The sequence below is a fragment of the Ursus arctos genome, unplaced genomic scaffold (assembly GCF_023065955.2).
Source record: "Ursus arctos isolate Adak ecotype North America unplaced genomic scaffold, UrsArc2.0 scaffold_13, whole genome shotgun sequence".
In the NCBI taxonomy this organism is placed as follows: Eukaryota; Metazoa; Chordata; class Mammalia; order Carnivora; family Ursidae; genus Ursus; species Ursus arctos.
Genome location: NW_026622797.1, coordinates 68,924,756 through 68,996,844, shown reverse-complemented (window position 1 = coordinate 68,996,844; position 72,089 = coordinate 68,924,756). Strand labels below are relative to the sequence as shown.

At 39.7% G+C, this 72,089-nt stretch overlaps 2 protein-coding genes across 3 annotated transcripts; both read left to right on the top strand.

Moving 5' to 3' along the window:
• The first annotated feature begins 20,165 nt into the window (after positions 1-20,165).
• SMIM8 (small integral membrane protein 8) lies at positions 20,166-33,324 on the top strand. The gene is made up of 3 exons (XM_026511844.4): positions 20,166-20,239; positions 27,823-27,983; positions 29,892-33,324. The coding sequence occupies exons 2-3, from the start codon at positions 27,849-27,851 to the stop codon at positions 30,048-30,050; spliced, it is 294 nt and encodes a 97-aa protein (XP_026367629.1). The 5' UTR covers positions 20,166-20,239; positions 27,823-27,848; the 3' UTR covers positions 30,051-33,324.
• CUNH6orf163 (chromosome unknown C6orf163 homolog) lies at positions 30,072-52,076 on the top strand. Of its 2 annotated transcripts, none has more exons than XM_044388893.3 (5): positions 30,072-30,164; positions 37,710-37,804; positions 39,397-39,504; positions 44,123-44,325; positions 51,294-52,076. In XM_044388893.3, the coding sequence occupies exons 1-5, from the start codon at positions 30,152-30,154 to the stop codon at positions 51,727-51,729; spliced, it is 855 nt and encodes a 284-aa protein (XP_044244828.1). In that variant the 5' UTR covers positions 30,072-30,151; the 3' UTR covers positions 51,730-52,076. The 2 variants fall into 2 exon arrangements, with proteins under 2 accessions (XP_044244828.1, XP_026367628.1); XM_026511843.4 differs by lacking the exon at positions 30,072-30,164 and adding an exon at positions 33,426-33,903.
• The last annotated feature ends 20,013 nt before the right edge of the window (positions 52,077-72,089 follow it).

The window sequence follows — 72,089 nt, the reverse complement described above, 5'->3', positions numbered from 1 at the left end:
CATACAGTGGAAAAAAGACAGTCTCTTCAATAAATGGTGCTGGTAAAATTGGACAGCTACATGCAAAAGAACGAAACTTGACCACTATCTCACACCATACACAAAAATAAACTCCAAATGGATGAAAGACCTCAATGTGAGACAGGAATCCATCAAAATCCTAGAGGAGAACATAGGCAGCAATCTCTACGACATCTGCCAAAGCAACCTTTTTCATGACACATCTCCAAAGGCAAGAGAAACAAAAGATAAAATGAACTTGTGGGACTTCATCAAGATAAAAATCTTCTGCACAGCCAAGGAAACAGTCAAAAAAACTAAGAGGCAGCGAACGGAATGGGAGAAGATATTTGCAAATGATGCTACAGATAAAAGACTGGTATCCAAGATCTACAGAGAACTTCTCAAACTCAATATGCGAGAAACAAATAAACAAATCAAAAAATGGGCAGAAGAAATGAACAGACACTTTTCCAATGAAGACATACAAATGGCTAACAGACACATGAAAAAATGTTCAAAATCATTAGCCATCAAGGAAATTCAAATCAAAACCACACTGAGATACCACCTTACGCCAGTTAGAATGGCAAAGATAGACAAGGCAAGAAACAACAATTGTTGGAGAGGATGTGGAGAAAGGGGATCCCTCCTACATTGTTGGTGGGAATGCAAGTTGGTACAGCCACTCTGGAAAACAGTGTGGAGGTCCCTTAAAAAGTTAAAAATTGAGCTACCCTATGACCCAGCCATTGCACTACTGGGTATTTACCCCAAAGATACAGACGTTGTGAAGAGAAGGGCCATACGCACCCCAATGTTCATAGCAGCATTGTCCACAATAGCTAAATTGTGGAAGGAACCGAGATGCCCTTCAACAGATGACTGGATTAAGAAGTTGTGGTCCATATATACAATGAAATATTACTCAGCTATCAGAAAGAACGAATTCTCAACATTTGCTGCAACATGGACAGCACTGGAGGAGATAATGCTAAGTGAAATAAGTCAAGCAGAGAAAGACAACTATCATATGATTTCTCTCATCTATGGAACATAAGAACTAGGATGATCAGTAGGGGAAGAAAGGGATAAAGAAAGGGGGGGTAATCAGAAGGGGGAATGAAACATGAGAGACTATGGACTATGAGAAACAAACTGAGGGCCTCAGAGGGGAGGGGCGTGGGGGAATGCGATAGACCGGTGATGGGTAGTAAGGAGGGCACGTATTGCATGGTGCACTGGGTGTTATACGCAACTAATGAATCATCGAACTTTACATCAGAAACAAGGGATGTACTGTATGGTGACTAACATAATATAATAAAAAAACATTAAAATAAAAAAATAAGAGCTATGAAAAAAAAGAAAGAAAGAAAAAGAAAACAAGTGCACAGTATTGGAAAACACTTAGATCCAACTGATATGTTCACAGTATATACAATAAAACCGTTACTACACCTGTGTGACAGATAAGCCTAAATTTTTATCTCTCATCCCTTATTATTTAAATCTGCTTTAAAAGAAACAATATGAATGGTTTTGTGTGCATACAGATGTTATTACAAATATTGGAGATTAAACAACAAATTTTATCTCTTCTCCAACTTTTGCCAAATAAACAGTTCTTAATTTAATCACTGGCATGCCTTCCCCAAGAATATTATTTTAAAAGGTAAATTAAATTTTATTTATTTATGTATTTGACAGAGAGAGAGGTGGAGCAGCAGGCAGAAGGAGAGGGAGAAGCAAGCTCCCCGCTGAGCAGAGAGCCCAACATGGGGCTCCATCCCAGGACCTGAGCCAAAGGCAGCTGCTTCACTGACTGAGCCACCCAGGTGCCCCTTTAATAGTTAAATTTTAGATGAAGACATAAATATAGGCAATAAAATCCCATTTCGTATAGAAAATACATATAAATCTGTAAATGTAGCCCGGAGATTAATAATGTGAAACATACATACGTACTTGAGTAAGGATCTCCTATTCCAGGATGGTTGGAATAGATTGGACTCATTGCAACTAAAACTTCATTATATGCTTGGGAATTGACAGCTCTGATTATCTGGGAATAATGTGAAATTATTGGGTAACAGTCCCTAATATATAATAGGCATTCAATAAATGTTACTGCAATTTAAGATTCAAAGGACAAAGTACTGAATGATAGTTGATAAAGTAATTTGAGATTCATGTTTGAAAAAGGATCACACTATGTTAAAAGTAGTAGCATTATTTCTTCAGGCCATTGGTTAGTCCAATGGGGTAGAAGGGCAAAAGTATTAATACTTACACCCATAATTATAGAAGATGAAATAATTAGGTCAAATTCTTCCTCCAGTGCTTGACCAAACTAAAAAAAAAAAAAAGTAAAAAGAAAAAACATAAAAAAGTACCTTAGACATCTCTTTTTGTAATTCAGATGAAAAGCACCCACTTCTAATCCCATTCAGGGCTTAAGGTCTATGGATTGCGCCACTCTGCATGTTGCCATAACAGCTCAGCAGATGGTGTTCTGTAAACACGGACATAACATAGCCATCCGTTCTTCTAGTTTTAATGCCCAAGTATGCTTCTATTTTGCTTCTCGTGTGTAATAAACACAGCTAACTTTGCACACAGCCTTCATATGGTCGTATATAGAATTAAGACAATGGCACCCAGAGCCAACACTTTGTAGCCACACCCTGAATCCCAGAGATTTCAACGTCTTTAGCTTATGGAAAAAAGTGGAGAAGTAAATCCAGTGTATATAATAGTCTTCCATCAGACATTTGGGAGAAAGATTAAGGACTATTCCAGTGGGTTTGGGGAGAAACGGGGAATAGAGGGAGACAAGGCTTTATTAACTCCAGTCTTCTGTAAGGACAATGTATTTCAGAATACTCTCACCACTCTTTGTCCTCTGAGAACTTTGAGAGTGAGAAAGAAGAGAGGTGGGGGCAGTATATTTGACTAGACATGTAGAGAGAGAGAAGGTATGGAGAACAATCAATGTTCTCTTACTCCTTCCCTCAGAAAGCCATACTGAAATGAGACAAGGGACATGGATTGATGTGGTACTGAATCTCCCTAAGACCATGTGTATGAATTTATATAAAGGGCGAGGACTGAGCTTTCTTTTCTTTGTCTATGATTATTCCAGAGTCCACATTCTTTTCTTTTAAATTTCAGCTGTTTTATTTTTGTCTTTTCTTAAAATTGAAGTATAAATAGCATACATTGTTATATTAGTTTCAGGTGCACAATGTAATGATTCAACAACTCTATACATTACTCAGTGCTCATCATGATAAGTGTCCTCTTAATTCCCTTTATCTATTTCACCCATCCTCCTACCCATCTCCCCTCTGGCAACCACCTGTTTGTTCTCTATATTTGAGAGTCTGGGTTTTTGTTTGTCTCTTTTCTCTTTGTTCATTTGTTTTGTTCTTAAGTTCCACATATGAGTGAAATCATATAGTATTTGTCTTTCTCTAATTAACTTATTTCGTTTAGAATTATACCCTGTAGGTCCACCCATGTTGCAAATGGCAAGATTTCATTCTTTTCATGGCTGAGTAATATCCCATTGTGTATATATACCATCTCTTCTTTATCCATATATTTATTGATGGACACGGGTTCCTTCCATGTCTTGGCTATTGTACATAATAGTGCAATAAATAAAGGGGTTCATGTATCTTGTCAAATTAGTGTTTTCATTTTCTTTGGGTAAATACCCAGTAGTGGAATTACTGGATCATATGGTAATTCTTTTTAATTTTTTGAGGAACCACCATACTGTTTTCCAAGTGGCTGTATCAGTTTGCATTCCCAACAACAGTGCACTAAGTTTCCTTTTTCCCAGAGTCCACATTGTACGTTAGCTACCCTGTGGGGGGTAATCAAATAAATAGTACTTAAATACAAGGTAGATTTACTCTGAAGCTGACAAAGGCCCTTCTCACCAGCATAGCCCCTTCCAAGGCCCTGGAAATGGCCCCAGTAGTGTGCTTTCATAGGCACATGTTTCTATAAAATTTGCAAATTTAAGATATATTAACTGATAAGATAATCAATTGAGACTGCTGTCTCCTTCTACTACAATATCTCCTTTGTTGCACTTCCTCTCCTATCAGAGTTTGGAGTGGCTGTGGATGTTTTGAGGATCTAGCTAAGGAAAGTTGTTTTAGGCTTAGTTTTGGTTTAGTGAAATATATTTGTGTGGTTCACATTCACTTTTGTTTAGAGTTAAGTTATTACAAAGTGTTCTGGTGTAGGGATGGTTTTCAAGAATCATCCTATTGCCCATTGTGCCCACTCACCCATTGCTAGAACAAAGGTGCAGAGATTGTGGTCTCATTACCATTTGAATGCATCTAGTGAAGCCCAGTACCAGAAGGTTTTGGGTTATGGAGGAGAAATGAAGTTTGAAATATATCAAGGCAGATTTTGGTCTGGAAAATTCTTCTAAATATGAAGAAACCTCATGGAGTCTTTCCCCCAAACTGGCAATAATCTCCAATTTATATGCTATTAGTAGAAAGTAATCAGAAAAATATTTTTCTAAATTATCAATAATAAAAAGCAAAATTTGAACAACTATGCTAGAGAAATGATTGGATTGTCTCTGTGTATTCTCTGGAGAAAATTGAACAGTTATTGTCATAGGGAGAGGCAACAGAAGGGTGTGCGGGCAATAAAGCTTCCTTAAGGAACTCAGTCTAGAGGAAGACAAAGATGTTCCCAGGCTTACACACATGATTACCGTGTAATGAGACAGGATAAGCACTGAGTCAGTGATGTTCCGTACTCCTACAGGACAGGCAGAGGTAAGGACCTAAGAATTTTGTTCAATTCAACTGACCCTTGAATGCAGGGCAATTTTTTCTGTTTATTTATTTTTCTTTTCTTTCTTTTTTTTTTTAAGGTTTTATTTATTTGACAAAGAGAGAGACAGCCAGCGAGAGAGGGAACACAAGCAGGGGGAGTGGGAGAGGAAGAAGCAGGCTCCCAGCAGAGGAGCCTGATGCCGTGCTCCATCCCAGAACGCCAGGATCACGCCCTGAGCCAAAGGCAGACGCTTAACAACTGAGCCACCCAGATGCCCCTGTTTATTTATTTTTCTTATAAAGATTCTCCAGAGAAGAGGTGGCCATGGACAAGGGGAGGAGATAAAAGGTGTCTGTACAACTTTGTCACCAGAATTAAAGGTTCTGATCAATTCAAAGCAAGGGAATGCAGGTACTGAGAGTCAAAGACAGAATCAAAAGGAATAGAAGGGGACTCCTCCTTTCAACTATGGCAGACTAATTTGTAGCAAATCACCCATCTAGTTGAGAACAGCTAGAGAGCTGAATTCAGTACAAAAACAAAACAGATGAAATTGTTTGAAGGCGTCAGAGAGCCACCAATGTAACCACGACTTAAAGAGCCAAGATCCCTGAAAGAAAGGAAACTCACTGGGGTAAGTCAATATTCAACTTCTCTGTTTCCCTTGAACATGTAGTGATATGGAAGCAGCACAGACCAGGAGAAAGAGAACTGTGAGGAAAGTATTATGAGACCGAGAACCTAACCAGAGCTATTGGCATCTCATAGTTATAGGGAGATAAAATTGGTCTTCAGGGTTTACCAAGATATAGAGGTCCCGGTATGGACTCCCAGACTTTCAGCAAGGAAACAAGAAATAGACAAGGCTTTTAAAAGGCTGAGACTCAACTCTGAATCAGATCAATTCCTTATTAGATGAAGATAATATGATCCTATTTTAACTGAATCACAGAAGCCTAAAAAAACAAAAACAAAAACAAAAAACCACCTCTTTGGAGGAAAATAGCATTATCTAGAACTTCTACAGTTTAAATACACAATTTCAGGCATTTAATAAAAAATTACCAGAAATACTAAAAGATTCATGTGAGAAAAACAAGAACACAAAGCAGACCCACAGGTATTAGGATATTGGTGTTAATAAATATAGACTTTAAAATAGCTATAATTAATATGTTCAAGAAAGTAGATGACAAGATGAATTTCATCAGAGAAATAAAATGTATCAAAAAATCAATTAGAATTTCTACTTAATATTCAATATCTAAAATTAAGAATGGACTAGATGGCTTTAACAACAAATAAGCTGTTTTGGGAAAAACCTGTCTTTCCTCCTGTGTGTCTCCTTTACTGTCTAACAACATTTCTGACACCAGAGGTGGGTTTTTTTCCCACCAGGCAGTTCTTTGTGACACCAGCTGAATGTCCTACAATTCAACTAAATGCTGACACTTCATACCTGGAGAGTGTGTCAGATCCCACAGGTTAAGGACTCAGTCCCACAAGACTGCTCTCACCTGACCTCAGATGCCGCTCTCAAGTCCAGGTTGTCAACTATGCTTCTGACTGACTAGCTATAAATCTGAGGTTCCCGCAAACTCCTCCTTGGATTTGATTAATTTGCTAGAGTGGCTTCCAGAACTCAGGGAATCACTTACTAATGTTTACCAGTTTATTAAAGGATGTGATAAAGGATACAGATGAACAGCCAGATGAAGAGATACATAGGGCGAGATCTGAGAGGGTCCCAAGTGCAGGAGCTTCTGTTCCTGTGGGGGTAGAGTACCTCAGCCTGCTGGTATGTGGATGTGTTCACCAACCTGGAGACTCTCAAACCCTGCACTACAGATTTTTATAGAGGCTTCCTCATATGGGCATGATTGATTATTAACTTCATGTCTAAGCCTTTTTCCCTCTCTGGAGAATGGGGAGGTAGAGCTGAAATTTTGAAGCTTCTAATCGTGGCTTGATCTCTGTGGTGACCAGCCCCCATTCAGAAGCTCGCCCAGCATCACCTCAGAAAAAAAGCTGTTCCTAGTGCTCTTATAACTTAGGAATTTACAAGGGTCTCAGGTGCTCTGTGCCAGGAACTGGGGGCAGAGACCAATATATGTATATATTTTATTATCTCATGTTAGCTGTAGAGAGACTTAGCAATCTGAAAACCAAGTCAGGAAAAATACTCAGATTGAAGATTGAAGCACAGAGACAAAAGAGGATGAAAAATACAAAAAAAAAAAAAAAAAGAATGAGACATTTAGAACACAAAGAAAAGTTTTAAACATATGAGTTTTGGAGTCCCAAAAGGAGAAGAGAGAGAAAATGGGAAGAAATAATATTTAAATATTGATCAAGAATCTCCTAAACCATATGAAAATTATCAAGACACTAATTCAAGAACTTTTATGAATCCCAAGCAGGATTAAATACAAAGAAAACGTACTTAGTCATATCATAGTAAGAGTACTGAAACCCAAAAGCAAAGAGAATATCTTAAGAACAACCAGATAAAATGATGCATTCCTTTCAAAGAACAAGTAAGACTGATTGCTGATCAATTAACATTAATAATGGACTCCAGAAAACAATGACATACAGAAGTGCTGAAATAAGTGACAATGTAATACTCTAAACCCAGTGGGAATAATCTTATAAGAAACACATCTCCATCTCCTTTTCTCAAAGAAAACACAAAGATACTGGAATAACTCTGTGATGGCTTTGGAACGTGTCTGTTTGCCTAGGCTGAACTACATTTCCCAGAATTCTCTATCTTGTATGTTCCTGATTAAAGCATGCTAGTAGGGAGATATTTGGGAGATTTGGAAGGTGAAAGGGAAGCAGCAGCTACTGTAGCTGCAGCACACGGTCGCTGATATGCTGACTCCCCTTGCTGTTGTGGGGCAGCAGCTGGACTCACAATCAGTTCACCTTCTCCAGGATCTTCCTTCAACTTCTCTGACTCCTGGGCCAGGTATGTGTTTAGCTCTGTGACTGAGGGCTGAAGCTTCTGCAGGATGCCCCTGTCACCAAGGTCAGAGGCAACAACAGCAAAGGTTTCAGTGCTCCTTATGGGTTTCCAATTCATGCTTGTTGAGTTCCAGCCTGCTTCATGATCTTCCCTTCCTGAATGCCTGCTCTGTGGACTTCAAACTCCAACATCGGACAAGGAGATAACAGCCTTACAGAGCCTGCTTAACCAGCTCCCCCAATTCCCTGAAAGTCCAGACAGACTCACACATATACAGTCCTTAATTTTTTACAGTGATAGTACTGCAGCACAATGGGGAAAGAATAGCCTTTTCAATAAACAAGGCTGGTCAATTGGAAATCCATATGAGAAAAATGCATCTTATTTTATACCTCACACAATATACAAAATATAACTGTAGAATTATAGATCTAAAAAAAGAAAGAGAAAACAATAAGGATTCTAGGATTCTAGAGGTAATAAAGAAGACTATTTTCACGGCCAAGGAAAAATTTCTTAAACATGATATAAAAAGCACTAATCAGAAGGGTTAGTAAAGTGAATTTCAACTTTTCAAGAAATTGATAAATTTAATTTCATTAAAATTAGAACTTCAGAAGATATCACTAAGAGAGTGAAAAGGCAATCACAGGTTGGGAGAAGATATTTGTAATACATCTGAAAAGAGACATATCCAGTATCTTTATAGAACTCATGCAAATTAATAAATAAAAATTAAAAAGCCCAATAGAAAAATAGGAAAAAGAACAGGTATTTTTGCAAGAGGATGCCCAAATGAAAAACAAGCATGGGGCGCCTCGGTGGCTCAGTCAGTTAAGCATCTGCCTTCAGCTGAGGTCATGATCCCAAAGTCCTGGGATTGAGTCCCACATCAGGCTCCTTGCTCAGTGGAGAGCCTGCTTCTCCCTCTGCCTGCTCTGCCTGCTGCTTCCCAAGCTTGTACTCTCTCTCTCTCTCTGACAAATAAATAGATAAAATCTTAAAAAAAAAAAAAAAAAGAAAAACAAGCATATAAATGGGCAGCAATAGGCAACAAGCAAACAAACAAAAACAACCCAAACCTTGTAGTTTATCCAAAAATTGACTTTAAATGGATTATAGAGATAAATGTGAAACGTATTATTATAAAACCTTTAGAAGGGAAAACAGGAGAAGCTCTTCACAAAGTAGGGATAGGCAGAGAGCTCTTAGAAATGATACCAAAAGCTCAGGTGAAAAAAAAGAAAAGAAAAAGAAAAGTAAAGAAAGAAGAGAAAGAACGAACGAATGAAAGAAAGAATGGAAAGTAGATAAATTGTACTTCATCAAAGTTCAAAACTTTTGCTTTGCAAAAGACCCTGTTAAAAAAATAGACAAGCCACTGACTGGGAAAAAATATTTACATATATGACAAAGGACTTGTATCCAGAACAAATAAAGAATTCTTTAAATTCAACAACAAAAAAAGCAATCCAATTAGAAAATGGGAAAAGACATGAACAGACACTTCACCAAAGAAAATATATGAATGACAAATAAACACATGAAAAAATGTTCAACATTGCTGACCATTAGGTCAATGCGAATTAAAAGCACAATGAAATACCACTACAGATCTATGAATGGCTAACATACAAAATATAAGTAATATCAAATACTGATGAAGTTGTGAAGATACTGGATCTCTCCTATATTGATGGTGAGAATATAAAAAAATTCAGCCACTCTGGAAATCAGTCTGATAGTTTCTTTAAAAATTAAACATACACTTACTGTATGACCCAGAAATTACACTCCTGGAAATTTATCCTGGAAAAAAAATGAGCTTTTATGTTCACACAAAAACCTGCACATGAATGTTTATAGCAGCTTTATTTGTAATAGCCAAAAACTTTAAGCAACAGACTAGGTGGATCTTAAGGACATGATGCTTAGTGGGGAAAAAAGCCCATCTCAAAAGATTACATACTGTATGACATCATTTACATGATAGTCTTGAAATAACAAAATTATAGAGATGTAGAACAGATAAATGGTTGTCATTACTGTCAGTAATGTCAATTCCCTGGGGACTAAAGGGAAGCAGAGGGAGGATGAGACTAGGAAAGCAAAGCACGATCATGTTCCTTTGTGGTGATGCAACACTGTTGAATCTTGATTTTGGTGGTGGTTATAGGAACCTATACATAAAACAAAATGTCAGAGAATTATACACAATGACATAGAAAAAGAATGATTGCATCCAAAAACTGGTGAAATATGATCAATGTCTGTTGTCTAGTTAACTGTATTGTGTTGATCTTTTCCTGGATTTGATACAACACTATGGTTACATAAGATGTCATCATTGTTGGGGGAAGCTGGGTGACGGATATGTGGGGTCTCTGTACTATTCTTGCAACTCCTTGTGAGTCTATCATTTTTTTTTAAGTTTAAAATTGGCGTATGAAAAGAGAATCGTCATCAAGGAAATACAAATTAAATCATAATGAGCTACTCCTACATACTCATCAGAATAGCTAATACTAAAAAGGCCGACCATATCAACTATTGGTTGTAGTGGGTAGCAAATGAAACTCTCATTCATTGCTGGTAAGAGTAGAAATTGGTACAATCGCTTTGGGAAACTATTAAATCTGTTAAAGTGAACATACACCCACTGATGACTCAGAAATCCCAACTCCCAAGTGCATCCGTACGTGCAATACAGGGTTCATAACAGCCTTGAACTGGAAGTGCCCAAATGCCCATCAGCATAAAAATAGGTAAATAAATTGTGATATAATCATATTGGCAACTTCCTCACAAAGACCACCAGGAAAACATGTTGATTAAGCAAATCTTACAGAGTCTTAGTGGAAACGAACAGATGTGAGTTCACTCTTGGGTGAGTCAGAAACTGCACCAGGTTGAGTTGTCACACAAAGGAGATTTTACTTGCAGCAAATAAGGAGATCACAGGGAATAACTTCCAAAGTGGTGACTCCTTGAGCAAGAGCGAATGGGTTCCTTTTATTTAGGGTTAGGAGGAATGTTTAGATAGGGAAGCCTTGTCATTGTATGCAGAGGGGAGAATAAGGTCACGCGTGTGCCTTAAGGAAACACGCCTATACACACATTGTATGTTATATAAATGGATCTGAGGCTCCTCCTTGGGTGAAGATTTTAGTATTATAATGAGATAAAGGTCATCATCAGCCATTCTAGAGGTCACTCCCTGGTCCATCTGCACAGGTGCCAGTCAGAGGTTCAGCTCAAACAGGTCTGGCTGGTCTGGGCTGGCTGGGAGGTCTTGTTAGGGCAGTTGCTATTGCTCATGGGTGTCTTTGCTTTCCATTTGCCTAAATTAAGAGATAAGTTGAAAAGAAGAGCTTAAGGAAAAATGTGGGACAAAGATCGTTGAGTACAAGCAGGTGGGCATTAAAGGCAAGTCTTAGGGTCTAGCTGGTGACATTAGTAGTGTCTCTAAAAGGGGACATCAGGGAAGAGTATTTGTAGGTTTGAGGATTCTGAACTCAGGTTTATGGCAGGTCTTTCATGGTAGGGAACTGGTTGGGACTGGGTGAAGTTCATGACACAGTATTTTAGGATTGTTGGTCATAGCTAGGTGACAGTCTGGAGATGAGTTTTATGAAGAGCAAACTATTGTCCTGATAAGTGAGTTGTTTACCCAGGTAAGAAAACTATTTGCTTAAAAGAATTGGTTTGCATAGTCATCCTGATGTGAACACTGAAGTACTTTATTGATCTGCTATTGAATTTCCTTTGGTAAGAATTCCCTGGGGATTAAAGGCAGTAATTTGACAGAGGTGGTCTCAGCTATCAGTCCCATCAGTTAAGTTTATGTTGGTGCAAGGAATCGCAGTTCTTAAGACAGTGGAATACTCTATAGCAATGGAAATGAATAACTGATAAATGCATCAAGATGGATAAATTTTAAAACATGAAGTTTAAAATATTAATATGGTGATAGAAATCAAAATGGCAGTTGACAGAGGGGAGAGATAGTAACTGAAAGGAGGTAGTCTGGGATGCTGGTGATAGTCGAGTTCCTACTTTGGGTGGTGGTTACTTGGGGGTGTTCACTCTGAAAATCCATCGAGTTGTGCACTTAGGACTTGTATGCTTTTCTGTTTATGTTAGGCTTCAATTAAACAAAATGATTACTTAAAAAATAGAGGTGGGCAAAGAAAAGGCCTAAATTCTGGCATCAGCTTATATCTTAAATGATTGTAATTAAAAATAAATGCAACAACACTATTAAAGAAAATTTGAACAAAAGGAAGTAATTCCTCAAAATTACAAAATCCTGTTATTCTGCTTGCCTTGATTCACCCATTTTCCATTTTTCTGTGCCTGAGTCCTTTTGCCTCACTCCATCAGGCATTAATGGGCTAATGCAGCGCATTGTTTCCTTGCCTGCTTTTTCAAATTGTATTGATCAAAGCTCTACCTCTTGCAAAAACAAAAACAAGCATAAAATATATTTGAGACATGGCTGGAAGACATTCTTGGTTGCTGGAGTGAGTGGTAGAAGTTTATTGATCTAAAACAAAAAGAGTGAGCACCTTGCTCAGAATAGAAAACCCCGACTCCTGTTAGCATATGAGACGCTCCTTTTCTGGAGATTTTATCTTTTTACTGTGACTTTTTAATGACTGCTATCATTAATGAAGAAAAGCACTTAGCTTGTCAGCAGGTTACCATAATTCAGCACATTTGCAGCTTTACTGTGACTACAAACACTTAACCGTAATCCACAAATAACCCTGCCTTCTGCTTCACCTGTTGTAGAACAGCTTCCAAATGACTTGAGGAAAACTCCCCCAAGTGTTTAAGAAGGAAAGAAGGAACAGGGAAAAAAAGAGAGAGAGAAAATCAAGCAAAATAGAAGACAAGGGAATCTTTATTACTTGTTTGAATTTAAAGAGACCTTCCATTGTTGTTTATGGCATTGCAGGACGTCCTATAGAACTATTACAGTAAAGGACTTTATTATATTTCATGCATCTGAAAGAGGACTTCCACTACAACCTCCATTTGGACCTCAGTCTGTACTTTCTAAGTGATTACGTTCTTTCCAGCTCATCTCTGAGTTCAGGCAGAAGACCCAGTGGGCAAAGCGTGGCCCGATGGAAACTAAAATTACCCCCTCAAGCAGTAAGGACTGTTCAGAGCCAGCAAGACCCTGCCCATGACAATGATCCATCTGACATTTGCTGCTCACGGACCTTTGTCCCACGTTTTCCTCAGACAAACCTGGAAGTGTTCTCAGCACTTTGGACACAGTCTTAGAAACACTAGTCTGCTGTCTTCCTGGTGTCGGCCTCACTGAAATTAATTCCTTTCTTGTTTCACTACCACTCATTTCTCTGTTTTTGGATTTTGTCAGTGGTGAGTGGCCGAACCTGGTCTGTGTGGGACCCCCGGAACCAGGTGCTCTTGCAACCCAGCGCCCTGGCGACGCATCCAACTAACTCAATTATTTGCTTTAAGTTCTAAAAGAATGGGGGTAAAAATAATTAGAAGAGAGTCTTTAAATTTCCTAAAATCTCTATTTTTCAAGTCTTAAGAAGCACCTTCTCATGGTGTCATTGCACCCAAATAAAATTGTCCCACTCAATAATAGTTTCACTGATCATAATCCATAGAGACCTATGATAAACACCAACTATGCTTAAATATCCATCATCTGAAATAGTTGTTTTGTGTGCTTTGCTGAAGTCTGATCTATTGGGTCAGATATTTAAATCTTAAGAGGAATTTCTTAAATTAGAATATCATACATCCCTGTTCCCAAAGTAGAAACTGATGTAGGCAGGTTGGGTCAGAGGACTCGGGGGTGGGGGCGGGGGGGTGGGTGCAGGACCAGCCAAGACAGTCCTCAGCTTCACTCAGGATAGAAATCAAATGTGAGCTGGGGAAAGTGGAAGAAGAGTTTGCTGCATAGCACGAGAGAATAGCGACTAGAGTGTTGGGGAGACTAGGAAAGGAAAGGAGAATGAGGCTCATCATTGCTTAGGGTTGAGGGTTGATATTAGAAAGGAGTCTAGGGCATGTGTTCCTTCAGTAATCCAACGTAGGGTCTGATCAAAGGTGAGTGTCAAGTGAACAATAGGTGTTATTCTATAAATTACCAAAGGTAGGGGGGATTGATGCTGGCATCAGCTGAGGTTTGTTCAAAGGTAATGTCCTGGAACACACTTGGAATCCAGCTCTTCTTAGATGTTACTAGGTGTCTGGGGCCTAGAGCAAAATTCAGAGAATGACGAACTTTCTTGCTTCCGCCTTGAGGTGGGAACATAGTTTCTTTGGCTGATTCAGAGGCAAATATCGAACATGAGTAAATAGGACCTCACAGAAAAACAGCAGAGATGGAGCCTTTCTAAAATGGAATTCCCTCAGCTTCTCTACCTCAAAACCATATAATAAAAAGCAATTATATATTATTTGGCAAATGAAGAGGGAAAGCAACCCATGGAGTAGGTCAGAAGTTCTCAAGGTGAGGTCCGAGGAGTGGCAGCAGCAGCACCGGGATTTAAAGTGGAGTTTCCCAGGCCCCACCCCAGACCTATTTTATGAGACACTCTGGAGTTGGGATTCTGTAACCTGTGTTTCATAAGGCCTCCAGATGATTTTGATGCATGCATACTCAAGTTTGAGAACCCCTGATGTAGGATTATGCTGAGGGTATATGAATGTCAGACCAATTGGCAAGGCTTCAGAAACACTAAGGAATCTTATGAGTGCATCCGTGAGGCACTGGGAACTCTAAGAGCTTATCAGTTTGGGAGCACCTGGGTGGCTCAGTCGCTGAGCAGCTGACACTTGATTTCAACTCAGGTCTTGATCTCAAGATTGTGAGTTCAAGCCCTGTGTTGGGCTGTATGCTGGGTGTGGAGCCTGCATTAAAAAAAAAAAAAGTTTGTAAATTTTGTGATATGTGGCATTTTATATGTACATCAAAATTGTTTTATTTCAAAGGCATGGTGCTGCAAACAGCAGTTTCTAATACAGCCCAAATGTCCTCATGTTTCTCTAGTACCTGGATAAAAATAAGGTCACTTGAACATTGATACTGCTATATCACTGACTTATTTGCATGGTTTAGGACCAAGGCCCTCCCTACTCTGGGGCATGGCTAGTTACAACAGCCTGGCATCAAAGCCTCCCAGGGGCCCTTCTCTACCTCTGAGACCTTCCCTCTTTTCTGGAAATTGGGTTTGTGCAAGGGTGGAAGAGTAAGAAGGGTAGTTTGAGGGGTTGTGCTTTTGTGCTCCCAGTAATGGGAGCGAGTTGACAAAGGAATAAAAGATCTATGTCTCAGTATCTAGAGATAAGTTGTTCTGTAGCCCTGGGTGCAATTAAAGACAGAATCAACTGGCACCTGTCGACCTACCCTGGCAGCTCTACCCTCCTCCACTAGGGCTTGCTTTCACAATATCTCACTTCCACCTTTATTCTCATGGTCCATAGGCCCAAAGTAATGCTTTGGTTGGCTTTGCTTCCTCATGGTATCTCCTCCTTAACATCTCCCTAGTTCACACAGCATTGCTTCAACGGATATTTCCAGAGCTTTTCCATGTGTCTGGAAATATAGCTATGAGCAAAACATGGAGCCTTCATGGAACTTATATGGATTTCCATGGAGCTTTCATGGGGTGTTTGTGCCTTCATGGAACTTGCATCCTAATGGAGAAGAAAGACAACAAAGAAACTTTGTGATGTCAGGTAATGATACACCATCTTTTTCTTTTTTTTTTAAGATTTATTTATTTTAGAGGGAGAGAGCAAGCGAGCGAGTTTCCTTTTTTCCCCTCACCTCCTGCCCCTTCTACCCCAACCCAAAACAATCACTAGTCTTACCAGTTTTGCCTGCTAATATCACCAAAATCCATCCCACATTCTCTATACTTCCTATTACTGTCCTAATCCAGGTCTTCCTTCCCTCTCTCCTAGAATACTGCATTGGCTATTTAATGAGTTCTGTGTCCTTTAGCCCATCTTGTTCTCAGAGAAATCTATGTGAAACATACATTTGATCATGTAGCTCCTTGTTTAAATGGCTTCAGTAACTTCCCATGACCTTCAGAATACTGTGCCAGTCCCTTACCATGGATGTGAGCCCTCCTGGACTGGCCCCTATCTGTTTCTCCAATCTCATTTCTTCCCATTTTCCATTTTATCATTCACTCTCGGGTGAATATGTAACACACCCCGTCACACTGTATGGTTTCATGCTTCAAAGATTGTGTTCAATTGTTTCTCCTGCCCTGAAACATCCCTTCTAGCTTCCTTGCCTTAGTTAATGCTTCTGATTCTCTCAGCTCAGTCATCAGCCCTTCCAGGCCAAGCTACATACCATTCTCTGTGCTTCCAAAGAAACGTGTGCACATCATTACATTATCGTTTATCACATTATGTTGAGATGATCTGTTTTTATATTTGTGTCCTTCGCAAATCTTTAAGATCCTCAAGGGCAGAGAATATATCTTAATCTTTGAATTCCCAATGTCTAGTATAGTACCTGTCACACTGAATGCACTAATGCACTAGAATGTTTTTTACTAAACTGAACCTAACTGCACTGATAATGAACTCCTGCTTCCTTCACTCAATTAAAAAAATTGGAATAAAAATGTTTTTAATTTTTCTTTTTTAAGGTGCTTTAAGATTATGAGACTTTAGAAAAATTAATATAGAATAAGTCATTATTTTTTCTAGTATTTGGAAATTTGATAAAAGTAAGTATAAGATGACCTGACATAGAAAGTATTAAAACCAGTTTGCTAAAAATATTATATGGAAGAAAAACAGTAAATAATATCAGTTGCCCATTCTCGGTTTTTTTTTAAAGATTTTATTTATTTGAGAGAGAGAGTGAGCGAGACCACACAAGCAGGGGCAGAGAGAGAAGGACAAGCAGACTCCCTGCTGGGCAGAGAGCCTGATGTGGGGCTCGATCCCAGGACCCTGGGATCATGACCTGAGCCAAAGGCAGAAGCTTAAGCAACTAAGCCACTCAGATCCCCCCCATTCTCATTTTTTAAACTCATTTATGTTTCCTACCATTTGATAGATTTCATTTCCTTCCCATAACAGATATTCCTATGACACTAGGACCACAATATAGTTTTTACAAATAGCAACCATTTGTTCTTCTTACAATTCCCACTGGAAGCAGAATACTTCTCAAGCTACCAAGCAAATCAAATGCTCTTTGATTTCAGGGAATTTGCAGTGGAGGACATTGTGTCAATTCTCTATTTCCAAGATAAAGGTGCACAACAATCAACACACCTATTTAAGCTCAGCTGATCTGGGCAGGCTTGTCTGATCTTGGCTGGGCTTGCTCACATGTGTGGGGACCAGCAGACCAATGGCCAGCCGAGGGATGGCCTAGGTTGGAATGATGAGGATGACTTGGTTTGGCTCTATGTGTTTTTCACCTCCAGTGGGCTAGTTGGGGCATATCCACCAGTTCAAGCACCTTTTCAGCCTCTGCTTGTGTCATACTTGTTAATATCATATTAACCAGAATAAGTCACAAGGCCGATCCCAGAATCAGAGTGGGAGTGGACACGGGTTAGGGGAGGGTATAGAGGAGTAGAGAATAGAGATTATTTTTGTATTATACTACACATACTAAATGTTCTTCTAGTTTGTCAGCTAATAATTCATTCAATGGAGTCAGATATCCCCATGGCCCACAATAATTATATCACCTACTTTGGCTTGGCTTAATGCTGGGGAAAAGAAGCCAGCATTTATTTTATAAAAACAACAGCAACACAACAAAACAAATCCTGCTTTGGATAAAACACCAATAAATAAATGTATGATTTTTATTCAATATTGTTAGTCAACTAATTCATGCCTGAAAAGAAAAGAACCAGCACATCAAAGATTCCCTTAAGAAGGCTCCCGGACCACCAGTATTGTCCCTGGGACACACTTGATGAACTCCTGATGAAAGTAGATATATTTTGAAAATTTGAGTACATTTTCACACAGATGAACTTTTGTTTTATGCAGCTAATCCCATCAAATACAAAATCTCTAATCCTAGTAAATACCAAATCTCCTGTTAAATATTAAGTATTGATGGTTCTGTTTAAAATGATTATAAAAGCTGATTTCAGACTGGCCTCATTCTTCACAGTAATTTCTTAAAAGCATGATAAAATGGAAAGAACTCTTGTTTATTCATATTACTTGCATCGTTTTCATACCCATGACGTTGGCAAGGCCTTTAGGCTTTTCTCTACTGTCTTTACCTACAGTTTAAGCTCTCTTTTTTTTTTTTACATATTCTTAAATTTCATATTCTTTCACCTGATCACTTTGGATTGATCATGACAGTAAAGGTACTTTTGTTTCCTTAGTGATACTTGGCATTTTACTGATTAGGGAGGAGAACCCTAAGGGATAAGGAGAAAATACAGGTATGTTGATAATTCAGCACAAGAACATTTTGTAGCCCTCCATTGTTCTGTGGCGACTGCACAAATAGCTTTTTCTTTTCTTTGAGAGAGTTTTGAACATCATCTGGAAGTCTGGTATTGTATTTGGTATGTAGGTCTTTTGCCTGATTTTGTGGGCAACTTCCCCTCCACCCCAGCTTTACTAAGATATAATTCGCATACATACAACATTGTGCAAGTTTGAGATGTACAATGTCTTGATTTAACACACATATATATTGCAAACTGATAACCACCATAGCATCAACTAGTTAATTTTTTTTGGTGAGAATATTTAAAATCTACTGCTTTAGCAACTTTCAGGTATAAAATACAGTATTATTAACTGTAATCACTATGCTGTGCTTTAGATCTTCAGAAATTATTCACTTCTAACTGGAAGTTTGTAATCTTTGGCCAATATCTCCCCATTTATCCTATGCCCTCAATCCCTGGTAACCAGCATTCTAGTCTCTATTTCTACACATTTGTCTTTTTTAGATTCTGCATATATTTGATATACAGTATTTGTCTTTCTCTGTCTGACTTACTACACTTAGTATAATGTCCTCAAGATCCATCCATGTTGTCACAAATGTCAAGATGTCTTTCTTTCTCAGGGCTGAATAATATTCTATTGTACATATATACCACACCTTCTTTATCCACTCACCCACTGACACTTAGGTTATTTCCAATTTTGGCTATTGTAAAAATGCTGCAAATGAACGTTATGAGGTGCAGATATCTTTTGGATATAGTAATTTCATTTACTTTGGATATATATCCAGAAGTGGGATTGCTGGATCATATGGTATTTCTATTTTTAGTTTTTTGAGGAATTTCCATACTCTTTTCCATAGTGGCTATACCAATCTATATTCCCACCAACAGTGCACAAGCATTCCCTTTTGTCCACATCCTTGTCAACACTTATCTCTTGTCTTTTTTGATGATAGCCATTCTAACAGGTGTGAGGTGATCTCATTGTGATTCTGATCTGCATTTCCCCAATGATTAGCAATAATGAGCACCTTTTCATGTCATAAAAAGCTTTTTAGTTAAAATTTAACTTATTTTGTCAGAAGATTGTCTAGTACTACCAGCTGCTGATGAGCTTTTAGAAATTAAACCTCAAGTCAAATATAAAGTTAATTTGGCTTGAATGAATGAGTTTTAAATTCAAAATTCATTTGCCCAAACTTTACGCAAATTCATGCCCAAATCTGGGCATCTGCTATTCTATTTGTTTTACTATTTTTAAGATTATTATTATTTTAATTATTATTATTATTTTAAGTAGGTTCCAGGTCCAGTGTGGAGCCCAATATGGGGCTTGAACTAGAACCCTGAGATCAAGACCTGGACCAAGATCAAGAGTCAGACCCCTAACCACCTGGACCACCCCTATTTTGTTTTAATGCAACTGGTATACCAACAAACTTTAACATCAGGAAAGTATGTACAAAACAGTAACCATATCTATTCTTATCACAACCATAGCTACACACACCTTGCATCTTGGAATGTCAAGACACTAAGAGAATGACAGAGTATTAACTGTACATTTGAATGTGCCTCTAAAATCCGTGCAGGAGGTTACCAGATCCCAGCCTTCTTTCTCACCTCAGAATGCTCTCCCATTTCACTAAATAAATATATATTTCTAGATGGTGTCTCCTTTTATTTCTGCAAAACACAGACACACGAAACGAGAACCCTGGGTGGCTGAAAACGAAAGGTAAGAAAGGAAGAAACTGAAAGCGCCCTTTGCAAACTCCAACAGGTGAATCCGTGGGCCGTGCCAGGGCCTGGGAGGTGGGGAGCCCTGCAGGCCTAGGTCCCGCAGCGCACTCGCCCCTGCGTCACAGCCTCCGAGCTGTAGGGGCCGCTGTGGTGCTGAGCCTGCTGGGTGCGCTGGGCCGCTCTGTCCCGCAGGCGGAGACGAGGGCGGCTGAGAGGACGGTTAGGGGAGGTGAGCTCGCGGCAGGTGAGCGGTGGCGGCTGACGTGGGGGAATAGGGCGGCTTCCCCACCACGCTCTGGTCTCTGGCTTTGGCGCGGCGGCCGAAGTGCGGGCCTCATTCCCAGGTGCGCCGGACGTGACGGCGTTGTCCCGAGCACCCCGAATCGTCGCCACTCTGTGGGCGCTCTGAACCGTCTTTAGGATCCCTGGTCCCATAGGGCCCATTTCCCGCCCCTCGCGTGCCCGAATCCCGACACTGGTCACGGACACAAGCATCCTCCCATTTTCTGGGCAGTTTCTCGGTGGCCCAGCCCACCGAACTCCTATTTAGGGGGCAGAGCTGTTGGAATTGTTTTCACATGAAGTGTCTCCTTCCGTCAGTAACTGCGTGAAAAGCCACGTGTTCCCCTTGCAGCGCAGTGTCTGGAACTTAATTGAATTCAGTTTCTTTTTCTGGAGGCTTCAGATGCATCTGTCTGAGTAATAGCCGGCTATCGTGTGGGTACCACAATGTGGGGAGGGGAGTAGACCTCGGTGATACTTTCCAGCCTCAGACTGTAACAGCCATTGTGAAAACCTTTCTCCCTCCCTCGGGTACGGTACATTCTAGAGACTTTCTTAAACAGTGTTTATTTTTTTTACATCAAAACACAAATACAGAATCCATTTTAAAAATTTAAGTGATTACAATTTTATGTTTTGAAATTCCGGTGATAACTTGTAAATGCAGTACCTTATCGATTTTGGAGTGTGTGGGGGTGAAGTCGTGGAATAGGGGTGGGCTGGAAATTGAGAGACCTGGATTATCTCACTCCCATTGGCAAAGACAGTCCGTTTGGGTCTAGGCTTCTCTATTTTAAAAAAGGAATTGGACTAGATGGTAAGCATGACAATAGCTATCATTTATTGAACATCTGTTATGTCCTTTAAAAAGTGTTATCTCAGGCAATCCAGCTGTTCTGTGCAGTAGATAACATTACCCATTTAGGTGGAAACTGAGGCCCACAGAGGTTGTCACTTATTCCAAGACCTCCAGCTTATACGTCACAAAGTTAGAATTTGAGGCTGTGCTGAATCCCCTTAAGACATAAAGCCCTCTGATTCTATCCCAAACTTGTTTATTCTAATTTAAATTCTTTTTAAGGTGCTCTGTCCCAGCCTTCAAATGATTTTCTTAAATATTAAGATAGTGTGGTATGTAAAACTAAAATAACAAGTGTATTTTATATCTCGCCAAAATACTTTGTCCATTTTAGAATTCCCTAAGTCTTAAAAGAAAGGCTTTGATTATTGCTAAGGTTCCTTCTCACTAACATTCTATAATTCTGATAATTTTGTTTTGACATCTTCTGTTGAGCTGCTGATTTCAAAAATGAATATCTGAAGATTAAATTTTTCCCTAAAGTAACTCGTGGTCTCTCTATCTTGGTCTAATTTCCATGTACAATGTAATATAGATAGTCATGCCAGTGAATTGTTTAGTATTGGTTGCTAAATAACATTCTGGATCATCCGCCTGAGCAAGAATTTTAGTAAAGGAGGGAAAATCATCAAAAAATGATAGTTCAGACTGTCTAGGACTATATTGTACAGCCTCACACATTGTACATTATTATTAATTCCAGGAGGGCACCATTCTCACTCACACTTTGAGGTGTGAATGACCATGAGATGTGTAAGGAGGCATCCTTTCACTCTGCTGCTTCCTTTTCCCGTTACATATTTCCTTCACAAGAAGGTGGGAAGAAGAAAAAGGTGAACTTTTTACCAGGGAGGGACATATGAAGTAAATACAGCTTAATTTAGATAATTTTTATTTACAGGTAGATATGAAAAATCTTACTCTATTTTTTAAAAAATCTATAAATGACAGTTTCATATCATTTGTCAATAAGGGAACAAGAAATGAGTGATGGAAAAATGAAGAAGAAATATGAGTAGGGGCTCCTGGATAGATTGCACCAGCCGAGGGTGGCCCCTTGGATACCTGATTTATTGAGTATTTTGCAAGTGGGCCCACACACAGACTAATCAAATTGCTTCACCAGGAGCAGTGCAATGCCAAGTTTCCATCATCCCTGCCAGACTCTGTGTGTGTGTTTGTTTTGTGTGATTCCCTTTTTAACACAATAAATGAGGGTTTTTTTCCTAGCTTAGAAATAAACCTATCTTGAAAGTGAGTTTAAGTAGAGATTGGTTAATATCATACGCAAATAAGTAAGTGCTGGTTACTTGCAGTGGAAACAAAAGAGTAAGGGGAGAAGTTGGACAAAGTTATGGGAGGGAAGACAAGAAGTTCTAAAGGAAGTGTGCTAGATGTTAAATAGATGTTTTTGTCTTAGGTACAGTTCATTTGAGTGGTGATGTTAGATTATTGCTGTGCTTTGATTTTATGATTAGTTTTGCAGCTTTTAAAAATGGAATTTATATTAGCTCTGCACTTGAAAATAGTCAGCTTTTACTTCTAGATTAAAAGTTTACTTTCGATGTACATATTTGTCTTCCCCAAAAGTTTTGACAGTGAACATATCTGTGAACAGACAACTAAGGTTTTGCACTCTATATGCTTTACTTATCCAACCAACACATCTTGAATTTCTGCTCCAACCATGTATCTATAGCTCCGTGGGCCAGTCATGTGAAGAGATTCAAAAGAACTTTCTACACGAAAAGATTTTGTGTTGTTTTGTTTCTTATAGTTATATGTAACAAATTTTTGGCTACTAAAGCCCTTTTTGGACTCAGTAATCTATATTTTTTTATTTAAGGTGTAGAATGTTGTTAAGATTTCTTTGTTCAATAGATTGTGTAAACAAATTCATGCAATTTTGGGGGGAACTATTATAACATCTTAAGTGACTGTGGCTCATAAAAAACAATAGGAGCCCCTGGGTGGCTCAGTCAGTTGAGTGTCTGACTCTTGATTTCAGCTCAGGTCATGATTTCGGGGTCGTGGGAGTGAGCCCCGAGTCAGGCTCTGCACTCAGTGTGGAGTCTGCTCGTCCCTCTCCCTCTGATCCTCCTCTCTTTCTCTCTCAAATAAATACATAAAATCTTTAAGAAAAAGGCAATAAAATTGAGCGGTCTTATACCATATCTGATAAAAGACCGATATTTAGTGGAAAATGTTACTTATGTACTTTGCAGAAAGTATCACAAATGATGAAAATTGTGGTATATGAAATCTTTTCAAATGTAATATGGTAGGTAATCCCTTAATTTGTAAATGTCCCTGTAATAAACATTTCTGGTGGCTTCCAGTTCAGGTATTCTTTGTCATTTCTGGTAAAAAGTTTAACATAAATAATGTATTATTAAGGTGAATATGGATGTCTGGAGATTGCAGTATAATACTGCCTTAGTTATTTACTTACTTCATTCATTACAAAGAAAACATAGGTTCTGCTAAGGAAAAGAGGAGACCAAGGAATCTTGCAAAAAAGTCATTACAGGGGCGCCGGGGTGGTCCAACTCTTGATCTCAGCTCAGGTCTTGATCTCAGGGTCGTGAGTTCAATCCCTGCATTGGGTTCCCCACATTGGGGTTTGGGCTCCTTGTGTTGGGCTCCCTGCTGGGTACAATTCATGTTAGAACACTCTTAATCTGTAGTTTTTACAGACATTTCATGTAGGTTGAATTTGGACATTGACGATCACTGCATCCCTTTGATTTGATTTGATTTTTACATTTTTTTTTCATCCCTTTGATATTAAAATAGTGAAATCTCTCTCCCTGTCCCCCCCCCCTCTCGTTTTTGGACTTGAGGTAAGGATTGAATTAACCATCCTCAATTCTTGGCACATTTTCATCAACAAAGAATATAAGTGATCAACTGTGGTTTGAGGACCCTTCTGAGCTTTACAGTATGTGCCGTCATACCCAGCTTCCGCGTTACCTTGTTTTTCTTCCCAGTAAACAATTTTAAACCATAGTGTACTGAATATCTTTGTTTTAATTACATGCAGCAGTTTCTCAATAATTGAAGGAAAATGCCACCTTGTCAGTTTATGGTTAGAATGACTGGCCTTTGTGTATTTGCTTTTTCAGGCCTTCCTAGTATTTTTATCAAATGCCCCAGTTTCAAGTAGCAGTATACTCAGGCTGTGATTTAGTCTTAACATGGCTATTGTGTTAACTATTTCCTGCCTCACATTTTTTATGGGCTTAGCCGATTGCTTCGACTTTAACGTTTGCTTCTTTCTGAATTTTCTTTTCCATATTACAGTCAGTCATGTTATTAACTTAAGTAGAAACATCACTGGCACCTGGCTTAGGCATCTGGTGACCAGCATTCGACACTTAAATTCCAAATGCATTAGTACATGCCATCTACCCTGCTGTCATGGCACAGAGAGAAAGATGAAATGCTAGCAGTTTTCATAGAAGGAAATGAAAACAATAGGAGTAGGTTGTTGCCATAATAAAGGAGGAGTAGCAAAGGAATTTACCATCCCTCCCCCTATATTATTGAAAGATTAGGCCATAAATGAAGAGGAAGTTAAAGGGGTTCTGGGCCTAAAGCAGAAGGAAATGCCAAGTCCCTATTATAACTGTTTTTGTGTGGTATCAAGAAGTTAGTTCAAGACGGGGCACCTGGCTGGCTCAGGCAGAAGGGCAGGCAACTCTTGATCTTGGGGTTGTAAGTTTGAGCCCCCTGTTGGGTGTTGGGTGTAGAGATTACTTAAATAAATAAGCTTAATTTTTTTTTTTTTAAAGTTACTGCAGGACCCAGGCACATAGGTGGACCTTTTGCTCAGCAGAAAGTGGAATTTTTGCCAGCCTTGGACATGATGAGTTTCAAGCAAGTGTATTCTGGCTGAACAAATTTCAGACATGTTATGGAATTGTTTCACAAGTTGTCTATAGTGAAAAGCAAAACAAAACCCAGTGTTCTAGTGGAGAAAATGACTAACTTGCATACAGGAAAAATTAAAAAAAAAAAACAATTGCTAGTTACAGTTTGAATGATGTTTGAAATGCTGATGAATTGTGTTTTATGAGTTGTTACCACATATACTTCATGGCTAAGGTGGACTTTGCAAAAGATCTAAACAAAGACTGATGATTGCTCTGTTCCGCTGTAATGCATCTTGGACAGAAAGGGTGAGACTGCTTGTCATTGGCAAGTCAGTTTACCCTCAGTGCTTCAGAAATCTCGTTTGCTCCCCTGTGATTACAAGCCAGTACATGTACCTGAAGGATGAGAGGTTTATTTAATGAATGGCCGGGAAATGTTGACAAGAGAATGGAAGGAGCAAAACACCATATCCTCCTGCTGGTAGACAGTTGCTCTGCCTACAACACACTCCTATGCTTGGATCATGCACGTGTTGAGTTTTTCCGATTGAACTGCATGAGCCATTCTAAAGCCATCGGATGGGAGTATAATTTTCACAGTGAAAGCACACTTCTGAGACAACTCTTTTTTTTTTTTTTTTTAAGATTTTATGTATTTATTTGACAGAGAGAGACATTGAGAGAGGGAACAAAGCAGGAGGAGTGGGAGAAGCAGGCTTCCCACTGAGCAGGAAGCCTGATGCTGGGCTCGATCCCAGGACCCTGGGATCATGACCTGAGCCGAAGGCAGATGCTTAACGACTGAGCCCCTGAAACAACTCTTTCTAAATTTAGATGGTAAAGAGAAAACGGAGAAAATAGAATGAAGCTAGCTATTGGTATGATTGCTGAGATCTGGTGGTCTACATGTAGAGCCATCCACATAATGAAATTTTGGGAGAAAACAGGCATGATTCCTGTGGAATCCCTTGAGGTCAACCTGAAAGACTGCAAACCAAGCATGGCATTTGAAATAGTCTGGTACTTAATTGCTATCTCCCTTAGTCTCCCAAACCAGTTTGATTTCAAAGACTTTGTGGCTAGAGATAGCAGTTGAACTATTTTCCAAGAGTTAGCAAATCCAAAAATTGCTATAGGAGCGCTAACCAATGTCAGAGTGGAGCCAGAAAGTGATGATGATGATGATAATGAAGAGGACAGTGACAACCGTAACATCCAGTGGATGATGGAACAGGTAACAGTGAGTATTTCAGAAGCCCTGGCGAGTATAGGGAGCGTTGAGAATCCTTTCCTTCAAGTAGGTGTATCTGATGAGGTGTTTATCCAACTGAGTGGTATAGACGAAGTAACCACTTCAATAAAAAGTTTTGAAAAGCAACTCCTGGTGGCTTGCGTGGCTCAGTTGGTTAAACGTCTGTCTTTGGCTCAGGTCATCATCTCAGGGTCCTGGGATTGAGCCCCTTGTCTGGCTCCCTGCTCAGCAGGGAGTCTGCTTCTCCCTCTCCCTCTGCCTTTCTCCTCCGGTGTATGCTCGCTCTCTCTCAAATAAATAAATAAAAATCTTCCTTAAAAAAAGAAATAAAATAGTTAAAAAAAAACTGAACTCCTAATTTTCTCCATAATTAATAAAGGTGCAAAAATATTGCTTTTATAAAGTCTGTAAAATGGAAGACTTAATCCTTGTATGAGCAAAGCCCCAATGAGTGTTTAAATATGAATGTTTGATTCTTGTTTCATGACATTTACTGTATGGTAGGGTTACAGCATTTTCCCCAGAGAATTTTATTATATATGTCATTAATTTCAGCCTTTGGAAGGTCTCTTTGCCTACCTCTTCCCTTCCAACCCTCCCCAGCAGTAGGTGGTGGGAATGATAAGAATAAGCTTTTGCTTAATAGTACCTAGAAGAGAATATTCACAAAATATTGACACTCTAGCTGGGAGTACTGGAAGCCAAAAGACACATTTGGATTTAATAGGATGGAGTAATTAAGAGGAAAATAAAAGGATATTCAGATTGAGAAGATAGACCAGTCCTTCCCAGAAAGTCACTGACAGGCAAATGAGGACTGAAAATAACTACTTGGCCTTACTGCTTGGTAGTCATGCTTGGGTCGGCCAGCAGAAGCTAAGGAGCATGGGCCAGGGGGGAAGCTGTGGGAGAAATTGAGGAGTGCTAGTGGGCTTTCGGCTGTTGGAAGGTGAGGAAGAGAAAATGGGAGGAAATAAAGAAGGATATGGATTACCCCCAGCCCCTCTTACCCTTAGGACCCCTTTCATATAACAAGATACAATGTGACTCAGACCAAGGAACAATTCTCCAGGCTTCTGTGAAAGTAGGAAAACAACTTTTGCCCATTTCGCTGGTTTGTTCTAAGAGATGAGAAATAAAATAATTGTTTTACCAAACAAAATTTAAAGCACCATACAAAGTACATGTTATACAAAGTAATAAAATAATTGGCGGGGCGCCTGGGTAGCACAGTCGTTAAGCGTCTGCCTTCGGCTCAGGGTGTGATCCCGGCGTTCTGGGATCGAGCCCCACATCAGGCTCCTCTGCTAGGAGCCTGCTTCTTCCTCTCCCACTCCCCCTGCTTGTGTTCCCTCTCTCGCTGGCTGTCTCTGTCAAATAAATAAGTAAAAAATCTTTAAAAAAAATAAAAAAATAAAATTAAAATAATTGGCAATCACTTTGGTATATATCTGGACTGGAATTCAAAAAAATGATTGAGTACAGAATGATTTTTTAAAGAACATTATCAAAAAAAAACATGGTCATGAAGGAAAAAAAAATTTTTTTTTAATTTTTAGGTAATAAATCATCATTAGTCAAGAAGATGTCTTCAGCACCTGAGTCTCCTGGCTTTAAAAAGGAACCATCCAAAGAGAAAGACTTCCGAAACCCAGGACTCAGAGGGGCCCGCACAACAACCTTATTTCGAGCTGTGAATCCAGAGCTCTTCATAAAACCTGTAAGAAATATACCCAGGATAAGACATGTTCAGTTTAACTAGGCTGTCAGAAATACAAAGTTTTCATTTTCTTGTAACATTTGATTGTATCATGAAAATTTTATGTTGACTAATAAGACCTCTCTGAATAAAAGCAGGTGGAAGGAAAATTTTAAATGCTATTTCTCTAAATACACATATAAAACTATTTTGAGGGTATTTGAGAACTTTAACAGAATATAGTTACCCTTTAATAGATCAACTTCTCAAATTCCTATTTAAAATTTTATTTTCATAGTTGCACTAATTTGAAGGAAATATTTGTTGTTTGATCAGGTACTATTAAGTAAATAAGATCTAAACAATGAAAATCTGATCATTCTTACAGACTACAATTCTAGCTCTTATTATAATATTTTTACTTAAGGGGTATTGCAAATATGAAAAGTTTCAAACATACTCTTGTACATTGTAAGGGAGTTAGCTAATCATTTATATTCTTGTTGCAAAGTTTTGAATATATTTGACCATTTTTATTTTTAAATAAATACAAATTTATTTTAAAATAAATGTAAATGAAGTAAAATATTATACAATATATTTAAATATATTGAATTTGGTTAGAATATAAGTAACATAATTGCCAGTGTAAACTGTTTTAAAGTTAAATAGGTCAGTTTAACAATCAAATCATTAAGTCAAGGTAGAATGTCTTAAAACCTTTGAAGAAATTTGTTTTAATTGCCAAGTGCATCTCAAGATTTGTAGATTTAAATCCTTTGAGCTTGTGGCCTTTCTTATGTGTCCATCCAAGTGAAAAAGTTCGACCTTTATTCTTTTGATGATTAGGATTTGAAATAGTAATGTAACAGATGTGACAGAAGCAGAAAATACTAATTGAAACTTGTATCACTACTGTGCACTCACACTGACCTTAAGAAAGGTTAATTTGTTGAGTGTGAACATACAAAAAGAAAGATCTGAGTTACACTATAGACAGGACAAAACATTTCCTTAGAGTTGTGAACATCTTTTCGTACTTTTTTGTTCCAATTTCAAAGTTACATCACTTTGTCTCTTACGGTCTTGGATTTTTCAGCAGTTAATCAAGGTTATTATAACAGCATAGTATCTGCCCCAATCACTAAATTTCTTGAGGTTATAGACTAGGTTCCCAGAGAAGAGTGTATACATTGTTATTTTTTATTTTTTAAAGATTTTATTTATTTGACAGAGATAGAGACAGCCAGCGAGAGAGGGAACACAAGCAGGGGGAGTGGGAGAGGAAGAAGCAGGCTCATGGCGGGAGAGCCTGATGTGGGGCTTGAACCCAGATCGCTGGGATCACGCCCTGAGCTGAAGGCAGACGCTCAACCGCTGTGCCACCCAGGCGCCCCTACATTGTTATTTTTGCTGCACTTAATATATGACGTGAAAATGAGAGGCTTTTTGCTAGTGATCCATGAACTCAGGCAAGAAGAGTAGCATATATACTTCATTCCTCACTTCCTAAGAAGATTAACTAATTGAAGGTTTGCCAGTGGAGAAGCTTGGATTCAGGCAAGTTAAGCAACTACTCCATGTCACCAGATAATGGTGAAAACTCTGAGCACCAGAGCCATTTCCATGCCTCGTTTCCCTCGCACCTCTCCCAACCACCACCGTCCTGTAGGTGGAGGCCTGAGATCCAGGCTATACACAGGAGAAAGACTGGAGAGGAGAAGCGAGAGTCTTCTCTGATCTCTGAATTATCAGGAGCTGAATTAATTGAATAAGGAACTGAGTAAATTATTATAATGGAAAATATCACCAGAGCAATGCTAGTGTGGTAATAAAGACTTGGTATGTCAAGAGGAAAGTGCAGTGGATATTTGGGTCTCCTTAAATTATGAGTCTTAATGAGGATTTATCATTTTTTTTCTTTGGCAGAACAAACCTGTAATGGCTTTTGGATTGATAACCCTTTCGCTTTGCGTGGCTTATATTGGTTATCTACATGCGACACAAGAGAACACAAAAGACCTATACGAAGCTATTGACAGTGAGGGACACAGTTACATGAGGAGGAGGACATCTAAATGGGATTAATAGTGCTGGATACCACAGATGGAGCTTCGTAAAGGGCTCTGAAATCTTCGAAGGAAAGACTGTGGGTGCATGGTATCAGCTTCTTGTTCTGGAACGTGTTGATGAGGAAAGAAGGTAGCAGTTGCAGCCAGGCCTTGAGGCTGCAGTCCTTTACCTCATTCTTCTCCACAGCAGGAGCTTCTCAATGTTGTTCTTTTATTAAGTCCTCGTATCAAAGTGCTAGGAGAATGGATATCGTTTTAATTATTAAGTTCTATATAATAAAGTACCCAGTGCTGTTAAATTTGCAGGGTATTTTAATATTGTAGGGTGAATTGTGCATTTGCAACTGTTGTGAGGGTTTTGTTTTGTTTTGCTATTTGCAAAGGCAATGTTCATTTTCTTCCTGGCATAGAACCTGTATTTATGGGGAAAAAAAAGAAAGAAAAAATTGTAAATTATTATAAAACCTGTAGTCAACATTCAAGACAGATAATTTTTACAGAATCACATATGGCTCATATATTTTGGCGCTCCATTTCAGCTATTTTCGGTCTAGAATTTTATTTCCTTTGAAAAGGTAGTCCCACTCAACTACTAACATGAACAAATGAGAGAATAACCCAATGCAATTGGAGTTTTTCTTTGAAAAAGAAAGTATATTATATTGAGGTATGATGTTTTTATTTGATTACAGCCAAATGTTATCTATTTTAGTTTTTGTAAATTAATATAAACATAAAACCAAATTTTCTTATGGTTATTTTAAAACTAGAACTATTCAACAGATAAGAAAAGAAGGTCTTCTTACTCTCCTGGGTTTACCTTGTATAATTTAGATTTTTCTGACAAGGGTTCTGGACATGTTTCATTTGTAGATTTTTACCCTATTTTTCAAATCCCTGTAATTGGGGCTCAGTAATAAATCTCACCTATGAAATTTTGTTTCATTTATTATTACCAAGTAACAATAACGGCATTCGCAGAGTTTATCATAATAGTATGAGCTTTTAATTTCCAGTACTTTATTGTGGTTTTGTAAGATGTGAAAATGCAATTATGTCTTGTTTGTGGATATTAAAGAGCTTAACTAATTGAGTTCTCTATATGCAACTAAATCAAATCTTTATTTCTGAGCCCTAAATATTTCTTTGCTATGTCTCTCTATATAGTACACTAAATCAGTTTAAAATGCACTTAAATGGTATAAAATGCCTTTTAATTTAAAGTATTATCTTTTGCTTTTGGTTTCCCAGGGTACTTTGGCTGTTAAACCAGAATTCTTTTATTTTCAACTTACGCATTTAATGTCACACTGTCATCTTTTAGAATTAGTCTATTATTCAACAAAATAAGTTGATATTTGGGGTGGGGAGATAGTAGTTCGGTGAACTATCAAGAGACCTTCGAAGCACAGAAGGGCAATGGGAAATGCACACAGCAGCCGTAAGTCATGAGACATCTGTACTCACGTGTGTCATTTCTGCTGTATACACTCAGATCAGCTCTTCTGATCAAAGTTGTTTGTCTTTCAGGGGTGTCCGTTTGGCACGAGAAGAATATGGGTTGAAATCTAGCTTCTCCCCTGACCAGTTGTGTGCCTTAGACAGTACACTTAGCCTCTCGGTCTGTTTCCTTATAGGAATGTTAGGAATCCGACATTAATAGGATTGTGTTGTTGCTTTTGGTTATTGGAAAATAACCATAAGAAAATTTGATTTTGTGTTTATAATATCATTGTAACATTAATTTACAAAAACTAAAATAGATAACATTTGTTGTAATCAAAAACATCATACCTCAGTATAATATACTTTTGTTTTTTCTAAAGAAAAACTCCAATTGCATTGGGCTATTCTCTCATAGATAATCCCTATCTTGCAGGTTGGTTATGAGGCTATAATGAAATATTTGTTGACACCTATGCAGTAGATTCAGTAAGGTGCACAGCTGTGAAAAATAATGGGAGGGAACAATCACGTTGAATTTTAGGATCAAGTAACCTAACTATGATACTTTTTACAGGGTGGTTACAAGTGACAGCACAGGCTTTGTGTGCAGAGTGTGAAAGGCTGTCTGGCTGTGTGTTGATGTTCTCATTCATTCTCTAAGGGAAAATGCCACTTTGACAATGTCTGAGAAGGGAATGGTCTGGGCATGAGATGTATAGCATTTTGGGGTCAGGGTTCAAGTGGTTAAAGGAAGGTCTTTCAGTGTGGGAATCTGGCTGAGATTAGGCAAACTCAGGTCTTGAAGCAAGTCTCGGTAAGTAAACCATTAATAAGCGGTAGGTGACCTTTTTTGCCCAGGGAAGTAATCTGTTCTGATAGAAGAGTTGTTTGCCCAGAGGAGCAAGCTGGTCCATTGGTAAATTGATTTTCAAGAATTTCCTGAATAAACAGTGAAGTTATTTATTGGTTTGTAGCCTTATCCTCCATAGGGTGACCAATCTTTCCTACTTTTTCAGGCGTGGAGGTGGTTCTTGGGATGCAGGACTTTCCATTTTTAAATAAGGACAACAAATTACTTAACTACGTGATTTTACAAACCAGGCTTTTTAAAAATCTGACTGAAGGAGTGCTGACTAAAGGAAAGTAATTTTTCCTTTAAGATAACTGTTATGTTTCTCAGTTTTATTGCCATGACACCAAAACATCACATTTGTAGATAACCTGAGAAAAGATTAAGTTCTCTCCTTTGCTGGCCTGAAAGAAATCAGTTGTTTAAATAAACCATTTAAAAGGAAGGAAGAGAGGGAGGGAAGGAGGGAGGGAAGGAAAGGAAGGGGAGAGGAAGAGGGAGGAAGGGAAGGAAGGGGGGAAAAGAAAAGAACAGAGACAAGAAAGTGGCTGAATAATGATTCCCCTGCTCCCCACCCCCAAAGATGTTCAGATCCTAATTCCTAGAACCTGTGAATATGTTACCTTATATGGCAGAAGGGATTTTGCAGATATGATCAAGTTAAGGATTTTGAGATGAGGAAATTATCCTTTACTATCCATATGGGTTTGATGATACAGTCACAGAGATCCTTGTAAGAAGGAGGCTGAGGATCAGAGGAAGAAGCAATGTCACCATGCCCACGGGCATAGAAAAGACTACGTGATGTGAGACTATGAGCCAAGGAATTTGGTGGCCTCTAGAAGGTGAGAAAGGCAAGGAAAGACTCTCCCCTAAATCCTCCAGAAGGAACCAGCCCTGATAACACCTTAATTTTAGCCTTGTAAGACTCACTTTGGATTTCTGACCTCCAGAACTGCAAGAAAATAAATTTGTGTTGTTTTAAATCACTAAATGTATGGTAATTTGTTACAGCAGCAAAAGGAAACTAGTACAGAGAATATCTGGGAAATGAATGGCTATACCATGCTCCTTTTGTCATTATTTGTAGTTGCTTTTATGAGCAAAGCTTGTCTTACCTAGCAACAGTTGCTAAGTAAGTTAACAATGTAATGCTAGAGCCTGGAAGAGAGCCACTGCTTAAATCTTCCCAAATCCAGTGCCCATACCTTATATGACAAAGGCTTTCAGTACCATTCTTTGCCATTAGGCACACAACTACTACCTAATCATGGCAAATGATTTCATTCTTACCAGCTTCTAACATTGTCCTAAAACCTGGAACCTCTTCCAGCTTTCTTAAACTTCTAGCTTTTCTTAAAACTTTTTTTTCGTATTATAAGAGTACTTTAACTGCACATAGTAAAATACATCTAAAATTTAATTATGATCAGAAATCCGAATTACACAAGCTTTGTTTGCTGTGCTGTTTGTAATAAAATAATTCCACCAGCCCCTTTTGGGGAAACCTTCAAACGGATCCATGAATACAAGCCATTTAAGACACGCTTTTACACCCACAAAGATATACTGGGTAAGTGGATGCTCTTTTCCTTTGTTCTAATATTTGACAGCATTATGTGTCATTCTTTCTGCTATGTAGACTTTTATCAGCTCTTCTGATCAAAGTTGCTTGCCTTGCAGGGGTGTCTGGCGCGAGAAGAATATGGGTTGAAATCTAGCTTCTCCACTGACCAGTTGTGTGTGTTAGACAGTACACTTAGCTTCTCGGTCTGTTTCCTTACAGGGATGTTAGGGATCTGATCCTATATTAAATAGGGATGTTAATCCCTATTTGCAGGTTGGTTATGAGGCTTTAATGAAATACTTGTTGACACGTAGTAGTAAATGGGAGTTCTTTTTGCCCTTGCCCATACTTGGGCACCTTCCTTACACATAGGAGAGGAAATACCTCTAAGTAACAACGTAATAAGTGGGTGACGCTATAACCTTTACTAGTAGCTGGTGACATAAATGTAGGTAACATGGAGATAACCTGAGACTATTTACTGTCTAAGCAAATCAGATTGTCATCACAGGTTTGTTTCTCTCCTTATTTCCATCAGAGTTTGCAATCTGACTTGGAGCCTTAAAATGTTTTCCTAAGGACTCTCAAAATACTTCTCTGATCCTCTCTTCCTGTAACCTGGTAAACTAGTGCTTTGATTTCACTCCTGATCTTTGAAAGTATGAGAAGCTAAAGAATGTAGAGTGTTTTGAAAACACTACAGTATAGGGGAGATCAAATTGGAATTGTTCTCTACAAATATCAATACCAAAACTGATTTTAACTTTCAGTACGTTTAGTATGACATACTAATTATGATGTCTAGAATGATTTGACTTTTTACTCCCAGATCAGTGGATATCCACTCTTAGGTGTGCATTTATTGATTGATTTCTTATGCCTTCTGAGATATCTGAATCCAAACATTAAGTGGATAAATTAAATCTAACTAGCTATAAATTAATATTTTTTATCCAGTGACCTGTATTTGTGATTAACTATTTTAAGTCAAAAGAGTCAAAGAATAAATTCAGAAGCATGGGGGAATGTCTGTATAAATGTTAAATGAATATTGCATAGGGCAGTAGTCCTCAACTTTAGCAGTGCACACAGCTTTTATTTTTTGTGTTTTTTTGGTTTTTGGTTTTTGGATTTTTTTTTAAAGATTTTATTTATTTATTTGACAGAGAGAGACAGCCAGCGAGAGAGGGAACACAAGCAGGGGGAGTGGAAGAGGGAGAAGCAGGCTTCCAGCAGAGGAGCCTGATGTGGGGCTCGATCCCAGAATGCTGGGATCATGCCCTGAGCCGAAGGCAGACGCTTAACGACAGCGCCACCAGCGCTCCCATGGTTTTTGGTTTTTTAAGTAGTCTCCACACCCAACGTGGAGCCCAATGTGGAGCTTGAACTCACGACCCTAAGATTAAGACATGAGCTGAGATCAAGAGTCATCCACTTAACTGACTGAGCCACCCAGGTGCCCCAAAGCACACAGCTTTTAAAACATTTGTTTTTACTACAAATATCTAAATACAGAGTCATAGGACTTAATTTAATACAGACCCACTAAATTAGAACCTTCAGAATCAGGCTTCAGCATGTGTTGGTTTTTAATTTTTTTATATTTGTTTCATATTTTAATAGCTTTTTATTTGGAAATTGTTTAAGACTCACAAGTTTTAAAAACAGAACAAAGTTCCCTTGTACTCCTCCAATTTCTCTCATTGATATCTTAACATAATGCTAGTATATTGTCAAAACCAGGAAATTGATATTGGAACAATACTGTTAACTCAGGTGTAGACCTTACAGGCATTCTTTTCTTGGTATGTAGTTTTATGAAATTTATTATGTGTAGGCTTATGTAACCATCGCCACAATCAGGACAGAGAACTGTTCTGTCGCCACAAAGGAACTCCCTTGTGTTACCCCTTAACACACCCTAACCTGACCCCCTGGCAACCACTAATCTGTTCTCCATCACTATAATTTTATCCCTTTGAGAATGTTATATAAATAGAATCATATAGTATGTAACTCTTTGAAATTGGCTTTTTTTTTCCACTCAGCATAATGCCCTTGAGATCCATCCAAGTTGTTCTTTGTACTAGTAGTCTTTTCCTTTCTGAGTATTTTTTTTTAAAGCTATGCTGGAATCTTGTTGTACAGTCAGGGTTGAGAAGAATTAATATAAAATAATGGAATTTAAGCATGAAAAAGAGGAAAAGCAGCCCACAGTTGTGTCACATTTTTATGAAGTTTTAATACATTCGTGTCCACGCTTAGTCACCTTTCTTCCTAGATCTTTCATAATCCTATCTACACAGTGTTGGGCCTGTGTAGTATGTGTCCATCTCTACCATAGTATTCACTGCCCTATGTGTTTAGATTCACTAATAATCTAGTAGCAAAGACTCTTAATGCCACCAAACATGGATTTTCAGTGGCAGGTGACAGAAACAAAACTCAGACAGACTATGCATAAAAGAGAATTCCTTGACCCTTTAACAGAGAAACCCAAGAGGAATCTGGTACCAGGGCTTTCGGTCTATCCTCGCTTGCTCTCAATGGTTTACCAGCCAGGCTTAGTCCTGGGAAAAGAGTAGAAGTGTCCCACACTGCTCTAAGTGGCTATTACCACCAGTTTAGAAATCTCAGAGGAAAAAGCTATATTCTCCTTACATCCTTATATAAAATCCTAAAGAAGAGCTTGGTTAGCCAGGCTGGAACATGTGCCCAACCCTGGGCCAACTATTATGGCCTGGAGGATGGCGATGATATGATGGGCCAAGCACGTTGGCTGCTGTGATTTGCAGTCCCCCCAGAACAATCCGAAACGAGAGAGGAACGTTCTTGAGAGAAATGGGTCCTGTTACCAGAGGGAGAACAGAGATGCTGGGCAGACACATACGTCCACAGTGGCTTCTCTGTGCTTATCACCAAGCTGGACACTGGGAGAGAGACAACGCAATATAGGATATGCTTTATAATTTTCAGAAGTTGATCGTCAAGACCTAATCACATGAAAAGGTAATAATTCAACAAATCTAAGATATGAGAAATAAATGGAATGAAGAGTAAATAGTGTAAGAGCTTAGACTGGGCAAAAGATGACCATGTGTGTGCCATGAGCACTGAAAAGGCTCGTCGCCTGCACACAGACCTGAGCGACCTCTGACAGTCCGCTCTGGCAGGCGGGATGGAGCTCGGCAGCAGGTCTAGCTCCACCCCTAGCTATCTGGTACCGTGTAGTCCTCTCACCTCTTTAGGCTTTTATTTTTTTGTCCGAGTAGGGAGGCTATTATTATGGAAATATTATCATGTGGAAATTAAATGAGGTCAGTGACCGAGAAGTACCAAACACATTTACTCACTCCACAACTGCAGCAGCTGAACCAGAAGACCTGCACATGAAGAAAGGCCGCACCAGAGTGAAGAGGGCGTTCTGCTACCCCTTCCCTGAGGGAGGTAACGCCGGCACCCAGATTGGAGCAGAGAGAGGAGCAGGATAATGTGCTGATATCGCTTCAATATTCTCTCACTCTGTTGCTCTGGAATCGCAGAATGCGCTCTTTTCTGCCATTTTACTTCCCCAATTGCTTATTGTGTGGCCTGAGTGTAATGAAGGGAACAGACGATCTCCAGACCCAACAGTGCTGTGAGTTCCCTCCTCATTAGTTAGGGGAAAACTTATCATCGGTATCTTTAAAGAAAAGATTGACATCTAAAAGGCTATATCTTTTAGAGAACATTAATAAATAACTAGGTGATAGTGAAAAGGAAAAAAAAAACAGTCTGTGGATTCTTGTGATTGTTTTTCCTCAAATACACAGATATTGGGGCAGATATTCTGAACAAAGAAGAGCAATTTCAAGAGGCAGTACTCAAAGAACGTATTGCGAAAGCAGAAGCTGACATATGGGTTCAGGTAAGAGAAGTTGGATATCAACCTCAATGCATCTTTATAGTTCTTTCACTTTTTGGATTTGTTCGAAACAATAGGTGGAACTGACTTTGAATCCTGGTTATTCGTGGGACCCTGGGCCAGGTCTTCAGCTCTACAGTCTCAGCTTCTTCAGATGTGAAACAGGAGCAGTCAGATTCTATAGCATTGTCGAAAGGGTTCAATGCAATAATGTGCCTGGCACACAGGAGCTGTTTAGTGAGAAGCAGACACCATTCGGGACTTCCTTCCTTCCAAATCGCCCTCTGTGTGGATGCCTCCTGCTCTCTTTAATCTCTTTGGATTAAAACTTAAAAAAAAAAAAGACATCCTTGTTGATAGTTGTTTCATATGTAGACCATCCATTTGTGCGGTGTGTTAACACCCCTGACCAAGTGCCTGTTTTGCCGAATTCTGCATTATGGCCTGCTCTCCTTGCTCCTCCAAAGTCCTTGATACCTTGTCCCAGTGACTGCTGAGGGTTGTAGGGGCAATTTGAGTGTGTTGGGACTCACCGTCAGATCCCAGACACTTAACTGAAGCAAGATCTCAATCCTCCAGCTCATACTTCTTCTAGTCATAGATAGAATAACATAAACAACTTCCCAAAGGGAATTAATGCTCTGTGAGAGCAGGACAAGCTACAGCCCTTGGAACATTATTTCTCAGTTTCTTTATAACATAGACATCATAGCAAAGAGTGTTAGAATTGTCCAGCACCCATGCCAGCACAAGCTTGGTGTTAGAGTACTTTGAAAGTGCAAAGGGTAATATGAATAAAAGTCTTAGTAGTCATTTCTTTTTTTTTTTTTTAAGATTTTATTTATTTATTTGACAGAGAGAGACAGCCAGTGAGCGAGGGAACACAAGCAGGGGAGTGGGAGAGGAAGAAGCAGGCTCCCAGCATAGCAGGGAGCCCGATGTGGGGCTCAGTCCCAGAATCCTGGGATCACACCCTCAGCCGAAGGCAGACGCTTAACCACTGAGCCACCCAGGCGCCCCTTAGTAGTCATTTCTTTATCAATAATAGTAAAATTCAAATTAATTGCAAACTATTTATTATAAACTAAGACAAAGCAATGCTTTTATGAATAATCTACAATTTGCATGTCAGCATATCTAATGATCTGGGCATTCTCTTCAAATTAAATAATAAATACTCTTTCTGAATGCCGGACACAGGAGGTCAGAGTTGGTGCTCAGCCTCCTTTCTCAGCAAGTTCCAGCTTTGTGCATCTTTCCACTTATCTGTTTTTCAGATTTTCTGCAATGAGCAGACATTACTTTGATAGTCAATCAAGCAAGAAATAAAGTGCCAAAGAAAAGACAACCCAGCAGCTTACAGTAAAACTCTCTTTAGCAATTCCCGAAACAGTGATGTTAGCCCTCAGTTGAGATGTTAGGGCATCTCGGGCTGAGGCAGCCAGTTTGCTGTGGGGGATCGGAGATGGGAACAGAGCAAGTAATTAGGGGCCCAATGGTGGTTGCTAATTTTTCAGTAAACATGAAAAATTGGTGTTAATAAAAGTTTATACATTAATATATAAATATTAATAAGTGGGCTGTTTCTTTTAAAGGCTGATGAACGTCAAAAACAAGCCGTCGAGAAAGCACTTGAAGAAGCAAATGGCCAACACAGGATTAATATTCAGACTCTGGAAGAGGCGCACCAACGAGATTTACAGGTTTTAGGACTGCTTGGTTGTCTGTTTAAGGGTGCATAGTTAGTAAAACGTTCTGGCAAAGGACTAGGAGAAAAAACAAAATATGTAAACCTTGATGGGTGTTTTTGGAGGTTGGTTGGGAGACCCAGGATTTCCACAGAAGAGATGCTGAACTCACAGATGAGAGGCAGCAGTGGTGGGCGGATGTGGGAGAAGCCCATGGTCTCTGATGTGATGAATCCAAACCTTTATGGGGCTTCAGGGCCCAAAGGAGCCACCCCATCTGCTTTACCCACCCCTTCTCTTGCCCCAGCCCTTCTCTCTCAGGGCCCTTTTTTGGGTCCTCAGACCTGAATGCACCACATCCTTCCCACCTCAGGGTCTTTGCCAGAATGTTCTAACCCCACTTCATGGGATTTAGCTCAAACACTACTCAAGGGAAGCTTTACCTCATCAGCTCTGCCCTGCCCCCATGCACTGTCCTGACACCCTGTCCCCTTTTACAGCGGTCCTCACCCATCAGCATTGCAGTTAAATAGACCGTGTGATTACTTCTGCCCCACAGACGACTGTAGCCTTCGGTAGGGCGTGTCTCATTCCCACTCTAGCTCAGTGTCCAGCACAGAGCCTTGAGTTAGCAAGTGTTCACGTTGGAGCCGAACGAAGGAAGTAGGCTTCTCCTGGGCTCTCTGATTGCCTCCCCTTCCCTCAATTTGCATTAACTGCAGTGCGAAGAGGGACCCTGAGCTGTTAACTGCAGTATTTCCTGCAGCACCAGCAGTCACAAAATGAGGGGTCCTCTTTCTAACCTGGAACTTGTTCAGACACACTACTATAGGTTGAGACAAACTTTCCAGGCAGAGGTCCAGAATTCAGTATTTAGTCCAGTACCTCAGTTACAAAATCTGATCAAAGGAAAAGGATATAGAACTGTTTCCACATGTCGGCCACAGGAGGGACAGGACAGGACATGCTGTAGTTGTGATAATTCATGGGTAGAGGCTGGAGGGAGAGTGGCAGAAGTCTGGCCCCCCATTCAGCCTAACTTAATAAGAACAGAACTAATAAACAGTTCAGGGACTACCGGCCCATTTATTCATTGTTTCGGTAATGAGCACCTACCATAGATCAGATGGGTGTTAGATGAGATTAAATGGACTGTCCTTGTCCTCAGGAAACTTGTCAGCAGGAAAGGGAGCTGTGCCGCAGGGTTCCTAAAGGGTAGTGGGGATCCTCCCTGCTCAGTGTCTATGAACAACCTGCTTTAGAGTCTACTCACCAGGGAGCTTAACATGCAGATTGCCAGGCCCCACCTGACCTACACAGTCAGGGGCAAGGTTTTTAACCAGCAGCCCATCTGATTCTTACACGTATTACAGTTTGAGATTGCCAATATGTAGAGCAGAAAACCAAGCTATTCTAAAACCAAATACCATTAAATTAAGATATATAGATCTCACCAGGTATTACTCTTATGATATTAAGAATTTGGCATAAGGCTCAGATACTTGCTATTAAACAAAATTTCAAGATCTTATCCAATGGATATAGGTAGTATTTTGAAAAGATGTTTACATTAACTTTTTCAAATACAATAATATTGAAAAGCAAATGACAAAATGGAAGCAAAGGGGAACTTAGAGTAGAAAATATAATGAAGTCAGGAGTGAATTAAAAACAAAAATATATATATGCATGAGTTCCTACGCAGTTATCACTATTTGGGCCTTGAACTTTCTGGCAGTTAGTGCAAATAGGAAAATGCCATGAATCACCACATCCATAAGGCAGAAACAAATCAGATACTCAGAGAGGCCCAGATATTTCTATATGTGATAGCTGAGAGAAACTTCTCCTAAGGGAGACATTGTGTCATAAATGTCTGTCAAATATCAGCACAGTAAATGTGATGGATTTCATGAGGCTGTTTCTTACAGTATCTCAATATATGAGCTGATTTACTCAAAATGCATTTCAGTAAAAGTAATTTAACTGGGAGACTTTCCATTGAATAAGGACACTGCCAAACAGTCAGTCATTGAATTATTTTTGTAACTTTAGATATATATTCCACATGCTTTGTGAGGCAGTAAAATGATTTTGCTTTTAATACATCATTACATAAAAGAAGGACTCGGTTTAATTCTTTGAATCCAAGTTCAGAACCCAGCCAAAATAAACGGCTGGGGTATCATTTTTAAATTCTGTGATTCAGATAGAAATATTTTATGATATTACTTTATCTACCTAGAGCTCAACCATTCAGCAATCTCAATTACTGAGAATATACTTGTAAACCTAGAAATAGTTTAAAATATCCCTGAGGAACTTAAATAAAGGCCTCCGACTACAAGACGGAAACTCGGGCTTATCACTCGCAGCAGAACCTCTCCACCCCCGCTCAAGTGTTATTCACACCTACCTGACAGCCTGAACCCAGCAGCTGTGGCTGCCCGGTACCACAGACAGACCAAATGCCCCGAACTAGAAATGACGGAAAGGAGCTCAGGCAGCATGGAGAACAGAGGGTCCTCAGCACAATAGCATGTGAGGAACAAGAAAAATTATAGAAATCAGATATCAGATCTCAAAAAGCAAAGCAGTCTGGGGTCATTTAAAACAGAGGCAAGTAGCCCCATAACTTGAACAATGACTAAGCATAGTGTAAAGTATTTAGCTCAATACAATCGTTCTGTTTTATCTACCAGCCTAGATGATCAAGAAAGGCTAAAGTATGTTCACTATGCTCTTTTTTATGAAGTAAGATAAATGTTAAAGACATTTAGAAATATTTCCATGTAAAATGTTTTATCGTTAAAAAGTTCTAGTCCTCTCAGAGACAAAGCCTTCTGCATATGGAAAACCTAGCTGGCATTTCTAAACAGCCAATGTTTTCCTTGACATTTCTCTCTAAATACATGAACTGAGGCCACTCTGGAGAGATTCTTAAAGTTGTTTTTGTTATTTTATTGCTTTTTAAAAATTGTCACCCTTGGAGTAGCCAAAGTGAGAAGTTGAAAACTGCTTCTCTTGAAAAAACTGAAGTCTAACAAATATTTTAATTGTTGAGACACTTTTTTTCTAAAAAGCTAAAGTGTTCCAGCTTCCATTGAGACATAGAGTTCAAAAGAAAGGAAGAGAGAAAGCAAGCAAACATGTTCTCTGTGTTTAAAAGATTATACAGGGTTTCTGGAATGAAAATAAATTGATGAATCTCTTGAAAGACCCTAGCATCACAGCCAGCAGTGAAGCAAGAAACTGGCATTGAGAATCCTGTTTCTGTTCCTCGTTCTTCCACTGACTCACTATGTGAAATAACTTATTTCTTTATGCTCTCTTGTTATCCCTAAAACAGAGATAAAAATTTACTTTTAAATGAAAGTTTTAAAACTCTAGACAGGGGGCGCCTGGGTGGCGCAGTCGTTAAGCATCTGCCTTCGGCTCAGGGCGTGATCCCAGCATTCTGGGATCGAGCCCCACATCAGGCTCCTCCGCTAGGAGCCTGCTTCTTCCTTTCCCACTCCCCCTGCTTGTGTTCCCTCTCTCACTGGCTGTCTCTGTCAAATAAATAAAATAAAATCTTTTAATAAAAATAAAATAAAATAAAACTCTAGACAGAATTCATTGCTCCCCCTTTCTTACATTGCTACTAAAACACTCATTGCACGATTAAGTTCTGGTTCCCTCCACTAGACCTCCATTAGAAGGAGGATCCCAACCTTCCTGTGTTTGTAGTAAGTGAGGCTGGCACAGTGCCTGGCACACCGCAGAGTTGGTAGGCCTTTCCAAAATGGTTACAGGGTTTTCCTTGAGAATCTGTTTCTCTTGAGTCCTGGTTTGACTGGTACTTCCTTCCTTTACTTGGCCAAAGGCATCTACAGGTCCTTCTACCCTGGAGTAGTAGAGAACTTGTTCCCGTCCCCTTGGTGAAGGAGAAATGGCCCCTCAGTGCTAATGAGCTGGAATGCTCAGTTGGGAAGAGGACCAGCAGACAAGCTTCTGTGACTACAGTAATGGGCAACTGTTAGCTGCCTGAGCTTCAGGTTCCCCCCTACCCAGGAGACACTCAGGAGGCATAGTCATTATTTCGTCATTTTCCAGGATTGACTTCCTGAAGGAGAATCATATTCTATATCTCTAATTATGTATAAAGATAACATGACACTATAAATGTTTGGATGATCAAGGAAAAAAAGACCTATTTTCCCTTTTTGCATATTAGGGAATATTCCAGTATTACCTATATGCTCTATAGTTTGCAATATTACTAGCATCATATAAGTGAAAGTTTTCCATATTATACACGGTCTGTACTTATTTATTTATTTAGAGAGAAATCATAGGTGGGGAGGGGCAGGAGGAGAGGGGTAGAGGGAGTCTTGAGCAGGCTCCATGTCCAGCGTGGAGACCAAGGTGGGGCTCGATCTCACAATCCTGAAATCACAACCTGAGCTGAAATTAAGAGTTGGACACTTAACCGACTGAGACACCCAGGTGCCCCCACACTCTTCTTTTAAATCATCAATGTTCACAGGTGCACATTCCATTGGGTTGATGAACTATGATTCGAATAACCTTTTAGTGTTCATTTTGAAACATCAAAGCTGTAACATCTAAACCTATTTAACTGTTGCTTAAGGAAATGGCAGCCAAAACCAAGATAGAGGTGCACCAAAACATGGAAGATGAACTTCAGAGAGAACAGTTGGCTGCGGAACAACGCATGGTGCATAGAATCCAGAGGATTATGATGGAGTGCCACAGGGAGAAGGTCCAGGCAGTGGAGAGGGCCAGGGCTGAAGAGAGGCAGATGGCCCAAGAAGCAATCCAGGCCCAGAAAAGGTATTCCAGAGAACACATTTGCAAATCAGTATCTTACTCTGGCCAAATCAACTTGGAGAAAGGGATACAGTTGAGGCACATAGGTGGATATTTCCCAGGTTCCGTGTTTTTACATTTTTATTATGGAGTATTTCGAACATAGAGAACAATATGTGATTTGTTATGCGTGTGTGTGGTTTAAAGAAAAATAGCATGAATATTCAAGGACCTACCACTCATCTGAAGAGATTGAAAATTGCTAACACTTCTGACGCTCCCGTGTGTTCTTCCTCAATCACATTTCCTTCCTTTCCCCCCTCTCAAGAGGTAACTACCATCCTAAATAATGTGCTTTGCATTCTGTATCTCCAGTTTTAAGAGGCTGAGGAGAGGTCTCAAGAAATATTTCCCCATAAACACATAAAAGTCAATTTTCACATTCGCTAGCTGATATCATACCCCAGCATGAATGTGTTACTTTTGGTCTTTCCTTATTACACAAGTAATACATGCTGTAAATGAAATCGACACTTTGGAAACGTATGGGGCAAAACTTGCTAAGTCCTGACTCACTGCTTCCCTACCCTCCTTGTCTCTCAGGGACATTCATTTTAAATAATGGGGCCCGCGTCCTTCTGTGCCCTTTTGATGTAATTACAGCTTTATATTTGTACACAGTCACAAATAATTTCTACATAATTGAGTTCACTTTTTAAAAAGAATACCAAAGTAACCATTTTTATGTATGCAATGAACATTTGATGGAATTGGCCAATTTTAACAGGACAGCACTCAGGATCCCTAGTGATTATTGGGACCAAGAGAAAACCACAGTTTCCAGCTATTAAGTGACCTGCCCAAGATCACACAGGTTCAGCAGCGGAGCCAAGACTGAAACCTCTGTGTTTGGCCTTCTAGTCTAGGACTTGTCTCTTTTGCTTTGCTCTTTGACTTAAGAAACAGATCTATTTGAGATTAACGGGTAAAACCTTCTTTGTTAGAACTGTTTAGAACAGGGCCAAAGGTCAAACCCTGTAGGATGTTTATTTTGCAGATAAAAAGGAATGAGGGCTGCAGCTGTGACTGTTTCAGTGGTACCTTCCTCCATGCACAGACTATAAATCATTGGTGAGATGGAAAAGGAAGGTGAAAGAGGATTCTGGGAGAAAGTTAGAGAAGGTGGTAATGCCCAAATGACTTGTGGTCCAATGCAGTGAAAGGCGGTATCCTCCTCTCCCTTCTCCCCGCCCTCCATCTACAGGAACTCTGCCTCTCCTATAGGAGCTTCTGGGTCTACTCCTCACACACCTGCAGTGTCTGCTCCTTCCCTCACTCTGCTTCTTTCACCACCCCCCCCCACCTCCAGCCCTTTCCTCTAGGAGGATTGAATAGAAGATTTTCAATGACTGCCTTTTATTATATCAGTTGACTAAAATTAGGGAACTGCCACGTCTGTTGTTTAAGGCTATCCAACTAGAATGTCCATTTTGTCCATTGATGTATTCCAAATGCCTGGAAGAGAGCCTGGCACATTGTATGCGTACATTAAATATTTATTAAGCAAAGGTTCGAATATGTTCCAATTAGCTGAACCCATTCCACAGAACATCAGATCTTATTTCTAGACATTGCTGGATTCCAGTGTTCTTTAGAGCATTTGCAGAAACGAATATATGGAGAAGGACCACTGTTTAGAATTCGACTGTAGATCTTTTATTTGACTATAAACTTCCACTGAAGAATTAAGGATTCAGAACATTTACATATTATGACAAATAAGCTAAATTCACAGAAAACTTTTTTGTGGACTGGGGTGATTAGATTCTAAATAGGTTATCTAGGAAACACTGTACTCTTTGGAAGGAAGGAAGGAAGGAAGGAAGGAAGGAAGGAAGGAAGGAAGGAAGGAAGAAGGTGGGGGGAAGGAAGAAGGAGAGAAGAGAACAAGCAGGCAAGTTTTGCTTAAAAGGTTTTAGGTGTTTTCTAGCCCAAGATAAAGGCATGAATGAAGTGACTGCTCAGGAACTTTTGTGTTCATGGCTGTAATTCCTAACGAGAGCTACTCTTTGTTTAACACGCAGCACATACAAAGCCCTTTGTGTGCTTCTCACTGAATTCTCATATCCCTTCCCGAGGCATTCCGTCATCCTCCATATCTTCAGACGAAGTCCCCGAGTCTTAAGAGAGTGATTGAGCACCCTGCCGAAGGTCACATAGAGAAGAGGTGACAGGGCCCGATGTGAACCCTGGTCTATACTATACCAAAGTTGATGACCTTCCATTACACTACCCTGCTCATTTCAGCAGAGCTTATAAAGTGCCTTCTATGGATGTGGTCCTGAGTTCTGCTGCAAGGAAATGAGGGTGTTTCCTCAACATTTGTAGTAACTAAAGCATGGCTGCCCCATAGACCAAGGCCAGATGGACGGGTACAGAGAACATGTAAGTTCTGGGAAAGTCCTGAAAACATCAAGCAACAAGTGTGTGGGCTATATGGTGAGGTAGGTTTGTTGGAGGCAGTTAGTCTTGGGTTGGGCCTTAGAGAGAAGGATCGAGGTCCCATTTGTGAAAGACTGGAAAGAGAGAGAACAGCATGAACGAACATGTAGAAGGGAGGGTGGATAGTGTAATGAGGCAGAGCCAAGGGAAGGGGAAGAATATCAGTCACCCTATATAATGCCTGTCACCTGTCTCAGTGTGGGGGTATCACTAATCCTCCTGCAAGACCAGGGAGCAGTTGGTTCCCTGTTTCTTAAGGAAAATCAGAATATATTTTCCTTAAAACACAGTGGTTATAACTGATTGAAATAGTGCTGACGGTCCTATAGTTCAAGTGAAAAAATGGATTAATAGTATATTGTGGGCTCATCAGGCAAATGCTCAGTATCACTTTAAATATTTGATACAAATGAATCTTGGGAACAAATCCCTTTACAATTTAGGAATTGGTCTTAAGAGCCAGGACTTTCATTGATGGACATAGAAAGAAGTGTGCTCTTAGCAACATATATGGGGAAAATGAAAACTTTACTTAGTAGATAGAAGGGAAGGAACAGCCAGATATTATTCTTTAAACCTGTAAGCAATGTATCTTGTACCATTTCAGTAGCCTCCCAAACACAGTGACAGAGAGCGAGCTAAGAGGGTCCCTAAAGAGCAAAGCACAAATCAATTGCTGTTATGGTTTCTCCATGCTTTATTTTTTCCTCAAGAGTCTAATGAGGTTGAATTATTATTTATTGGATTCTATTTTTATTTAGTAATCTGTTTTTCTTCTCTGAGAACCCATTTTATAAAATATCAGACTGAATCCTGTAGATATATATGGACAGACACTAAAATTATTCAAAAAGAGTTCAATTTCTGGCCAGCACTGCATGTAAATATGGTGAGTAATTTTGAAATCCCAAGATTAGAGCCTCATTAAGTGAGAGATGGCAGATAGACCTCATCACTTACAGAAAAAAGCGTAAACTTTCACGTCATGTCAGAAGGGTCATTGGAGGTCACCGAGTTGGACCTCCCACTCCTTCTGCTGGATGCCCGCCAGGCATTGGTGAGCCTCCTGAGTGCTGCTGTTCCAGGAATTTTACAGCTGGTTGAAGTGGTTGGTTAAAATGCTGGACGCCTCTACTTGTCCTGTGCTTCCTAATGTGGATCCAGAATGTGCTGGGTCTCATCCTCACGTCCATGCTTGGCTTCCAGCTCTGCCTCCCCTCTACGCATAGTGATCCTTCAGATACTTGAGAAGAGTGAAACACTGGCCAAGCATGTTTGGAGGAGAAAAGAAAAAAAACCAAAAAGTACTAAACCAGTTCCTTTACTCCTTCCCCATACGATATGATTTCTAGACCCTCTTTTGAGAAAAAAAAAAAAATTGTGGGTAATTTGTATAAATCAAAAAATATTTTAGCTATACCACAAGAATTAACTTTTTTATGATGAATATTTTGCTTATGCTAAGAATCCTTTTTAAGCATGAATTATTTCAGGCTTTAAAAATGCTCTCATCCAGCTATTTTTAAATTGGTATTATTTGGCATTAAAAGTATTGGAGAGAACTACATTTATACTACCCATTCATTCACCCACTCGTTGGTTACCTGTTTATACACACCAGGCACCAGGCCAGACAGGGGAGATAGAAAGCTGAATGGGTACTCCAGACCTTCTCTCCATGTCCTGCACCCACTTTCTTCCTGCCTTCAATTCTATGATTTCAAGGAAATTATCAGAATAAAGATCAGAATAAAGATCCTATGGGATTAAACCAAAAGGATTGAATCCCATAGGATCAAAAATTCAGGCTCTAATGCAGACTGGGAGGAGTTAGAAAGGACATCCCCAAAAATACCAGATCTTTTTAGTGAGAACAGATCTTGAGAGCAAGGTGTTTTAAGGGGGGTAGGAGTGGGCTGTGATGGAGGGGGAGCTGGAATGATCTAAGATGTACCTTATTTGAGCAGTTTTACTTAGGACCAGCTCTGCTGGAGCCTTCTAGTTGGCCCCATAGATGAACACATCCTCTGTGTGGGCCAGGAGAAAACCAGGCAAAGCCAGCAGGAAGCTCACACCTGCATGGGTCAGAGCTGTGGTTCCCAAGAAAGAGCATCACATTCTCTATGGAGATTTGAGGGCGGCTCAAGGAAGCTTCCTTCCAGTTCCCTGTAATCGAAGCCCCAGGGTCCCTGGTCGCCACCTTTACAGCCTCTCCAATATCCTGAAGATTCTATAAAACATCAGGTTAAATCCTCAGGGTATATGTAGAGCCCCCTACCCCCCCGGCTCTTGCCACAGTGTGACTTCCAATGGCACCTCCATTCTCCTGTGACCCAGGCTGAGAATCAGGAAGTTAGTCTTGATTCTTCTTCTTTCTGCCTCCCCTTTATCCAAGCCAACACAAACTCTGGCACTTATGGCTTTGTAATATTTCTTGGACCTATCATTTTCTCTCCCTCTACCTATGCCTCTGTTTTTCATCATTAATTCAGACCCTAATCATTGCACACCCAGAATTTTGCAAAATAGTACCAATTCATCTCTATACTTCACCCCATCACTTTTCAGTTTAACCACTAATACCAAAATAACAATTCTAAAACGTTACTTTCATTGTGTTGTCCTCCCGATAAAAAATTTATAATGATCTCTCACAGTATTGCAGCAGGTAATGGTCAAGGGCGGGAACTTTCCCACTTGCTCAATTGTGTCACTGAACAGTAACTAAATCTCCCTAAGCCTCAATTTCCTCCCCTGTTCCATGGGAATAATAAGAGGTAGTAAAGAAAAATTGTGCCATCTGCAGTTACTGTGAAAATTAAATGAGATGCAAATGCATGTTAAATGCTTAGCACAGTCCCTGGGACACAGTAAGTACTCAGTAAAGGTGAACCCTTGTTATTAATCATAGATGTAGTCTGATTGGTGGGAAAAGGGAGGAGAGAAATATTGCAGAGCAGCCACAGAGGCTAAGGACAACTGATGTTGACCTCGTGATTGGGGAAGTCTGTCGCGTTTGAAAGTCAAGCTGAAAGAACCGGAGACAATGAGAGAATTGCATCTTGGAGGTTAGAAGTTAGGAGATAGGGCAGGTGCTAAGCCTTGGGAAGATTGTATTAGACCCAGAGGCAGAGGAGGAGGATTTTTAGGAACAATCATAAATATTTGAATCAATATTTTTAAGTTATTTTATTCTTAAATCTTGGGAGGTTTTACTGGAACCAGGTTAATCAGAGACGTCCACCAGAAGTGCACTCAGTGGCTAAAAGCTTTTGACCTGGACTTAGACCACCTGGGTTGCTCATTTTGCCACTTGTACTGATTAAGTGAAATAGGGGAAGTCATTTAACCTTTGTGAGCCTCAGTGTCCTCATTGGTAAAATAGGCGGAATCACAGACCCACCTCACGGACGCGCTTTGAGGAAATATTAAGCTGCTGTATGCATGGGATGCTCACCCACTTACTTGCCTGGGACATGGTAAGAATTCAAAACAGCTGGCTGCTATAAATTACATGTGATTACATACATTACAGCCAGAGGTCTGTGAACTCATTCATCAGTGGTTCTCCGAGTGTGGCCCAAGGAATGCTCAGTGTCCCTGAAACCCTTTCAGGGGGTCCCTGAGGTCAAAGCTATTTTCTTAATAATACAAAGATATAATTTGCCTTCTCACTCTCATCTCATGAGTACAGAGTGGCATTTTCCAGAATTTTATGATATGTGATGTCACAACAGATTGAAGCAATATGAAAAATCCATCTTTTTTTCTATTAAGCCAGACAAGTAAAGAGTTTTGCAAAAAATGTGAAATTATGCCACTTTTCTCACCAAATTTTTTTTAATATGGAAAATATGTTTTTCATAAAAGGTAACTTAATTGCATTTAATACTTAATAGATTTAATCATACCTTACATAAATACATAATTTTTTAAATGTCTCACTTTTAATTCTAATACTGTCAGTGTCACTAGATGTAACCCATACAAACAAAAGTTGTTTGGGTTCCTTGGTCATTTTAAGAGTGAAAAGGGGTTTTGAGACCAAAAGGTTTGAGGTGGCTATCATAGAGTATTGTTCAGATAAAACTGTGAGTACAGTTTCCTTCCCTCCACCTAAAGGGAAGTTGCTGGATTGATACACAGAAATGCTTTCTCTAGGGGTTTAGAACTCTGACCCTATTCATTTTTAATCACATTGCATTCATATTTTTCTGGCCACAGAGGACTCAGGTCCCTAAAATTACCATCAAACACTAGGCTAGTAGGCCTCACCCTAGTCCCCAGCAGGGAAGTCAGGGGGTGATCTCCCTGCTTGAAAAATGTTTTTGGATTGTTTACAGCTACTGCAATCCAAAAGGTCATCTCTGCCCACCTGTCTCAGACTGATGGCCCCTCTAAACAATTTCCCATGCATCTGAGGCAAAAGACAATCTCTTCTTGTTTTTAGTGGCTAACCCATCTCACTTATAAATCCCTATCTTTTGTAGAATAGCCATGGAGGAAATTTTGAATACTGGTATAACAGCTATGAAGGATCAGAGCAGGAGTGTGAGCCAAATGATAAAAGAAAAACAACATGAAATGAACGTTTACTATTGCATGGCTCAGAGGCAGAAGCAAGAAGAGGTCCAGGAAGTGCTTCAAGAAGCAGAGAAGACACATCAGGCCACGCTTGGAAATGTGATGGATAAACTGGTTAACAGTCAGGGGGAGCTGCTGTCCATAGCCAGACAACTAGGCATTATGACAAAGTGGAAAGATTTCCTGGAGGAGGAATTACAGGAAACAAGGGAAGCATTTCAAAAATACATCAATTACACATTTCCTAAACTTTCGCCAGGACATGCAGATTTTCTTCTGCCAGAAAGAAAGAAAACACCTTCCAGTCTTGTTATTCAAGAGGAAGAAACAACTCTCGATTAGAAGTCTTTGACTGAAATTTCACTACAAAAGTCAGTGTTCCAAAGACTAAATAAATCGACTCAAAAACCATTTCTTGATCCCCAGTTATATGTACTATTGGGCTGCAGGCATTTTGATGGAAAACCAAAATATTCAAAAAGCACATTCCAGGCTACATTGAGTTTTAAGTCTATTTGAGGAGAGAAAACAGTGAGAGGGATCAAAACTAATTAGGAGGGGGAAGGTTTCTTGGCAGAAGTCCAGACAAACTTCTCGAACTGGCTTTGTTCATGTCTACATCAGACATGTAACTATTTTTGTGTTTGTCGCAGTTGAAAACAAGTAAAGGGACATGTTTTTAGATTGTTCCCATTGTGGAGATGTGTGCTAATTTCCGGTAAAGATTATAATTTGGTGAAGTGCAATAGCGTTGTAGGGAAAAAAACAATTTTCTTCAAATTCAGTAGGATAAAACTTAAATTCTGAGAACCCTATATAAACTAATTCAGAGAGGACTTGTTTATATTGGCCAGTTGTGAAAGAAAAATATGTATTTTTTTATTATTTTTTTTCATTTGAAAATTCATTTTTTTTTAATAATGATTTTTTATTATATTATGTTAGTCACCATACAGTACATCCCCGGTTTCCGATGTAAGGCTCGATGATTCATTAGTTGTGTATAACACCCAGTGCACCATGCAATACGTGCCCTCCTTACTACCCATCACCGGTCTATCCCATTCCCCCACCCCCCTCCCCTCTGAAGTCCTCAGTTTGTTTCTCATAGTCCATAGTCTCTCATGTTTCATTCCCCCTTCTGATTAGAGGGCACTCTCCTGCTTCAGGGATAGGGAGTCTTCCTGTGTTTATACTCCAGCCCAGGAGCGCTCTGAACCCACCTTCTTGGGGGAAAAGTGCAGACGACTGTTAAGTACCACAGTGCTCAGCACCAACACATGTCAGCATCTACTAAATTAAAATGAAAGAAAACCCCAGCCATAAATACTTCAAAAATCTATCCACCCTAATGTAACACCCTTAAATTATTCATCACCAGCTTGTGTTGGTGGCTTTAAAATAAAAACTTGGACAGCACTTTTCAGTAAATTAAAAAGTACTGTTCTTGAGCAAGCCTTCAGTTGATCTGCTTACATTGACCATTCTTCGATTTCCTAATGATAAAAGTACGATTTGTTGACAGTTGTAAATGGACTACACTCTCCTCAGTATTTAGCTCCCTGATACTGCAGGACTGCAGCAATCCCTATTGATTGATTGCCAACTGCTGGATGTAATAACATTTATACAGTGCTTTACACTGCTTTTTTATGTACCTTCTTCTCACAACAATCCACGAGAGTGACAGGATGGGGGTTGTTGTTGTTTTATAGCTAACAAAAGCTATGTATATATTCGGGTGTTTACATTTGTGAAGCATTTTAAAAACATTGATATTTGATCCTCACAATGACTTTTGAAAGTAATTATCATTGTCCCCTATTTATAGAATGGGAAACCCAGGCTAGGGAGGTTTAAGAATTTTCCCCAGAGCACACAGCTAATGACAGAGCCAGAGTTCAAAATATTACAAGGCATAGGCACGTGGATGCAGAGATGGAAGGTTGTTCAGCATCGAGTACACTAGGAGGCTCTAGCGTGTGCCACACACGCTGAACATGGTCCACAAGCGGACTCATTCATTTTCACAGCCGTCTGTGAAAGGTACAGACCAGTAACACAGTCACAGACAGGTTAAGTCACTTCTCAAAGTCACGTAGCTAGTAATGGTCACAGCCAGAGAGTGTGGGTCTTCAGTCCACACTTTTAGTCATTAGTGTGTTCAGCCTGAACATCAAAGCTTTGGTGCCTGGTTGGTACTCTGCAAGTGTGTGTCTTTGTGGGTTCTGTGATGAGGACAAGAAGAACGTGGTCTGTCCTCTCTGTCATGCATCATTTTTGTCTCATAGAAGTCAAAGGAACTTATACCTAAGATTGTGGTATCTGAGTTTTCGGAGTCATCCACCAGCTTCAAATCTGAGCACATACCATAGGGGAACAGAAGGAAACTGTCTTCTGAAGGGATTCACTTTATGGCCACAGTTAAGCATGACCCCTTTGGCATCAGTGACACAGTGAGTAACGTGAAAAGAAAGCAGACAATGTATTTTTGGTTTGAAAAAAGGAACGTAGCTTCTCAGTCTTCAACCAGATTGGAAGAAATTAAATTATCTGTGTTTTTAATATATTCCTTGTCCACATTGCTGTCCCTGCTCCCACCTCAATCCCAACCAACAGCTTCCTTAGAGTTTTCAAAGCAATTTGGATCCACCAGAGGACTCCTTTCCCCACTCCCCCAAAGCGCTAATCATCACCCTGTCATAGGGGTAGTCACAGGGGATCCTATCAGGACAGACTTCCTGATCCCAGGCCCCCGTTTGCCACTTACTTTGTAGAGTCTGGAGTCAGCACCAACCGTGGCGGGAGGGTCTTCTTTCACTTCTCTTCTTCTCACTCGGCTTCACTTCTCCCAGGGTCACACTGAAGGAACATCATCTTTGCTCTTACCTAAATCCTTCACCCTGTTTTGATCGCCTCAACCAATAGTTCTTCCTAGTTTGAATGTTTCCCAGATAATATACCCTGAGAATTAGAGTTTAAAGTGAATTCATAATTTGCCCTAAAAAGCAGGAAAAGCTGATGGTAGACTAAAAATGAGATGTCACTCACATCTCCAGTGCCACATTCAATGGGACCTCTCAGTAGTCTCTTGTTTCTATGTCACTGATAAGGATGATCCTGATGGATTAAAAAATGACACAATGGAAAATATAGCAATGGCCATTTCTGAGCATGTGCTGTGTGTCAGACAGGGCACTAGCTTCCTTACTAAACCTTGTCTTATTGAAACCTCACAGCAACCCTGTAAGATACCTACGAGGACCCCCATTTTGAAATGAGGAGCCCGAGACTCAGAGAAGCAAAGTCACTTGCTGAAGATCACAGAATTGTTTGACTGTAAGCCCATGTGTTTCCCACAATTACAGCACGTCAGCCTGATTTAGTGCCTGTGTAAACACCGAGTAGCCGCTGATGATGCGTTGCTTTCAAAATACATTGGAATTGTAGCAGGGCAATTCTGAAGTATTGTGCAGAACCCTGACTGTTCCAGTGGCCATGACTGAGAGCCAAGAATGAAGGAGAGCAGACCTGGAGAAATTTCCCCAAACATGCTCAATGAGCTCTCCCAGATACCAAACCCCAAGGGTAAATTTATGGAGGGGCACACTCCCTCCCACCATTCCAAAGTCAAGGACAGATTCCCCCTAGGGTTCCAGACAGAGATCAATTGCCTGTAGCTCAAAGGTGAGAATCTCCAAGTCAAGTGAAAATTGAAAGTGAGGTATGTTTTTGAAATCTCAGTGGGAGCCTTACTCCAGGGTTTTCTAGGGAAACTTGATTGAGACTAAATTGGGCTATTTTCAAAAAGCAAGATTCCTTGAGTGAACCTATTTTTTTTTTTTTTTTTTTAGCATAACGTACCTTGAGAACACTTAACTCTCCTGGTATCATTTACTTTGAGTACAATACCTAAAGAGACCATTATAGACCTTGGATACTAAGCCCATGTAAGTTATTAAAATTGTAAACATTTTGGAGAATTCTTTAAAGGAGAACTTAAGAGTGCATTTTTCTTAGTTGTCTTAGATGCTACCTGTATAATGGAAGTGCGTGCAGTTCCCATAGTTTCTGATATTTAGGAAGCTATATGAATTCCTGGAGGATCCTGAGAAATGACTTCAATTTAGTTTTCTAGAGTCATTCCACCAAGAAAAAAAAAATCTTGTTTTTGGAGAAAACAGATCTGTAGGCTGGAAAACAGATGCATAGTTCCACTAGGAGAGGTGGAAAAGCCCCCACCCAGCTTAGTCACAAAGCATAGGAGTTGGGCTAGTTAGTAATCAGTGGACCTTCATGTTACAAAGAAATCACTCTAAATTGGATTCCACTCGACCTATTTAAAGCTCATTTAAATCTATTTCCTTTGGGAGGGCTGATTTACACGGACACCAGGTCGACACCATTCAGCAAAACTTAGGTTCCCTTACAGATCAGAGGAGTTTGACATCCGTTTGCCTCTGCCACACTCTTCTTACTTGGCTGAGATCATCCAGAAAAGGAAAGAAGAAGGCATTACCATATCTGTTGTCCACTTAGCTTAAGCCAGGCAGCGAGTGAGCACCTCCCCCGCGTTCTTCCACTTCGGCCTCACAGCAGCGAGATGAAGAGTTTAGGCAATTTGAGGTTAGGTATTCTGCATAAGGTCACAGTATTTGAGAAGTTGGGATGCATTCAACCTATTGCTATCTGATTGCAAATTGCAGGATTGAAAATAAGTGGGTTTTACTCTAGTGAGTCCCCAATACAAACACTTTAATATTGAATTGAATGAAGTTTAAATTATCCCTTTGTATATAGCAACTGCATGTTGGGTCTTAAAATTTTTGAGGCTCCAAGTCTGTCAGTCTGCTTTTTAAAAATTCTTGGCCATATGTGTTATTTCCTATTTCTCCTAGCTCTATTCCCTTCTTACCTGTTTTGGGTGTCTGTTTCCCGCCACTGGACTACAGACTAGAGGACCGTCTACTGAGGACCCGTACAGACTCCAGAGCCAGGCAGTATCCTTGACATATCACTTTATTATTCTTTTTTTAGATTTTATTTATTTATTAAGAGAGAGAGAGAGTGAGCATAGGCAGGGGGGAGGCAGAGGGAGAGAGAAAGGCAGGGAGCCCGACTTGGGGTTCAAACCCAGGACCCTGAGATCATGACCTGAGCTGAAGGCAGACACTTAATTGAGCCACGCAGGCACTCTGATGTATCACTTTATACTGCACCAATACTTCTTGTCCCCTCACTCCCAACTCCGGGTTCCCAAGCAGAACTCTTTATATCACTTGTCCATTTGAAGGGATATCATTTAATTGCATAATAGAATTTTAGAGTTATAGATTTCAATTAGAAATCTCATATTTCTAGAATCTCTACAATCTAGAAAATATAATATCTAGAAACATGGGATACATATGGAGACACATGGGCTATTAATGATCACTTTTGTTTATTCAACATGCATCAGGAAGCAACCTATTAGATGTCAGGTATTATGTTAGGTGCTTGGGTTCTTGGTACATGACATAGGTGGTAGTCTTTAATCTCGGAGAAGTCAGCCAAGTGAACGTTGAATACATGTGTTATAATGTTGTCAAGGGCTGGAAAAGCAACAATAATGTGCCCATAGCCCCATTTCCTAATTCATGTTATGCCATACTGGCAGGTGTTAATATTTACCCTGAGTCGCCTTCTAGCCTGATATTCTTGCTTAGTGCTAAGTCCTGTCCACATTAGTGAAGGAATGGCTTGATGCAAACTTTGTTCCCAGCAAAGTGACTTCTACAATCCGAAGGATAAATTTTCCTAGTTCTCACATAGTTTTGTTCTTTTCAAGCCGTCAGGTGGCCGAGAGTAGATGGTTGTTTCCTCTGTTGTTTCAGGTCAACAGATTCCTATCTGATGAAATATGATCTCTGGGATCTCTGAAATCCAAGGAGAATTGCAGGCTCTGGGGAAGGCCTCAGGAAGATACAAAAGAAAATCCTGCAACTGTGGTCACTCAGTTCCAGGCCGCCCCAGAGGCTCATGGTCTGGCTTCTCGTTCTCTGGTCTTACAGATACACTCACTGGATTTGGCCAGGGAGCATCAGAAACATAATGGGTGAATTGTGGAGGCGCCTGGGTGGCTCAGTCGGTTAAGCATCTGCCTTCGGCTCAGGTCATGATCTCAGGGTCCTGGGCTGGAGCCCGAGTTGTGTCTGGCTCCTTGCTCAGCGGGGAGTCTACTTATCCCTCTCCCTCTCCCCCTGCTCACGCTTGCTCTCTCTCAAATAAATAAATAAAAATCTTTAAAAAAGAAAACATAATGGGTGAGTTGTGAGAATAAACCCCACTGTTCTATTGCTGAGGAATTTAGGCAAGCCAGTCTCCAAGGGGTATGTCCATGTCACACCCTGTGTCTCATCTTTCATACCCTGAGAAGACTCTCAGCAAATAAGTAGTATTTGGTAATTCAGTTTACTTGAAGTGTGTATCTGATCTTGACTTTATGACTCACTTTAACTTTGGAACATAACATATGCACAATATATTGTTAAGAAAATGCCGGAATTATCACTCATTTTGGTTTGCATTTTATTCCTTAATTTCTGAATAATTAATTAAAAACTATTTAGTATTCTTTATTTCCAAATAAGAGGTAAAAGAAATAAAGGAGGTTATTATTTAAATCCTTAATTGAAAATAAAAGATACCTCTTTGTATTCATATGGTCTTGTAGCCTCCTTGGATCAGGTAACAAAGGCAATCATTGCATACCATCATCATAATCTCCCCATTTCTCAGAATTCTTTTTTGTATTATCTACCTGGTATTTGATTTAAATAACTTTTTACTTAAGTAAACATTATGCTTTGAGAAGAAAGAGAGAAGGCAGGAAGCATCAGTGGCCTCACAGAGAGTGGCAGGGCTGAGCGGAAGTGCTAAACCCGGAGAGAAGAGGGTCTGAGCAGGTAATGATGACTCCAAGGGCTAAGAACAAGACTGGGCAGGAATCTGGTAGGGATGGGTACAGAACCTCAGCAAAATGAATTCCAGCCTGAGAAAGAAAGGTTGGGCTGGATACAGAGGTGTGAATAGAATTTGGAGGTTAGAGAGACTACAGACTATGGGAAACAAACTGAAGGTTTTAGAGAGGAGGGTGGTGAGGGGACGGGCTAGCCTGGCGACGGGTATTAAGGACGGCATGTATTGCACGGAGCACTGGGTGTTATATGCAAACAATGAATCATGGAAGACTACATCAAAAACTAATAATGTACTGTGTGGTGACATAACATAATAAATAATTAATTAAAAATAATTTGGAGGTTAGATGGTCAGGAAGTTTTGAGGTTGATTTGGAGGAACCGGAGTAATGGACCGAAGTTTGACTGAGGCTGTGAGCACCTGAGGAATGAGTGTTCAGTGCTGGGAGAAGAGTGAAAAGAAGGTGTTGATGCAAGTTGAAGAAATAGGAGGCTGGTGGAAGCATCAGGCTGGGAACTGAGACAGTACCCTGAGGTTGGGTTGAAGAACGATGGCCTGAGAGTGAGAGCAGAGAACTAGGGAGGAGGTTAGGTACCAGGAAGGCTAAGGAAGAGGGTGAAGAAGGGTACAGAAGTGAGTGCAAAGGGTGGGGTTGCCCTAAGGAGGAGCAAAAGCAAGAGGGTCGGTTGCAACGGGGAGGAGGTAGGGGTTTACCCTGGAGAAATGGACACAGAGATTAAGTGCCTGCCATAGCGGTATGGTCTCCTGAGACTGCAGTGTACAGGTCAACATCCACTGGGGTAAGCGACATGTTCATGTACCACCCAAAACATCTCTCAAAGAGCGGTTCGTGGTACAGCGCTCTCTCTCTCTCTCTCTCTCTCTCTCGCTCTCTGTGTAGGTGTGTGTGTGTAGGTGTGTATCTCAAATGAATCCTGTAGGATGAAAACTACGACATCTAAAATGAAAAATACCCTGAGTGGGATTAAAAGGAAAAGATAAACTTGGAGTTATAGCAATAGAAATGATCCAAATTGAAGCAGAAAAAAACAAAAAACCCAACCAGACTGAAACTATTAACAGAGCCTCAAAGACCTGTGGAATAACATTAAAAAAAAGCCTAACATACATGTATTTGGAATCACAGGGGGGGAAAATGTGGGAGGTGCAGAAGAAATATTTGAGGAAATGATAGCTGAACATTTTCCAAATTTGAGGAAAATATAAAGCCACAGATCTATTAAACTTAATAAACTCCAAGCAAAAAAATAAAGCAAACTGTTGAAAGTAAGTGATAAAGAAAAAAAGCTAAAATGCAACCAGAGAAAAAAAGATATTTTACCTGAGGAGGAACAAAGAATGACGGCGGACTTCGAGCTTCTTAGCAGAAACGAAACAAGCCAGGAACAATACAGCAACATCTTTAAAGTACTGAGGGAAAAGCAAAACCAGTTAGACCCAATGAAACCTTCTGCAAAAATGAAGGCAAAATAATGACTTTTTCAGACAAGCTGAGAAAATCTATTGTTAACACCTCTGCAAGATAATATTACAGGAAGTTCTTTAGGCAGCAGGAAGCGATAACAGATAAAAAATTGGATCTACGTAAAGGAATAAGGAACACTGGGAGTGATAAATACATGAGTAAAGGTGAAAGATATTTTTCCTCATTTTAACCTCTTTATAATTGACTAAAGAAAAAAATAACATGTTACGGGATTTATAACATAAGTAGAAGTAATATGTATGACAACAGTTACACCGCATGGGAGGAGGGAGATGGAAGCTACCCCAGGAAGGCTCCTACACACCTGTGTCAAGCCGTGTAATGTCTGAAGGTAGACCGTGATAAGTTAAAGATGTACAGCGTAAAGCCTAGAGCAACCACTGAAACAAAAGGTGAATAAGTGTAGCAACTAAGCCAATAATGTATTCCATTAATACTCACAAAAGATATTCAGTTAATCCAAAAGAAGGCAAAAAATGAGAGAAAAAGAAACAAGAGGTGATATTAGTAGAAACCATATATCAATGTGGCAGATTTACTTACATTCAGTGTAAATGGTCCACTCTAATTAAAACATAGAAATTATCTGATTGGATAAAAAAGTAAGCCTGGGCAGCTCAGTGGGTTAAGCATCGGACTCTTGGTTTTGGCTCAGGTCATGATCTTGGGGTGGTGGGATTGCCCCAAGTCAGGCTCTGTGCTCCACGTGGAGTCTGTTTGTCCCTCTCCCTCCCCCTGTTTGCTCATGCTCTCTCTCTCTCTCAAATAAGTAAATAAATAAAATCTTAAAAAATAAAAAGCAAGGGGCGCCTGGGTGGCACAGCAGTTAAGAGTCTGCCTTCGGCTCAGGGCATGATCCCGGAGTTCTGGGATCGAGACCCACATCAGGCTCCTCCGCTATGAGCCTGCTTCTTCCTCTCCCACTCCCCCTGCTTGTGTTCCCTCTCTCGCTGGCTGTCTCTATCTCTGTCGAATAAATAAAATCTTTAAAAAATAAAAAATAAAAAGCAAGACTCAACCATATGCTACCCATAAGAAACCCAAGTTAGGTATAAAGACACAGAGATAGGTTAAAAGTAAAAGGATGGAAAATGACAATACCATGAAAACACTAGTCGAAAGAAAAGAAGAATAGCTATATTATTAACTAGCGAAGTTGATTTAAGAACAAGCAATCTGGGGCACCTGGGTGGCGCAGTTTGTTAAGCGTCTGCCTTCGGCTCAGGGCGTGATCCTGGCGTTGTGGGATCGAGCCCCACATCAGGCTCCTCTGCTAGGAGCCTGCTTCTTCCTCTCTCACTCCCCCTGCTTGTGTTCCCTCTCTTGCTGGCTGTCTCTGTCAAATAAATAAATAAAATCTTAAAAAAAAAAAGAAAAAGAACAAGCAATCTTACCAGGGGAAAATAGGGACATTTCAAAATGACAGAGATTGATTCATCAAGAGATCATAACAAACCCACATGTGTATTCACTAAATATCAGAGCTGCAAATTCTATGACACAGAAACTGATAGAATAGAAAGAAAAAAATAAATGAATCTTCAATTATAGTTGGAAACTTCAACAATCCTCTCTGGGTAATTGATAAAAAAAGAAGACAGAAAATCAGCAAGGATTAGAAGACATGAATAACAGTAGGAAGCAAATTGACCTAATTAACATTTCAAATATATATGGAATATTCATGAATAAGGACAATAAAATGAGCCAAAAAAACAAGTCTCAATAAACTTAAAGGGATTGAAAGTATATGAAATATATCCTTTAAATTAAAATAGAAGTAACAGGAAGATATCTGAAAAATCCCTAAATATTTGGAAATTAAACAACTTCTAAAGAACCCATATATCAGAGAACAAAGCATAAGTTAAATTAGAAAATATATTTTGAACTAAAAAGGCAAGCCACAAAATGAGGGAAAATATTTGGAAAATATATATTTGATTAAGGTCATTAGTGCAGAATATATAAAGAGCAGTCACAGTTCAATAAGAAGACAATCCTTCCCCACCGAAATTTGAGCCCTTTACCAAAGAAGATATATGAATGGCAATTAAATACATGAAAAGCTGTTCAGAATTAGTATTGGGGAAATGCAAATTAAAACCACAGTGAAATTCTCAGCTGCTGCGCTCTGGCTCCTGCTCCTCCATCTCCTCTCCTCTGGGGCCCTGCCATCATGGGTCCCTGACCCCACTGGCTGCTCTCCACCCTCTTGCTACTCCACACATGCCAGCTGCACTTCGATGCCAAGCTGCTGGGCACCCGGGTCTTCCAGATGGGCCCTGATAGTTCCCAATACAACATCACCTGCTCGGTTACGGTACCACCAGAAAAATAATAAGTAGTGGAGGACCTAGAGAAGTTGGATACTGCATATGGTAATTTTGGCCATTCTGGCCATCTCACCATCATTTGCAATTAAGGCTTTGAGATTGTGTTAAATGACTACAAATGGTTTGCCTTTTTAAAGTTATTAAATAGAGCATCTGTTGAGGGGTTGCTTGAAAAGACAGCCAAAAACTGACTTTGAGGCTAAGAGGCAGGGCAGCATGCAGCCGTGGGGCCTCTCACAGCCACATTCCCTTCTGGAGTCTTTAGGTGCATGTTTTAATGTTGAGGAATCCTAGTGGCCTGCCACCAAGGCAGCTGCCCTCCTGAACATTTCCTTGGAAAGCCACAACTGCCATTTTGAAATGGGAACAACCAGAGACCACACAGGAAAAAGAAAGAAAAATCTGGATGTCAGGTGGCTTCACCATTCAGCCTTTGAATAAAAGGAACAATAGGCAACTCAAGTTTTTTCTCTTTTGAATATTCCATTAAAATGATTTTTCCAAACTGATTAGGATTTGAATTTTGTGTTTTGTTCATAGTGCAAATTTTTTCACAGTTAAATTATCTTCCTGTGTGCCTTCTTTCTCTATTACCTTGAGGAACCCCAGCTCCTATTGTAAGAAGAAAATGATGCTTCAGGATATTTCGCAATGCACAGATATGTTACAGGTGAGAGGGTGGTTCTGTGAAGGGCGTGTTCTGGGGAACAGTCTTTCTGAGATAAGTCACACTGCTAAAGGGTATCTTTTTGCAGATCATTGGCCTGCAGTACCCTGGCTGGAAAGACTGGGTGGTCAATACATGTTTGTTTGTTTATTAGGTGCCAGCTTTGTGCTAAGAACTTGACGTACTTTACCTTACAAGAATCCCCCAAAGAAGATATTACTAGCTTCATTTTACAGATAGGGAACATGAGTCTCTTACATTGTTTATGCTCACAGGGCATCTAACTGTAAAAGTAAAATGACAAGGGATAGTCTTTCAAGCCTGAGGACCTCCCTGAGGCTAAAGAGTGAAAGAAAAGCCATTTCACAAAGAAGTAATGGTACTTGGAGTGACATTTCAGTGGATTTTCTGGTGAGTCCCAGTTCATAAGTATCATGGATGTTAGTTTAATGGAATGGAATGTGCATTGCGTTGGCTTCTGTTGAAATTTCAGGAGAATTGGCTTAAAGCTTATGTGTCCTTTCCAGATTAGGCTACTCTTTTTCCTTTCCTAACTCAGGGTCCTTTCGTTCAAGACAAAAAGTTACCTTTTGTAGTCCTCCAAATTGGAAGGAGAGCTTTGTAAACTTCAAATTAACTACCAATTAAGTACCCTGCCAAGCTGACTTCTCTTAACTACACTATTGTTCACACTGACTGCTATCTTTTCACTCTTTTCTATTAAACAATGGACTTTCCCACTCAGTTGTTCAGAACTGATTAATACCAGCATTAATAAACTGAAAATATGGGGCCATACATAGCCAATGTTTTCTGGGAGGGCATTTCTCTTGTATCTTTGCTCGAATGGAGGAATTTCTAGATACCAGATTTTTATTATGATTTTTTTGGTTCGGATCACTTTTTATGACATCTGAGAGGTACCTGTCTGCTATTCTGGGAAGGTTATGTCTTAATAAAGGTCACGTAGCCATATACCTGACTACTTCTACCTGGATACTTCTTCCATCCTACCTCTGGACCTGGTAATTCATCACTCCGACCTTGATGCCACCTCTGTGAAATCCTCCCCAGTTCTCTGCATTCGTGGGAGAAATGCCATTATGTTGGTTCACTTGTGCGTTGCGGTCCCCTTGCTCAGGTTGTACTATGCTAACTGCTGTACTATGCTAACTGTGATCTGATAACATCTTCATCGTCTTCCAGACTGGGAGCTGTAGGTCTCCTTGTGTATCTTCAGAACCTAATTTATAAGTGTTTGGAAAATTGACCACACTTCTCTTGTCTTTTCAAAGACTTTTCACAAGTAATATCAGTGTACAAAGAATTAATTCTATAGGATTCTAGAAGCACAAATCAGGAATAATGCTGTGTTTATATTTTTGGTTCTTTGCTCTAAAGAACATCAGGTTACCTGTCTCCTCTAAAAGAGTTGTGTATTTTCAAACTGATTTTCGGGATGTAAATACTGACAAAGCAGCTAATATGTGTAAGAATGTATTTGATATGGAATTTAATATCACCTCTACTAAAGTCTTTTTGTTTTTTTCTATTTCTCTAAGCAACTTTGTGTCTAAATGTTTTGATTATGGAAAAGAAGAGTTGATGGTCAGAAAGTGGAAGATGTTTGTGTTAGGAGATGCCATAAGACAATACTGCTTAGCATTCTCTGTCATAATTGTTTGTCTTCTCCTCTGGTCTGTAAACTCTATAAGGGAAGACATCAACTCTATATTACTAACCATTTTATTCCCTGTGGATCGCACGATGCATGGTAAATAATAGGACTTCAACAAACACAATGAAATACCACTACACCCACATCCACACACTAATGCCTAAAATTTAAATATGAACAATACCAAGGGTAGACAAGGATATGAGTCACTAGAACATTTACCCATTGCCGGGGGAAATACAAAATTGTTCACACACTTTGAAAAATTATTTGGAAGTTTTCTATAAAGATAAATATAACCTTATTAGATGACTACATGATACCCTATGACCTAGAGGTCATATTTGTAGTACTTACTCAAGAGAAATTAAAACATATGTCAAACAGGGATTTGTATTCAAATGTTCATAGCAGCCTTCTTTGTAATTACTTCAAACTGAAAACAACCCAAATGTCCATCAATTGGTGAATAAATAAATTGTGGCATACCCCTGCAATGGAATATCACTCAACAATAAAGAGTAAACTTACTGATACATGAACAACATAATGAGTCTTAAATGCATTATGATACATTTACAAATTCATCCTCAAGGGGCTGCCTGGCTCATCGGTTAAGCGTCTGACTCTTGATTTTGACTCAGGTCCTGATCTCAGGGTTGTGAGATCGAGCCCTGCGTTGGGCTCCATGCCCGGCATAGAGCCTTATTAAGATTCTCTCTCTCCCTCTCCCTCTGTACCCCCACCTCTCTCTCTCTCAAGAAAAAAAAAATTCATCCTCAAAAGACAACTGCTATATGGTTTAATTTATATGAACTTTTAGAAGAGGCAAAACTCTCATGACAGGAAGGACATCAGTGGGGTTGCCAGGAGCCAAGGAGTATGGGGCAAAGAGGTCAACTGTAAAGGGGCAAAGGGGAATTTTGGAGGGTGATGGAAATGTTCAATATTATCATTTTGGTGATGATAACATCACTGAATACATCTTTTAGCATGTATCTGTGCACACGATTAGTGAATTTTATTATGTATATTAAACTTCTATAAAGCTGATTTTAAAAAATCATTTATAATTACCCTTTTAGGAAGAACCCTGCACATGTTTCCATTCTAGCATCTCATTTGTGCCTAGTAGCAGCAGAGAGATCTGGAATTCAGCCTCCTAGGAGTAAATCCCGGTCTACCAGCTGGTAACTGGCTGGCTTTAGACAAATTGCTTATTAAACCTCAGAGTTTTTCCTCCACGCAGTGTAGATGATCATTGAACCTGGATCATAGGGTCTTGGTGAGGATTCAATAGAATGTTTAGCATAGCTCCTGAGAGAAAGGAAGTACTCCAAATGTTAGATATTTTTCATCCCTATAAAAATGAGCCCACAAGACACATATGGTTCTGCATTTCTCATGCAGATCCTAAAGCCATTTATTCTAAATTGTAGGATGTACCGATTTCATTATATTTCCTCAGTCTTTTTATGTGTTTGTGTGTGCATTGTCTGTGTGAATTATAGTCTGTCTACTGCTTGTAGATTTTAAAGTATATTTTGTCTATGATGGGTAGAACTTTTTTTATTCTAGCTTTTAAAAATTTAATCTTATGAAAAGCCTGCTGACAGCTATTTTAAAATTCTTTTACCCCTTTCATCCTGTGGAGTATGTTTACTGACTACAGATGTTAAGCACTTCACTAAGGAATGGGAAGCAGCAAGATAGAGTATGTACTTCACCTGAGTGGTTGCATAGAAACCAGTTGTGTCTCTGAACCTTTAAGAACTCAAGTGGAAAATATACTTAAAAATGTGAAGGACAGAGTTGTAGCATACAGTTTGAATTGGAATGACTGCAGGATTGTTTCAGGATTATAAGACTTCTGTCTAAAAGTTAATAAAAGGCGTATTATGGTAAGCCCGTTATAATTATGATTTTGAACAAACCACTTTAAATTATGCTATAGCATGAACTCTTAAGGAAAAAATGAATAGAAGGATATCAGGATTGCTGAGGCTCAGAGCCCAGAACAACAACAGCCTAAGGCAGTTACGGAGATGAAACCATGCTGGCCCCTGCAACCAAAACTCCAGCAAAAATGAGCTCAGAGACAGAACAGGGAAAGACTGTTTTCCAGTGATTTCAGTATGCTAAAGGCAATAGCGAAGACTGGAGCTGGAGAGCGGGAATGTGGTAGAAACCCAGAGAAATACCACACGGTTATTGTTGTTGCTTTTGTTGTTATCTTGGGTTTGCTCCTGGCATTGTTTTGAGAGGTGATAGACAAGTTGTTTCTAAATTTCAGGTGGAAAAATAAGCAGCAAGAATATTTAGGGAAAGTCTGAGAGTAACTATGATGATGGGCACTGGCCTTTTCACTATATGCCATTAGAAACTGAAATAGTAGTCCTGAGGGTATGAGTAGAGCGAGACTCAAAGGCACAGAATAGAATTAAAGAATAAAATATAGGGGCACCTGGGTGGCTCAGTCAGTTGGGTGTCTGACTCTTTTTTTTAAAATAATTTTTATTTTGTTATATTAGTCACCATACAGTACATCCCCAGTTTTTGATGCAATGTTCCATGATTCATTACTTGCATATAACACCCAGCACACCATGCAATATGTGTGGGTGCCTGACTCTTGATTTCAGCTCAGGTCATGAGCTCAGGGTCATGGAATGGAGCCCTGTATCAGGCTCTGTGCTCAGCAAGGAGTCTGCTTGTCCCTCTCCCTCTGCTTCTCCCCCAGGGTGCTCTCTCTCATAAATAAATAAATAAATAAATAAATAAATAAATAAATAAAATCTTTTAAAAAAAAAGAATAAAATATAAGTGTATAGGGAGAACTTGGGGATGTTGTCCCAAATGAGAGAATATTTTATTTTCAATCTTCTTAATGTCACTTGTTAATTTAGCTTAGGGCAAAGATGGCACTTTGAAGTCATAAAAAAAAAATGGCTTATTCAAATTAATGGCTTGGGGGTAAGTGGGTACTCATAGCAAAGTTACCTACTCCTATCTCAGCACATCAAGAGATATTCCAGGTGGATCAAAGGTTCAAAAGTAAAAACAAAACTGCAAAAGTATTACAAGAAGCCATTTAAGAATGCTCAAATAAATCAGATTGAGGATCGCCATCTACGTCTGACACAAAACCCAGAAGGAAAAAGCATGAATAAACATGGAGCATTCAACCTCGTAAGAGCATTTTTAAAAAATCTGGTGGGCCAAAAATCATGAGAAGTCCCAAAGACAAACCACAAACCAGAAAAAATATTTGCATTTCCTATCACAAACAAAGGGTTAATTTCTCTGCTATATAAAGGACTCCTAGGAGACAATAAGAAATAGATCAACAATCCCATAGAAAATACAAAAGAATCAAACATCGTTTATACCTATGGAAAAATGTTCCAATCACTCAAAATAGAAGGCATGCAAAGGAAAGCTACATTGAGAATTCATTGTCTACCTACCAGACTGGCAAAGATAATTGGATTATAAGCTGTGTTGATGACAGTGTGAGCAAACAAACATTCTCATACATTGCTGGAGGGAATGTAAGTTGGTACAAGGTCTATAGAATTCAGCTTGGCAGTACCTATTAAAATTAAAAAGCATATAATACCCTTTGACCCAGCTGTTCCACTTCTCACAGTTTATCCTACAGATAGTCTTACACGTATAAAGTAACACATGAACTAGATTGTCATTACAGAATTCTCTAAAAATAAAACACTAGAATCAATCTAAATAGAACCAGTTATATGACTTGTGTAAATTATGATACCTCTTTCTAATGATGTAATTCCAATGAAACAATAAGCTTCTGTAAAAAAAAAAAAAAAAGAATGAGGGAAAGAATGTATGCACTGATTAAAAATTTCCAAGATTTCAAAATGTCTTTGTTGAATGAATATATCATTTAGTGAAAAAGTCAAGGTGCAAATGATATGCATAGTATAATCTATTTATACATTCATGTATTCATCAAATACATTTGAGCATCTGCTATGTGTCAGGCATCACACTAGACACTTGGGATATGTCCATAACATAGACGAAGATCTTAACTGTAGTGGAGTTTACATTCTGTTAAGGGAGACAATTGGTAAACCACAAACATGGACATTATATAGTAGTATATTGGGAACTGGGAGTTCTGTGGGTGAAAGAAAGAGTAGAGCAGGGCATGAGAGTTCCCCGGGGCTGGGGTTGGAGAAAAGATAATGTGCACTGTTAAAAATACCATAGTCCGTTTCGGTCTTATTAGGGAAGATTTGAACAAAGGCTTGAAGGAGGTGAGGGCATTTGCCTGAAGAGTGTCTGAGAGAAGAGTTCCAGGTGTGGAAGCTAGAGTAAAAGGCACTATGGTGGGCATATGTCCGCTGGTGCGGAAGCAGGCTGGCCAGGCTGAGCAGAGGGGGTCTGGAAAGAGTAGCAGGAAGAAGGTGAGGAAGGCAGGGGGAGACAATCAGTGCAGGGCTGTGGAAGGAGGTTTACTTTCATTCTGAGGCACAAGGAGCCCTGTAGGGATCTGAGGCACCCAGCGGCACTGTATGAGTTTGAATTTAAAAGCCTTTGCCTGGTGGGCTGTGGAGAATAGGCTGCGGGAAGCAACAGTGGAGGCGGAGAGACCTCAGGCAGGGACACTCATCTCCTGAGAGACGCTGGTGGCCATCACCCGGGTGACAGCCGGCGGGGTGATGGGCAGGGATCAGATTCTGGAAATGTTTTCCTAGTAGCCAACAGGCTTTCCTGACAGACTGGATGTGGCATGTGAACGAGAGGAGTCAAGGACGGCTGAGCCACCCGAAGGCTGGCAGTGCCATGGGCTGAATGGGAAAGTGGCTGACGGAGCCTGTTTGCAAGTGTTGAATTTGAAATATTTATTAGACATCCAAGTGCCTGTCTAATCAAAGTCATCTGTGGATGGTATTTCGAGCCATGACTATGAGTATGTTACTATTTGTATAAATGGAGAAAAAAAAAGGATATATATCCATTTGCTTGTATATGTATAAAATATCTCTTTTCCAGACATATGCACAAAAACTGGTCATTTTGGTTGCCTATTTAGGAGAGAACTGAGTGGCTGGGGATCAAGTGTTGAATGGAGCCTTAGTTTTCATTGCATATCAGTTTACACCTTTAATTTTGAAACATCTGAATTTGTCACATTTAAAAAATAACAAAAACTACAAGCCACATTATCAAACTGCTACATTTCTGCATCTAGAGTTTCTTTCTCATTGCTATTTTTTTTTAATGTTGAGAGAAGGACAAATTAGTTTCATGGATTCCAACGACATTTATTGAACATCTACCATACATAAGATTCTGAAATTTTAAAAAAATTATCAAGATGTGGCCTCTATTTTCTTTGATTTATTTTTAAAAAGATTTATTTATTTATTTGAGACAGACAGCACACGTGCATGAGCAGGGGGAGGGGCAGAAAGAGAGACTCTTCAAGCAGACACCTACACCCCCCCATCGGCTGAGTGAGGAGTCTATCGGGACTCAGTCTCACAACCCTGAGATCATGACCTGAGCCAAAAACAAGTCAGACGCTTAACCTACTGAGCCACCCAGGCTCCCCTGGTCTCTTCTTTAATACAATAATGTGTTAAATTTGAATGTAAATCTGTCTTCTGGAACTAATTAGTAGCAAAAGTTACACCTTATTAGGATTAACAAGCAGCTAATTTTATAAAGCACAGCTGCCATGGTTTTTGAATACAACAGAGTAGGTAGGTATCATATGGCTATTCTGACCCTTGGAAAAGATTTAGAATTATTTTATGATCCAAAACTAAATGAAATAGCTGAAGATACGAGTTGGTCATACATAGAAAAGAAAATAATGCCTGCACTACTCTTTTATTTCTTGCTCAATACTTTCTGGTTTCTGCGTGTTTGTTCTGTTCTGTTTTGATATAGAAAAGTACAGAGAAGCATAAGAAACATCTATAGGTAGTCCACTCCCCAGAATTAACAAGTGTCAGCATGTGGTCATTGTCTTCATCGGCTCAAGGGGCTATAACAAAGTGCCATGGATTGGGTGGCTTAAACAACAAACATTTTCTTCTCACAGTTCTGGAGGCTGGCAAGTCCAGGATCAAGGCACCAGCCAACCAGCGTCTGGTGAGAACCTGCTTCCTGGCTTGCTGATGGCTGTCCTGCTCATGGTGTCCTCACGTGGCAGGGAGCAGAGGGAGAAAGCAAAGTCTGTGTCTCTTTGTATCAGGGCGCCAGTTGTATCCATGAGGGCTCCGTCCCCATGGCCTCACTACCTGCCAAAGGCCCCACCCCATAACACCGCCACACTGGGGGTTAGACTCTCAACATACGAATTCAGGGGAGCACATTCAGTCCATAGCAAGGTCATGTTTGCTTTATATATTCTAATGACACATATAAAATAGCACAGATAAAATGTGGGTCTTCTTTATTCTTTTTTCTCCCCACCTCAGAGACGACCACTCTCCTGAGTTCACCCCCTCCGGTCCTCATTTTACCACAGTTTCGTATTCATAAATAAAAGAAACTTTCAGTAGATGTTCTTATTTTGTATACATATTCTTCTGACACTTTTTCACCTCACATTATGCCTTTTTCACCTCAGATTATGTTTTTGAGGTCTATCCATGTTGATAGATCACCATTTTGTTATCCAGACAGAAGTAAAATCATAGCAGTTTTTATTTATTTTTTCATAAGGAAACCGTATATGAATTGGAATTGGATTATTTGCTAACTGCCCTAAAACATTAAGACTGCATTCTCCAACTGTGTGCCAAGTCGCCCTGGGCCCTGAAGCAAACTCACAGGGGTGAAACTGGGTATTTTTAAATTTCGAGGGAAACACAATGACATTTGTCAGCTCCACACAAGCTACTACTATTGAGTTACTTAGACCTATTAGGCGCTTGTTTTGGCCTAGGTCCAGAATAATTAGGCCCTTCTTTTGGCCTAGGGATGCCATGAAAAAATTATTGAGACACTAACGTCGTCAGGAACTGAGTAAGTTTAAGAATTTCTGCATTAAGAAAGAACACCCATGAACCTGTGTTCTCTATGAGGCCCCATTTCCTGGTGTATAACTTCAGGAATGATAGGCAGAGTGCCTCAAAGAAAATGACCAGCCTTGCAAACCTAAATCTTCCTTGATAAAAACAGTAAGTGATGATACGGAGCTCCTAGAAGGAATAGTTTAATGTCTTAACTCTCTGGCAAACTGCCTAACATGAGTTTCTAAACTGCATCAAATTTATGGTTTTCACCCAAAATGCCCCTCCAACTATGATAAAACTTAAATGTGCCCTTAGCTATTTACTTGTGCCAGGAGTGGGGCAAGAGTTGAGAGAGAGTTAGGGAGGGCTTATGGGTGTTTTTGAGAGACTACAAATGAGGAGAAGGAAGACGTCGGTGTGGTTTTTAATCAATAGCAAATCAACCACCTTTTTCTCACAAGCCGTATTTCTAATGATTTAACCTACGATGGATCCCTTCAGGGGGACCAGGAACCCAGCGTGAGGAATATTATTGAATACTTAG

Bases quoted from the DNA above. Each gene is read 5' to 3' on its own strand.
- SMIM8 (XM_026511844.4), top strand. From the start codon at position 27,849: ATGTCTTCAGCACCTGAGTCTCCTGGCTTTAAAAAGGAACCATCCAAA. The intron at 27,984-29,891 runs GTAAGAAATATA...TTTCTTTGGCAG, and splicing joins CAGAGCTCTTCATAAAACCT to AACAAACCTGTAATGGCTTT.
- CUNH6orf163 (XM_026511843.4), top strand. From the start codon at position 33,756: ATGATCAGAAATCCGAATTACACAAGCTTTGTTTGCTGTGCTGTTTGT. The intron at 39,505-44,122 runs GTTTTAGGACTG...CTGTTGCTTAAG, and splicing joins CGCACCAACGAGATTTACAG to GAAATGGCAGCCAAAACCAA. The intron at 44,326-51,293 runs GTATTCCAGAGA...TATCTTTTGTAG, and splicing joins GCAATCCAGGCCCAGAAAAG to AATAGCCATGGAGGAAATTT.